Consider the following 72,089-nt stretch of genomic DNA (forward strand, 5'->3'; position numbering starts at 1 on the left):
TGATGCAAGAGCACCACAAGCCCTGGTGGCTGCTTACCTGTGTCTTGTGACGGCGGCAGCAGGACAATGAATGGCGCACAAAAGGGCTCTGGAGAGGGGCTGCTTAAAATGGCAGCTGCTCAAGCACTGCTGCCGCTGGCACCAACAAAGCCCAGCCCCCTTCCTCCTCTAGGCAGGGCGGGGAGAAGCCAGGAGGAGGAAGGGAGGGAGGAGGCACTGCCGCCGCCATGTGAGGGAAAGGGAGGGAGAAGGAAAGAATGCGTGCGCTAGTGATCCACACGGCGATTCCTGGACCGTCCGTGGGCCGGATCCAGAAGGCAATTGGGCCTGATCTGGCCCACAGACCTTAGTTTGCCAGCCCATGACCTATGGAAACCCTTTTGATATGCAAAGCAAGCAGCATTTAATGTAGTGGATCTTGGTTAGAGAGTAGATGGTACTTGTTGCAAGCACACAGAAAGAGAGATGCTTGCAGGTAAGAAAACAATGTTGGAAACATATGACCTGGATAGAAAAGTTTCTAGTTCTAGTCTAAGTAACAAGGCAGCCATGCTTGCTCCTTTGTTCTCCCGGAGGATAGCTAAAGATGACTTCTCTGGTTCCAGGTTGAATGAAATCTAAGCTGTCAGGCATACTATAAGGCACGAAATAAACAAGAATCCTTTGCTTTGGTGCAGACTGGTCTAAGTTGCTTTCTACCTTTAGCTTTGTATTTGATTTATTATTTGCAGCACGCTACAAGTACTTTCTAGGTGTCAAGCTACACCGAATGGTGCAATCAATTGATGACAATTTACTACTCTTGATCATTAGCCCTTAAGTCTTTATCATTCGTTGTAGATGATGGGGCAGTCAAAAAAAAGGGTGGAGGGATCTTTTGATTTCCTCATAAAGGCATTCCAAGAACTTTCAATCTGCAACTGTGGTTTTCGACAGCATCTCAGTGTTTACGTGTCTGCCATACGTTGCACATATTGCTGTAAAGCACGCACACATTGTTGCATGTGTTATTGTGAGCCTAGAGGTTTTAGCAAATGTAGCTAAAGCACAACAAATGGAGCTTTGTAGATAGCCAAAAGATCACAAAAATACATGGTGCCTCATGGCAGCCTCCTATACTTTGCCAGAGAACCAAAGTTCAGATCTGCTCAGATTGCTATTAAAATGCCCATGCTACTAAAGAGAAGTATGGTTGCATTTCTCATCCTGTACACATCTGTTAGGCTTTTGTGAAAGCAGCCAGTCTCTTCAAAGCCCCTCACTGCACAAGGCTGGGGGCAGCGGAAATGAATATCCCATTGTTGGGGGCAGCGAGGGAGGCTTGAGTCCTTGGAGTGAGTGCATCTTGCATCAGCACGGGCAACTTCGATTAACCAAAGAGGGAGAAGCATTCAAATATACATATCACAATGAGCAACTGTACTTGTGCGTGAATGATTATTCTGCCCCCTCCTCTAGTTTGATGGACTCTTGTCAGCTAAAGTTTCCCACAATATCCAATTTAAAAACTGCTAGGCATGTTCTGTTGCAGGGGCCACCAACCTTTTTAGGCCAATGGGCCTACTGGGATTTTTCAACCAAGTGCTGTTGTCAGCCCCCCACCCCGTTTCTGGACAATGCTCTCCCACCTCCTCTGGACCAACTCCTCCTCCCCCAGAAAGAGAACGAAAGAGATAAAATGAAGCATTTCTCCTTTGGCTCTATGTACTTTTCGAGGGGGAAGCAGTGCTCCGAGGCTTGATGAGCACCGGGAGAAGATCTCAAGTGCTTCTGCCCATGGGCACCACATTGGTGAGCCCTGCTGAACTGCACAGGAACCACCAGAAACTTAGGATTTTGAGATGCTCGACTACATAAGGCTCCTAACTCTACATGACAGGAAAAGTTCCACTTTTAAGGCATTGTAGTGCCTGGGCCGATCTTCTTCGTTGCTCCTTTGCAAGCTCAATGTTACAGAAACGATAAAACTGAAGATACAGGCAACTTTTGTGACTAAAGAAATGCACACCACCCACACCACATCTTTCAAAAGAGCACTTTGTATTTTTTTGGTTAAAACTGCACGCCCTAGAAATACAATAAAATTAATTTTTTTACATTTGGAATAAAAAATATGGTTCGATGACAAATCTTTTAACATCTTAAAAAAAAAAAATATGGTGGAAGTTCAGAAGGCACGTGGCCAAAGTGCCCAAACACTTAAAGCATGAGCAGGGAAGTTTGGGTGGTTCTTTCAGAAACTGAAAGAGAGCAGGGAAACGAGAAATGGAGAAACAGCCACCCAGCACCAATAGTAAAAAGAGCTCCCTTCTTCCATCGAGAGCCACTGCCTTGATTTATTTAAATAAATAGTGCCATCATTGTGTTTCATAGTAGAGTAGGAGTCATTTCTTAGAAATGAACTGGACGATGCACAAAGTTGTGGTGTGATGGGGAAACCAGCTGACTAATGCCCGGGATGGTTTCAGTCGACTTCTGTTGTCCCACATGGCCTTAAGAACTCATTTCCTCTTTCATGAAACCACTTGTTTGATACTGTAAACAATAAAAGTTTTCGTTAGAACTGGGGCACCAGGCCCGTATGCAACCGTCTCACGTTGGGCACTGCGGAACAAAATTTAGCTGAAGCAGCAAGGGGGAAAAACTGGTTGAATTGCACACATTCCTCCATTTATTTCCCCCTTTGCCACATATTATAGACAGTAGAAACAAGATAAACACACTGGAACCAACCCCAAATCTAGATCTTGTGATGCTTCAAAATTAAAGGTCCGATGCATCCCACGTGTGCATGCAGGATGGGGACTGGGAAAGGACTCGACTGAGCTCTCTCTTTCCCTTTCTGCCTGGCCTTTGACCACAAAAAACATGGGCACTCATGGGAGTAACTTGTGCTCAGGACCCCGGGGGTGAAGAGGGAGAGCTGGGTGCATCTATGGGTCTTCTGTTATGAAGGCATGCCACACCCAAGGGCCAGCGGAAGGGACAAAGGTTCCCCACTCCTGCCTAGTGCTTAGTGAGCCTGTCCTAAAACCAAGGACCTGGGAGTCTTACTTACCCCACTTGCACCCTACTAACACCGGACATGCTGCATGCCGTGTCCGGTAATCACCTTCTCCACTTCTGAAGAGGTTATACCAAAATACCGCAGTCCCCTGAAAGTAAAAGAAAAGTTTTCACTGAAATAAAAAATACTGTTTGTGCATGTTTCTGTGGGCATTTGCCACCAAACCTGTAGCTGACGTTAATACAAGAGGACCACAATCACTTCCAGTCACCTCCTTGCTTATAAATTTCCCTGTTCCCACTTTTAACAAGCTTGCAAAGGTAGCATTGTTTGGCCCAGTTCCCACGTCACACCAATCCACCATTTAAAGCAAACTATGGTTTACTGTGAACCAGTAGCATTCTGGTGCATGCCGAGTGCAGCCAATACTAAAGGGGACTGCTGTCAGCACCAATCACTGGACAAGTGTCATGGGAACATCTGTGCAGCATGCACCAGAATGCTATTTGTTCACAGTAAACCATAGCTTGCTTTAATGATGGTTTGGTGTGGCATGGGAACTGAGCCAATGTCTAGAAAGTTCCTGAAACAGTGAACATCATTCAGGCAGGGAATGATTTTAAGATTCAGGCAGATGCTTCCTGAATCAGATTTAGCAGACGGCCTGATTGCATTTTTTAATTAGTAGTGCTGGAATGTGCTTGCTTTTAATCATTTTGCATTGCAAATCTAAGCCCAGAAATCACTACCACATTTGTTAATCAAGCCAGTTGCCACACCATATGGTCAACTGGGCAGGAGGGGTGCAGAACACAAAGAAGACTGGGAAATATTTAGAGAGAAAACAGTGGTCATAGCAGTTTTAGTGGGAAAACATGAGTAATAGACAAGTTCAGCTGTTACCTTCTTGGGCCAAATTGCTGCTCCAAAGTCTGGGAAAACTGTGGCACCTCCAGCTTCTACATCACTCATCTGGGGGTGGGGAGAATATCCATAAAAGTCATTGATGATTTGTAAGACTGCACAGATTAATGTATCGTTTCCTCTATAGAAATGTTAAGTCAGTTACTGCTGTCTGACTTTTAAAAGCTTATAAATATGAGATGCCTAAAATCAATGGCTAACAAGGGAGTCTTAAAATGCTTGACAAGCCACAATCCATAATCTAATTAATCAGAGCAAAGGGTCAATTAGATTATGGGTTGTGGATTGATCTGGATAAATAAAAGTATTTTTAAGGACCCCCCCTTGTTAGCCAGTGATTTTAGTTATCTCATATTTACAGGGTTTCAAAAGTCAGACAGCAGTAACTGACTTACAATCTGGCTTAAAAATAGGTATGGTGCCTGCTTTCAATTGAAATTAATAGTGGAATCCTATGCATATTGAAAGCCTCACTGTGATCAGCAGAGCTTATTCCCTAGAATGTGCATTTAGGATTGTAGCCTGAATCCCTTCCAGAATTTTTTTTATTTTTATGGTACTCATTTGGTGAGAAAAAGCAACATTGCCATTTAGCCACATGTTTCCTTAGCAAATTTGAAGCATACCTTGGCATTGATAACACTGCTCAATTATACATGTCTCAGAGTGAGTCATTTATAGGTCTGACATGTGGCAATAAAACAGACACTGCTCTATTTCTGTGTTAAAGTAATTTCAGGTCAGTGAGCCACCGACTTGTACTGTAATGGAGTGACACTTACTTCCATGCAATGATTTGAATCCTAAGTTACCATTCTGTTTATGCAAGGATTGGGAGGGAGGGATAACCATTTTTGCCAACTACCCCCTCCATCTGCACTATAACTCATACCATTTCCAAGGTCCATCAACCCTCAGGAACAGATTTCCAGGAGTGCAGTTGGTGCAGAGTGAAGTGGGAAACAGAAAATCTCTGTTCTGCAAACAGAACTCTGTTCTGTTGATGGAGGTAAGTTAGGATCCAAGCCATTGTGTTTAATTAAGGCAAGGAAGTAAGATTCCCCTAAAGAGGTATAAATCAGATTCAGCTCATTTCAAAGACGAATCCAAAGCCAGTGGCAGCAGTGAGAAGGAAAATATTGTGGCTCCGTCTAGTCAGTGCTATGTGGAATAGCTGATGTGGAGATGAGAATTTTTGAACAAAACAGGTTTGACGATTCGTATGACCCATTAAAGACTACTAGGTCATTAAAACACTTTTCTAAAGTATGCCGAATCCTCCTTGACTGGGAAGTCAAGGAGAAGGGGGTTACAGCGTCTATGATTAAGTGGTCACAAGATTTTGGGTACTCAATAACTAAGAAGCAGTGGGAAAACCTGTGGAAAATAAACTGGAATTTTACAGCCTGTTACTCTCTGAGAGAGAATTTTATTAAAATGCAGCATCGGTGGTATTTAACCCCTTGGAAACTGTCCAAGATGTTCAAAACTGTCCCAAATAACTGCTGGAGGTGTAAAGAAAAGCCAGGTACTCTATTCCATATGTGGTGGCAGTGTAAAGAAATCAAGGTGTTTGGGGAGGATATCCACAGAGAATTGGAAAAAATGTTTAAAATATCTTTCAATAGGAAACCAGAAGCTTTCCTTTTGGGAATCACAGATTCAGATATTCCTAAAAACGTTAAAGAGATCTTCTTATATGCTATGGTTGCAGCAAGAGTTCTCATTGTGGCAAATTGGAAAAGTGATAAAGCCCCATCAATATCAAAATGGATTCAAAAATTGGCTGAATATGCAGAATTAGATAGCATGTCAGAAAAAAAATAAAAATAAACCAAAACAGGTATTTATCTCAAAATGGGAAGTTTTTAAAATATACTTGAAAAATAATAATTGTAGTCTAATGATTTGTAGTCTAATTGTAGTTTAATGATTTGAAGGCTATTAGTTGATGTCTTAATTTCCTTCTTTTTTGTTTGGTGGTGATGAAAATTTGTTTTCTTTTTCTGTATGGTGTGTTAAAGTGAATGGTAACAATAAAATCTTTTTTAAAAAAATACTACTAGATGGCCATTTTGATATATGCACAGGTATGCCCAGCAAATTCAAAACGGCAATGGCAACATAACACCAGGAACCAGCAGCAGCACTCCACAAGCCCAAAGTCTTGAAAATATGCCCACTTGATTTAATTGGATATTACACAAACACACAGAATCCCTATACTTGCAGACTAGTTATAGCTATACCTGTTGAACACATTTTTATAATACACAAAGATACTGTGGTGGTCCCCAATCCTTTGGAACTCCCATTCCTCAGCAGTGCAGATTTTTAAACATCTTTATAAATATGTAGATATATTATAATTTATAAATAAATAGTACCTTAATGACAGCTCTTACTGAAACCACAACTATAGCAGAGCAGATTGAATTCTTTGACAAACAAGAAGAAGCACAATGAATTCTCTGTCACAGATATTGTGACTATGTGTTATGCTGAAAAGGACCAAGGAAATCTCCACATTCAAGGTCTACACTGGATGGCCACACCACTGAGACCAGGACCAGTTCAACATGTTCTTGAATCACCAGGGTCAGAGATGACCTCTCAGAGTGAGACAGGTAGGCACCCAGTGCTCTCTTCGCCTAAAAAAACTCCTGAACTACATGGGTTGGTTGTGCATGTCATGTAGAACATGTCGCACTTGCGTTCGACCAAGCGACTCTTCTGGAATCGCCCTCCGATGATAATTAACGACCTGAGCCTTTGATGAGGCTCCAAGCACGTTCCCCTTACGCAGAGTATCCAGCACACGGAAGGAGCGAGATAGTATGAGCTGCATGGCTAAAGAGTTTTATTTCTAATTACGCAGACAGAAAAGAAACATCCTCTCTCTGTGAGAGCAGAGAGCAACTGGGGAGAAAAGGAACAGGAAACCAGTAACGTCACATCTGTATCCTGTCTTCCGTGAGACTTCCAACAGTATGGAATCTCTGGAATGTAAACAGAGTCTTGTGACTCCAAAGCACTGCACAGTGGCAACAAACAGAAACTAACAGAACAGAGGCATGGAAGTGTGATCTGGATCTGTCTGGTATGTGAACATGTGGACCTGCTAAGCCCACTTTGGCTCATCCAATGCTATTGCTGCAGGGCTGACCCAGGGAGAAAGTGGTTCTCGGGCTGCAAAAAGGTTTAGCCACCCCTGGTCTACAGCCTAGTAAATAACTACATTTCATGCAGTAAGTTGTATTTATGCCAGTGGCATGACAAAGAGGTCTCACTCCACATATACAGGATTGGTCATACTTACATAGCTTAAAAAAGTGGCCACGCGATTCCCAGTCCCTAAATGCTTGAAAACATCAGGTTCCTCTTTCTATAAAATTAAATGAAAGTGAACTGCAAACTTCAAGCACGCATAGAAGGACACAGAGGTACTTACATAGTTAAGAAACGTCGCTAGCCTATTTCCATCCGATTTGAGTGTGTTGTCAAAGGGTCGCTGAAACAAACAAGAACTTTAACCCAACTTCCAAGGTTCCCTGTTTTAGCTTTGGAAAGCGGGGTGTGCAGCCCTGTTCCTATGCACATCTATAGTGTTTGAGAGGAAGTTGTCCAATGGGGGTTATCCTAAGGCAATTGTGCACTGAACTTCAGCCTTTAGAATCCCAGGCTAAATAGTTGGCTAGCTTATTTATTAATGTGGCATAGCATACAAGGCCAATATAGCAACTACACCAAGCCAAAGTTTAGTGTTTCATCCTGTGATCAAACAAGGTTTTTTCCACACAGGCACCATGCATGCTGGCAAGGTGTGAGAGAATTCTTTAGCTGCCCAATCAGCATGTATGGTAAATTTATGGCTGACATCCATGACACTATACAGGTAAGTGCTATCTTATGACATCACTGCAACTGGCTGTGCTTTATTCCTAAGATCACAGGTAGCTGAATCACAACGTTTCCAAAATGTGGAAATAAACTGAACTGCAGAGAAACCTGTGGCTGAGCCAACAGAGCTGTGATGGAGACTAGAGAGGGTTGTGTGAGTGTGCGCATGTGGCTGCGTACTACTGGCTGGAGAGAGAATGAGCAATGCTTGTAGCCCTGATCCAAAATCAGCCATGCCCGCACGGCTGCTCCTGAGTGCATAAAAATATGTCAGGTCTCATTAGGAATCTCTCTTATCTCTAGTTTAACCCTTAAAAATTATGTATGCTTAGCAGGAACACAGAACAACTTTGAAATTGAAATCTTACCCGTGAGAAGTCAAAGTGTGGTTCATACTGTCCTCCCATGCCGTAATTAGCAACCTAAGGTAGGAAGAAAATGACAAAAGAAAATGTAATGAAATATAAATAAAATATTTCTTCTGTAGGTTAAAAGAAGAAACCTAGGTGATCAGTTGTATTCAGTGCTGCTGCTCCACTTAAGCAACAAAATCCACTTGCGTAACAAACTTGTCCCTCCTCTCCTTTCCTTTGCAGCCCCCAGCGCACACCCTCAAAATTTCCTCCAGGGAGCAGTTGAGTCTTGGACATATAGAGCAATGGTTGATTAAGTCATTCTCATTGAGCAGACTCATTGAAACCAATGGACTTCCAAGTAATTTAAGCTTACTGATTTCAATATATATCTCAGTTGGACATCACTCAAGAGTCTCCGATGATAATGCTGACATAATGGAAATATCAGACAGTTAGTTGGAGATGTAGGATGTGAAGAGGGAGAAAGGATTATGAAGTGAAACTGGCTTGTTCATGACTGAATTCCACAATTTTGTCCTGGATGGAGTTCAAAAAACAGCAGCTGGAGGAGACATGGTCTCCATCTACTACTGCATTCACAGTTCCCATTGGCACACTCTGCCCCATGAATCCATAACCTCAGCTCTTCAGCCTGCTCTATTTGCCAGAAACTACAGCATTCCCTAGTATCTGGTACTCCAACGCACTGAACTGAGATGAAGCAAACCAATATGGAAACACCTCAGCGCTGAAAATCTCTACTGATTCAGATAAGGGCCATAATCAAAAGCAGTAATTTATATGTCAGGCTGCTGTGGGGGTTGCTGATGCAGCACTCCTGGGTGCACATGTGTATTCAGAGACATCCCTGGTGCCCACATGGTCCCTTTCCACCTGTGAAATTAAGCCTTGAAAGAAGCATTCTGTTGCAGCCGGTAGACTAGGCTGCAGTGTCTGCTTGGTTGCAGGGGATGTGTGGTTCCCACAACGCTTTCTCCAAATTGCAAATGGGCCCATAGCTCCCCAAAGTTTGGTGACCTCCTGGCTACGACCTGTCCAGCAGGAGGATTGTGGAATGAACATAATATTATTTTCCCCTTCCCTTGCCTCCTTTTTCGATTCTGTTTCTGTAAGTTATGGTCCCACAGAATTAACAAATGCCCCTGCTTCATAAATTGCAGCATGGAGATTGCGGTACTGATTGTTTCCCATGCCTATGGAAGAATAACTGGCAGTGTGCTTTTGTACTTACCTGCAATAATTCAGCTGTTTTCACTGTTAATCCTGTGATCTGCTCCATTCGATGATTCACTTTGGCGATAACAAGATCATCATTTTCCTCCAGCCATGAACTTGCAGAGAAGAAGATTTCACAGAGAAATTAGACAGTTCTCTCCAATCACTGTAAAATGAAGTATATTTCCCCTTAATCCACAGCTCCCTGCATTTTTGGCTATTCTGGCTGGGGTTGGTGGAAGCTGGAACCCAACAACACCAAGAGAAGTTCCCCATTCCTATCTTAATCCTATTGCTAATCTTTAAAGAGAAGTTGACAAATTGCTTCTGTGAATGCTCAGTATGTGTTCAGTTTACAAAAAATAAAACCCCCAACTTCTCAAAGTTTCACCTTTCATCAACAGTACTTGGAAATGACTCCTACAGCAATGAGAATGAGAATGATCCTCGGACAGCTTACCTTTTAGACACTCGGTAGTTTGCTGTAGTTAATACGCCCGTCTTGGGGTCACGTACGGTAGCTCTTGCCAACTGTTATCAAAAGAAAGGCAAGGTTTAATAACTTCAGCAGCACACATACACACAAAAATTACTGACAAAATTAATACAAGTTGCACCTCCTGTCCTTCATTCACAGCCTTCCCATTTTTGCATCGGATAAAACTCTGTGTAAAAATGTTATGGGTAGATGATTTTATCATGTATACTGAGAAAGATGATATACTGCATTACTGGCAATGATAAATTTATCTCATATGAATTTTAAGCTCCATTAGAAGATTTATATAAACCATACTGTCTAAGAAACAGGTTTCGGAGAACAAAACAAGAGCCCCCAACCTTCAGCTGTGATAAACTCTTGAAGATTACATCTTGCATTAGTCAATGCAAAGCAGAAACAAACAGAAAGTGACTATGTAAGAGGAAAGGGTTCCATCTTTTTGTTTACGGGCAGGGTTGGGTAAGGGCCGATTGCAGAGAAGCCTCCATAACCAACCCTTCCGATGTTTTGTACTGAAACACTCCTCAGCTCCAGCTAGCATGGAGTTGCTGTCCCAAACCTCTGGATTTCAGATTGGGGAAGGCTGCTCTAATGGAAGTGCCAGACACAATGAATGAACACACATTATATCTGCCAATAGGTCTGTACCAGTCCTGACTGCTACTGACTGAAACAGACCAGTAAAACCAGGATGGATGGCAGTGTCACAGCACCTGACCAAGCATCACTGCACCAAACGCCTGCGATAGGAATGGCTTCTTCTTTGAAGCGAATGCACTTAAAAGATGCTTCTGGAGTGCTGCTAGAGTTGGAAGCATATTCAGTTTTAGATCAGGAGTGGGGAGGCTTTTTTGACCCAAGGGTCATATCCCCTTCTGGGAAACCTTCCGGAGGTCATACCTCAGCAGCTGGTGACTCAATAAGAGGGCCTTGTTCATATTTGTACTGTATTCATATTTGTGCTTTTTGTTTCTCATTAACAGAGGCCGCCTGAACAGTTAAAACTGCATACAACAAGAAATATTAAATGCATTCACAAGACTAGTGTAGCTCAGTGAAGCTGAGGAGGATTAATTATCCTCAAAAAAAAAAAAAAAAAGAAAGAAAGAAAGGGAAAGGATTCCTAGTATTTCTAATATATCAGCGCAAAGGACTTAACTGGGAAAAACAGAGATTGGTACAAAGATTTGGCACATAATTGCTCCGAAAGGCAGCAAATTCTAGTATGGAACAGCAGTCTGAGCCAGAACTGGGCTTTGAAGGATAGCATGGGGCCCTCAGTTGCTAACCCAGAAACAAGAGAAATAAGTGGAGGGAATGGTATTTATGAAGATGGAACTTGCCAGCAATCCATTTTGGGCAATAGTGAGGGGCGCTGGCTCACTAGCCTCCATCATTCCTCCAGTGACCCTCCAGTAAAACTTGTTTCTGTTCAGCAGTTATGATGCTGCCACATTTATTTAAATCAAACTTAGGCTAAGATTTACTGTGTCCATTACAATCTACACAGCAATAGCTGTTTTCCACCTTATCATCCCCCCCTTCAGTGTTTGATAATGTTTTCCTCCAGATTCTCTCATATTCTCTGAAATCCGCCTATTAATTTTCTTGTCTTGGCATGCAGTTTTTGGCACAACGAAGTGCCAGAATTCTGACTCATCTGCTATTCTGTTGCAGGCTCTTGCTCCACAAATTATGGCCAGAAATTTGATCTGTTGAACTTTAATTGTACGATGAAGTTTTGCTTACAGTGATTAAAATTCTGAGCTCCATATTTATGCCTGCAACTGTCTTATCCTTGCCATACGGTTCCTATGTGAATGCTTCAGTTGCCATAAACAAGCAAGAAAAGAAAATATACAGCCTACATCCTAATATTAACTAGTGATGTGATATAGCTCCTCAGCAAAATTTGGAATCAAGTCAGCGGTCACAAGCAGCACTGGATTACTGTTGCAGAAAATGTTCACTTTCCCCCTTGAGTTCTGCTTTGACCTGTAAAGTCAATTGCACCTTCTCATATTAAAATGTCATTGTCTTTATCCAAACCGTGGATGCTAATTTTACCACAAACAGAGCTAAGCAGAAGCCACCAAAGGCTTCAGGAATGATTGGGGAAGGCATCTGCAGATCCTAAGCACTGGAGAATTCTGTAGTCCATGAACATTATTATAAACTTGGCAATTACATATTGAACTTCAGCAATATCACAATAGGCACTGGCATTCCTTTCAGTTGATGGTAGACTGTTGCCTCTGCAGTAAACACTTCTCTACACTCTACCGTATAGTACAACAAGTGGTTATCCAATGAGTACAAGAGCTAGATGAGAAATAAAATTTCCTAACCCAATCACATCTGCATTTGATAAATGTTTTGCAGAGATGATGCAATTAACATTAACGCCAAAAGATTTGTTCCACTATAAATCTTCATTTTTAGCTCACTTATACTACAGTAAACCAACTTTATTTTAAGCAAAAATATCCAATTCGTTTAGTCTTTTCCCCACTGGCTGAAATCACCATGGTTTCAAAGTAAAACACTTTGTACAGTCCAGAAGTAATGCGATCAGAGTGCGTCTCAATTGCTTGCCTAAATACATCAAAGCAACGTATGAAGAAGCTGTGCATTTTTTAAGACCGGCACACCTTTCCATTTCAAACACCCTGCTGATTCTGAAAAATAAACCTTTCTCAAAACTAGATGTGCCTTCATTTAAAAACTAAAGCTGATTTCACAAGTAAAATTCCATGTGATTAGGAAGTATCTTGGCAATACTGAGTTACTGTGACTTTATTGAACGGTACTAATTGTTTTGATGATTTTGTTGTTGTTTGCTTTATATGCTATTGTCCTTGACAGTATAGTGATTGCAATGTTTGTTGTTCTTTAATGCTATTGTGATTATTGTAGGCCACTTTGAGCTCAACATTTGTTTTTGGTAAAGCAGAATACAAAATTGAACCCTACTAAATCAACTCAAATACCATGCCGAAGGCTGTCATTCTGGAAAAGTGTTGTGCTTCCAAATACACCTAGAAATGCACCTGGGAATGATTTCTTTTTAAACAACATATATGGGAAACATGCCTGTTGCATTTCAACTGTTTGGGTTTATTCAAAGCTAGGCTAAGTTGCTGTTTTCTAAGTATGAGGTAATAATGAACCATCAGGAAAACACCCCAGAGTTTACAGAGGTGAAAGCCATGAGGCAGATAGAAGAATTTCATCCAAGGCAAACTGGCTGATGAACAAAGAGTTATTACTTTAAAAGCATTTCAAAAAAAATTCATGCTCTCCAAAAGGTATCTGTTTCTTATTCCATCTCCAGGGGGTTACATTCATTTAGCAATAAAGTAGAAAAGTTATACTGACCCTGTGCTACCGACTTTCTTTTCTGTTACAGGTGCATGAGCAATAAATGCAATTATAATTTCAGTACCAGAGTCTTGTAGAATGCCACATTATGAAAGAGCTATTATTTTTTAATTTCATATGAAGGGCCATAGCTCTTGGAAGAGAACATGCTTCAATGAAAGAGAACCTAGGATCATAGGGTTCAATTCCTGCTAAGTTAAACGGATTTCAGGTTAACGGGTGATATGAAAGACATCTGAAAGAAACTCTGAAGTGTGTCTCAGTCAAAGTAGACAATACCAAGCTAGACAGGGCAATCATCTCACTCAATGGTTTTCTTAGAATCTTATGCTAAAGTATGGTTTAACATGAAGTCAGTGAGTTTCAGGCGCTCTCTCCTTTCCTCTCTTTCTCTGGCATGGCTGCAAGGATGAGACTGGAAGTTTTCACTTCCATTAAAAAAACCCTAACCAAAATTCCCCATTATGTTCTTATGTAAGAGGCCAGAGCAGAGTGTACATAAACAAAAAAATGATGGTTTATTGAAACAAGTCATCTTCAAACCATAGTGTATGAAGTTGGCATGTTTCCCTAAAGTTTAGGGTTGGCCTTAAATCAGAATTAATATTAACTTGTTTAGGGTTTGGACATAGCACTGAAAATGGAAGTGGCATCTTCCTTGGGCCAGGGGTAGGCCGTGAGGAAGGGTTAGGCCATGAGGCTGACTTCAGTGTTATGCCCAAGCCAGGCCAATGCAAGGCAGCTTCATATGTTCTATGAATTCAGTTTTCACTTCTAATTAGCATGGCTTTAAAACTATAAGCAAGGGAGCTCAATAAACAACATAAAAAACAATGTGGCTGCAACAGTTATAAAAAATGGTTGGGAAAGGAAGAAAAGGGGTCAGAGACTGAAAAAGGTCATTATCAAGTGGTTCAATAGAAATATTTCTCATTTCAGCTTTGTGCCAGGCAGCACAAATTATAATGAAAAAAACATTCAAGTCAACATCACTGGTCTAGCGCTGCCACAAATCTCGTACTGTGTGTTTTAACGACCAAAGGAATAAAATATTAGCACCCAAGCCTATTAACTATGGCCTAAAATCTCCTTAACTTGTGCTGTCTGTGTCATTCAGACATAGTTTGTAGCCAAGAATGAAATATAGACAGCTATAAAAAGAAAAGGAGAAGAAAAGAGTAAGGAGGAACTTGTGCCTGGAATGAAAAATACACTTAGAAATGATACTGCTGATGGGTCAAGGAATCATAGAATCATAGAATCATAGAACTGTAGAGTTGGAAGGGACCCTGGGGATCATCTAGTCCAACCCTCTGCAGTGCAGGAATATGCAGCTGGTCCATAGAGGGATCAAACCTGCAACCTTGGTGTTCTCAGCACCATGGTCTAACCAACTGAGCTATCCAGGCCTGAGCTGGATACTCCCTATTCCACAATGGAGCTCCAATGAAGTGGTTTGATTTGACTATGGGCTCACTGGCACATAGACCTATTGCAACTACAGTATGATTGCATCTTATGTGGTGGGGATTCTGCATATACAGGTGGCGACCATTTTAGGCATGCCCAATGGATGCACAATCATCAACACATGAATCCTTTGGGACACAGAAAAGGGCAAAATGAACGCAGAATGGGGTGGGGCGGACTTATGCGTGGCTCACTGACATGTGTGGGGGCCGGGAACAGGACCCTCATGCAAAATGGTCACATGTACATGGAAATTGCATAACCCAAACCCTGGAGCCACCCTGCAGATAGCGGAGGAAGGGAAGAGAGCAAAAGAATCCCTAGTACTCCCAGAACCAGTGCCTTGATCTGGTTGGGGCCTTGTACCCCAACAAAGGTGGAGAGCATAAAACCTCCTTATGTGCCCACTAACTCCGAACAGACTCAGTGTGAAAAGAGCTTTTAAGCTATCTGTCTTGCTTGGATTTAACTTGTGCAACTTCAGCCAGCTCACCTCCAAACACACATGGCTGAAATTGCCCAAGATAAATGTGTGTAAGGTGTGATTATCCTGTAACTTGTTACAACCACTCCTCACGTAGCTGGGACGAACTTTGCTTCATCACAGTAAATCACACTCTTGGAACTAGGACAATGGGTTCTTGACATGTCTAAGTCACCCAAGCTCACTATTTCAATCAAAATATCACATTAGCTCAGTGAAAGACTGACAAAGACTTGCAGCACTTACTTTTGGTTTAGCCAGCTCCTTAATCTTCTCTATTTCTTCATCAGATAACACGTCATAGTACCTGACAATGTGAGGGCTGTCCCATTCATCTTCTTCTTTAAAAGGTGCTATAAGGAGGTGGGGATTTTGGTTCCCATTGTGGTACCTACAGAACAACCTCTTCTGTCTTCGAGGTGTCTATGAACAAATTCAGATAAATGTACTATTTTGAATGTTGAGTTTAGGTTCAGGTTTAGGTTCAGTCAAGGTTTAGGTTTAGGTTCAGTCAAGGTTAATTAATCTCTACATATTCAGACTTCAGTATTGTGTCTAATATTAATCGAGCAGTTATGCATTTATAAATTATTGGGAAACCATCTTCAAGAGTACAGTGGTACCTCGGGTTACATACACTTCAGGTTACATACACTTCAGGTTACAGACTCCGCTAACCCAGAAATAGTACCTCGGGTTAAGAACTTTGCTTCAGGATGAGAACAGAAATCGTGCTCTGGCGGTGCGGCAGCAGCAGGAGGCCCCATTAGCTAAAGTGGTGCTTCAGGTTAAGAACAGTTTCAGGTTAAGTACGGACCTCTGGAACGAATTAAGTACTTAACCTGAGGTACCACTGTACTCATCTGAGAAAGGTTTCAAGGGGAGCTTCAAGAACAGCTTGACAATTCAACTAATGACCAAGGAGTGTGGTGGGTTCCCCCTCACTGGGGATACCGTACCTCTGAGTATCCTGCACTGAGCAGGATGCTGAGGAGATGACCCACAAATCAAATATAGCAACATGATACTTCAACAGTTCTTCTTAATCATTTCTCACTAGTTAAACTCTTGCTTCTGGGGGGAAAAAAAGGTCTTATCTTACAACTGGAGTCTCCACTGATACGAACAGCAGCAGAAAATTTGGCTTTATAAGGGTTTGAGATTATGATTATAAATAAATTGTTGGATATGATTCAAAGGATCATACTGGTTTGGGGGATACAGATGACACCTGTTCAGAAATAGCAACTTTGTGATTTCCAGTCTGATACTGGGTTCGGAATTTTGACTCAGAAAGATTGTTTTGCTTTTGATTTTGTTTGTTTTCATTAAAAATGACTTAATGTTTAAAGTAAAATATTCTGCAATCCTGAAATTCCCTGTGGACTTTTTCAGAAGCCAAAGGGTAGTGTCAGTTTTTTTGGGGGATGCATTCCCAGAAGATTTACTGCAGCATGATAGGTTAAATCTGCCTTTGGAATGGTCTTCCTCTCACCATTTTCACACCTTCTCCTCTGCAAAGAGCCTCATAGATTTCACGCTCTGGCAGGTAGTCCTGGGGCCTTTCATATATCCCATCGTGCGTTGTTGGCTCTATCGTATCTGAGGTCTCATTGATTGCCTTGGCTTCTTTTTCTTTCTCCAGCAGCCTCTCAAAGTACCGCATGTTGCTGCCTGCCCTCTCGTGACTGGGATCTTGGTTGGGAAAGAAAGGCAAGAGAGAGAGAGAGAGAGAGAGGAGACAGATAAAGTGATACTATCTGAGGAATCTGATCAAAGGGGGACTTCAAGCCTACAACATTACACCAATTATTTTGTGCAGTCAAGTGTACTCTCCCCTCCTCCCAACACAACTTGAAAAATAAAACCACGGAAACCGAGCTCTCTGGAGTCAATTAAAGTTAAGATCCTGATTCTGGTTAAAAGTAAAAAAGCACACCAAGGGAAGAAGCAGTTCAACTGACTCTTTCAGTTTGATAAAGAATACTATTCCTGTTGTACCACATATGGCAGAGGGAGCAAACATGGTGCCCTCTAGGTGTTATTGGACTCCATTATCCACCACCATTGGCCATGCTGGTTGGGCTGATGGGAGCTATAGTTCAATGCCACCTGGAAGGCACAACATTATCTACCCCTGACGAATATCATCTCGTTGCATTTAAAAGGAGCACAAGCTGTAGAATAAAGGAAGCATCAATTTTCATGATGATCTACCCAACAGAACATGCCAGTCAAGTAATGGAATGAGAAATTCTTTGCACCGCCTCCAAAACAAGGTAAACCTCTCTTTCTAGTATGCATATGGTGGAGAGCAATACAAGGATTGACTCTAAGGTTCAGGATATTTTGGAGATCACTTGCAGAAAAAACTTCAGAACAGACTAGGGCAGCGAGCTGAAATGACAAGTCGTCATTCATTCTCCCCCACTCAAAATCTGCTTTCTGGGTTTAATCTTTTCTCTTGGGGAGGCTGCAATAGCTTTGTGGGATGGGAGAATCAGTACTTAAAAATAAAAAGGCTGCCACAACAAAAACGGTATTTTGCCACTCATGGATGGTTGGCTTAGCCATGTCACTCACTGTTTGTTTTGCACCGTTAGCCAGAAAAAGAATCCTTGCTGTCATTTAAAACAAAATCAACCCCTCAATCCACACACATCTTCATCCCTTACAGAACCAGAGATACAAAGCAAAGCATGCATGTACCATTCTTCACTGCAAGCACATGGGTTTGTAAGGGTGCCCGCACTGGAGGACATTGCAAATATCTTGCTTTAAATTTCCTGTGCATACAGAAGCAGCGAGAACATGGGTGTGAGCATTCCTTCTGTTGTTCAGTGATCTTTTCCAGTATTAGTTGCTGATGCCTAAGCAACCAGCCAAGGCAGCTAAGCTTTTGCCTCACTCAGAGTCTCTCCCCAAGCTGCTAGCCATGCCCCCAAACACTCTTTGTGAGCTGGGGTAGAAAAATAGGAGACTGCCATGAAATTGAAGCTAAATGATGTTACTGAAATTTCCATCTTGAACTGTTACACATTGCTTCTCACCAGCCCTACAACAGACTAGACGATTAAAAGGAATATACCTAAATCAGCATTTCAACACTATCTCCCCTACTTCAATGCCAAATTTAACACCAGCATGTCATCATTCCTATAGGAATCACAAGTGAAGGCTGGTCCATTATGTCAAATGAAGCACTGCCAGCCCCCACCTGCCTGCCTTCTTACAACCAGTCCAGGGGGTGACATAATCTGTCAGCCTCCTCCTCCTCTGCCTGTGTTGCCCTGTTAGAATTCAGCAGAGGAAAGGGTGGGTACAGAGTTAGTTGGATCTGCCTGTCATTGGCTCTGGCTCCCTCTACTGTTGGTCTCCCTGCTTTCCCACCTATCACTGCTCTCCCCCCGCCCCGCCCTGCAATGGCTATCAAAATTTTGCCTGCTAAAAAAAAATCCAGAACAATGTTCAAGTTTTCATTGTTGACGTAAGTCAAGGAATACCTGATGTGGTTCCTCCAGAAGTTGCTGGACTCCAATTCCCATCAGCTCCCGCCAGTATGGCCAGTGGTCAGGTGTGGAGGGAACTGTGGTCCAACAACATATTGAGGACACCATGTTGGCTACCCCAGTTTAAGGGATTTCTGAGAGAAACAGAGTGGATTATTGTTCCAGGTTAGATAAACTGAACTTTAATCCAAGTGACTGACTGATGCCAGATGTCACGAGGCGAAGGAGTGACTCAGAAACCTTCTATGTCTGCTAGTTTGCCAACACCACCATATGTTTCTGAAAGGAATTTATCAAATCTGTCCAAATGTGTGGTGATGTTGATGAATTATGCTCTCTATACAATTCAGAAATCCTGCTGCAGGCAATGGTATTGCTTTTCCATTTTATATTCAGTGTAAAACATTAACATTTGATACAACATGACACCACGGAGGGCTTTTAAAACTTAAAAGTAAGTCAAGGATCATTTAATCATACATTTAGAGTGAAGCTGTAACAGCCAGCAACCAGGAAATGGCATGCAAAATGCATGAAATACCAGGAAAGGGATGGGGTGCAGAGCATATAGGAGAGGAAGCTTATAGGAAAGGAGCCATTTCAGGTCCAGTAACTTAACTTTAAATGCCTGGCCTTGTGAAGCATAAGGAAATAGAAGCTGAACTATTGTGAGCTAAGTTGAATAGTTAGTCTAAGTGTTTATGTACCCAAGGAGACAGATTCTACTCTATGGGAACAAAAGACTTTTCACTTGGCAGAAAATACCCAAACAACTTGGGCAATCCTATAGTAAAGCATCCTAAATTCAACAGGACTTCATTCCAAGTACAGTGGTACCTCAGTTGTCAAATGTAATCCGTCCCGGAAGACTGTTCAACAACTGAGGCGCAAAGGGCGGTCGGCAAAGTCAATGGAGAAAAGCACACAGTGGAAGCCATTCGACTTCCAAGGCATGTTCGAAAACGGAAGCAATTACTTCCGGGTTTTCAGCATTCAAAAACCAAAACGTTCGGCTTCCGGGACACTTGAAAACCAAGGTACCACTGTCTAGGTGTATAACAGGGATGAGAAACACCTGGCCCGCCAGATGTTGTTGAATTCCACCTCCCATCAGTCCCAGTCAGAATCACCCTTGGTCAGGGATGATGTGAGCTGGTAGTCCAGTCACAGGTTCCCCCTCCCTGGCACACAGCGGTGAGGCATCAGGAAAGAAGTGAAAATATTCAACACAGAAAGCAGGATGACTCTATGCAATGAAGCAAGTTGGTTGGTTGTCTCCCACTCCCTCCCACTTATGGAAACCTTTACCGGATTGAAGCTGGTTCCATGCCCTCTCTCTTTTGTCTGTATAGAATGTGCCCTTCAAATGTGATGTCTCCTGTGTACAGAAACCTCTGACTGTAGTGAGGCTGGAATGTAGCACTGCCCCGCCCACTTTCAATTTAGGCCATGCCCACCTCTGGCACATGATCCCTGGAAGGTTCTCCAGGAAGGAATGCAGTCCTGAGGCTGGAACACAGTTCCTCCGCCCTGGTCCTAAATGTTTACCATATCACAAAAAGCAGAGCTTTATCCTACTTTGGCTTCTCCACTTGAGGTGCAGGTAGCTTTCCAGCGTGCTAGAAGAATGCATGATTTGTCCTTCTTACCAAGAGACACCAACCGCCTCGTGAGCTCCATAGCCCTTTGTATGTCGCCAAGCTGGAAGACGCCATAGCTGAGATAATCCAGGATCTCCGCCTTCGTGATGGCTGCCTCTTCACCATCATCGTGCTTTTTCAACGCCTGCTGCATCCAGAGCACGGTGTGGTAATAATCCGCATCATTATACGCTGTTTTGCCCATGCTAAAGCAGTCGTCCACTGTCAGGACTGATCTGTACTTTGTTCCTGAATTGAGAGACGCAAATGTTAAGTAAGACCTAGTGACTTCTACTCACATTTACAACTTTCCTGAATGCTAAAGCCATCTGGAATTATCCTGTTCCATTTATCACCCCCATGTTTTCAAATGGACACACTGAGCCGATGTCCCTGCTTCTCTGTCAGGTACAGTTCCACCTGACCTGGGAAGGCAGGACTTCAGCTCCAAAGGCTGCCCTTGCTGCTGAAGGCACCTAGAGACCATTCAGCTTTAAGTCCTGTAAAACCTGGTCTCAGCTTCTCTGGCTCTTTTCCACCTGGCCTAGCCCAGACTAGCTTAGGGGTTGTAGCTGGGGCCAATGCCTTGCATTTGATTTGTTGTACTGGTTTGCCGCTATTTGAAACATTGTGTTTGCAATTCCATGAGTGGATCATTTAATCTTCCTCTATATTTATTAACAGGAGGAGTTTGGCCTATAAACATTTGCATTTCAATTTTATCATGCTTACGTTCTTGAAATGTTGCTATATTTTATTATGCAAAGCACTCCCGACTTTGTTGTGAGCTGTTTTGAGCATGGTTGAGCACTACTGAAAAGCAGCACATTAATAAAATGATGATAATCCAGGAAAACAATGGATTTCTTAAATGACCTCACTTGCCTACCCACAACACCTACAGAACCAACCAGAAACAATGTCTGTGCATGTTCACTGCTCTCATGCTGCCTTAGCACACTGCAGAATATTGAAAAAGCAAACCCACAGAAAACTGACTTGGAAGTTGGACTTGATTTTAGCCTCTCACTCACTTTCCTTCCAGCTGGGGCCTAAAGGGGGATGGCTGGAGCCAGGAGGACACATTCCATCCAGGACACAACCTCTGAGTTAAACCGCCCCTCCCCCCATTTTTAGGATCCTTTAAGCTATTAGGCAGGCTATTTGCAGTTGAAAGGACTGGGGTGGGGGTGGTTGAAGAAACATATTTCCTTTTTTGCTGTGCAGCTGAAAGTGGGGAACCAAGCACTCCATTGAAGAGGACGTCATTCTTTCCCTTTTTCTAACTCTTGGCTGACATACATTAAATAACTTGAAAATGAAAAGCAGTGGTGTGTTTTAATAATGCAGTGCTTGTTGCCACCAGTGGAGAAGAGGGAACATGAAGAACATTCAGAGCCCAAATTCCTCCCTCACAAAGGATCCTTTAAACTACAATGAAAGCCCTTCTGATTTTAAAAAAGATGCAGGATGAGCAGAAGAATGCAAAGAAGGAGCGTCCTGAAACATGCCTTCTCTGAGCCCAGCGCTTCCACCCACCCAACCGGGTCCTTTTTAACTTCAATGGGAGAGCTGCCTTTTCACAGCTCAGAGCCTAGGCATGCCATGTCATTTGTGGTTTGTGTCTCTCCAAACCAGGCTTCCTCAAATTCGGCCCTCCAGAATTTGAGCCCTCCAGAATTTTTTGGCCTACAACTCCCATGATCCCTAGCTAGCAGGACCAGTGGTCAGGGATGATGGGGATCGTAGTCTCAAAACATCTGGAGGGCCAACTTTGAGGAAGCCTGCTCCAAACCATGAGGGATAGCGAAGGCTTGTTCTTCACCACTCACGCTTTGTTTGCTTCCCTCAGACAAAGTAAACAAGTATGGATGTGCCCAAGTGGCTTGCCTGGCGAGGTGGAGCTGTAATGCTGGCTTTCCCAGCAGCAATGCCACTGCTTCTAACCAGGATGGAGATGGCACACTATGGAAGCCAGCCACTTCTGCGCACATGGATTTGGATGACACAACAAGTAAAGCTACCTGTGGTTTGTTGCTCCCAACACGGGAGCAAGGAAGGAGTGAAGTAGGGACTTCTGAGCAGCGTGCACAAGTACACTCCTCATTCAGACTTAAACAACAGGTAAACATTACTATGGCTTAATGTGATGTGCAAACGCAGGCTGTCTGTTCAAGTACTGAGTGCAAAGTATTATCCAAATAGCCTGGAGAACCTCACAAAACTGTTGTGAATCTAGAATTTGTCCACAAATGGAACAACATACCCCTGCTCTAAGCTTCAGTGCCCTGATTTGGGGAATTAACAGATTGTGGGCATAATTCTTTGATGGTGAAACTATATTTATATACATTTGCCTGCGGACATTCATAGTCACTACTTTCCAAATAAACTGATCCATGTGAGAAACCAGAATGAGTTAATGCGATTTAAAGCCAAACATGTTTATACTCAACACGAAGCCTGTGTGAGTTACTTTTCTTGCCTTAAAAATGTTCAAATGCATGAGAATCTCAATTATCACCAGAGTGTTAATACAGTTTGCCAAGTTCTTGTTCTGCTTGAAAATCCTACGTGGTGACCTTAAAATGCCCTCTAGTCCAGAAATACTGAGCTAACATACCAGTCTTAAGGAGAATAGCTCTACTTAAGCAGTGCCTGCATTTGCAAAAATAATTCAGCTAACAATTTAGATTCTGTATTCTTGTTGGAAACATAAGCAAATTGCAACAAACTATGACGAGAGTATTATAAATCTCCAGGCTTGTTTCTGTGGTTTCATGTTGATGCTCTAGATATGGCTTAGTAGGCTTTTCCAAAATCTGGTGAAGATTACAAGACTTTCATGGCTGACCACAGGTCTGGAAATGCAGAAAAACTGGCACGGTGCCACCACCAGCAATTGTGTTTGAGAGGAAACTCACTGTAGAAGAAAACTTTGCTTCACCGTTTACTCAACTGCTATTGAACATATATTTTGAGAAACCAAAACACAAGAATCAGTGTGTAAAGCCAATAAGTAGCTTCTGACCATCACCTGGAAATGCTCCTTTTGATATTGTTTCTGGGTCAAGCTTGTAGGTGTCCTGCAAACGCATTAATGCCTTGGCAGCTCCCGTCTCATCTTCTTCATTTGGGAAGAACTGACGATGAATTGTGAGATTTGCAATAAAACCTTTATTTGAACAAGACGGAAATGGTTAGCACTATGGGTCTCTGATGCATATAAGTGATACCAGATTGGTTGGCAATTGGAAGCATTTATTCTATCTACAACAATCCCTTGTGGGATTCAAACAGATGAAATTTAAACATGAACTATCACTGTTCTCATCGGGCTCTGTAAAACTATAAATATATACCGTAGCTTTTGCTATTTGGCATAAAGATAAAAATTCATGAACTAAACACGCAAGAGATATTAAGGGGGGAAATCTGAATAAGCAAGCAATTAAAAGTGGGTTTAGGCAAACAGTGAAGGAATGTTTGGAGCTTTCTAATGAAGTGTTCCACGTTCAGCAGGAATTGAGAGCCTGCATCCATTCAGTTGTTCTTAAGACTCCAACTTCCATCTACTCCTGCCAGCATGGTCAATGGTCAGGAATGAGGGGAGGTGGAGTCTAACAACATCTGGAGTGATACAGGCTCATCCCATCCAGAGTAATGGGGTCCAAAACATGATGCACTCAATGGCTATCATGCTTTCCCAGTACCCAGTTCCCAGTTCAGCTCGGATGTAGCAACAAAACCATGGACTGGCTACTGGAAATAAGCCTCAGATTTGCACATTTGATCCTCCTGCTTTTCCTCACATGTTCTAAATCCCAGCCTCACTACCTGGTTTAGACAAACCATACCATGCTATAGTTTCCAATTCTGGTTTGAAGGCTAACTGTGATTTGCACAAACCGTTGTTTGACCAGTCTGGATATACACAATGAGAAATCATGGCTTGCCCAAATCAAGAAATGATGCAGAGAATGAAGAAAGAAGAAACAAAGGTGGGGAGAAGAGAACACATGAGCACAAGGCTCAACTCTGAGGGCCAGACTATGGTTTCATTTTTGCACCTGAAATGGAGCAGTGACTTGCTGAGAGCATGGTTGCCATCCATCACACATAGCTCCCATGATGCATCTCTGCCAAACCGATCCCACATGGAAGGAAAAATGCAGGACATCTGAATCCATCTTAAATATGTATTCTCATTATATCTCCTGTTTAGAGATCTAATAACACCTCAAATAAAAACAAGTACAAAAGTTCAACATTAAGCTAAGGGCCACCAACCTAATGCAAGGGTGATGTATTCATTAACATGGCTTTATACATACAGCACACCCTCTCTTATGGGACTATCAGAAGCGGTGGTTCTCCAGAAGCTAGTAGACATCATTTCAAGAAAATTCCAGGAATGGAAACGGCTGATAAAAATTGTGACCCAAACAAAGAAACCAACAAGGTTTCCCAACAATGAGTGCTCCCCGAAAGGAATGGTTCCAGAGCAGCCTTTCTAGTCATCATGACCAATAGCCAAGAATGATGTGAGTTGTAGTTCACCAAAACATCTGGCGAGGACCAGGTTGCAGAAGTCTGCTGTAGACTAATTGAATTATGAGAAGATTTGACAACAAAAAGAGTTTGAGAGAAGATATAGTGGGGTAAGCTCAAACTGCACAGCCTTTTCAACGGCTCCGGTACCAGAAATAACAGGAGGAAAAGAAGCTTATGACTGGCTTTTTCCTTAGCTGTAAAAGAAGACACTTCCAAACCACCCACCCTGTTCCAATAGCTGTGATCCAGCAAACAATGTACAGAGCCAGATTTCACTGTCAGCTATAGAAGGCAAAGAGCTTCAAGCACAAGCCAGTCTGTAGCAGGATGTGAGATAGGCCTGGCTGCACTCCCAGTACTCAGTCACATATGGCCAATATCTTAGAAACAAAGGAAACACGAAGCACCAACTGTGAAGCAACCATCATCCATTATCAGTTTTGCACAAATCCTTCATCAATAAAGATAGCCATCTTCTGCCGCTCTCAGAATGCTGCAGAAGTTCGATTTTATTTGGAATACTGCTGCAACATGTGCTACACCTCCTGGCTGAAAAGAGCACGTTTCAAAGTCTTTCCCCTTTAGCCTGAGTGCACGCACGCACAAAACATATGTGGCTGATTTCTGAGAAACAGCATTTCCTCCTTTATAGTCAAGCGTTAGCAAAGTCTTTCTTGTCCCAAAAGCTGTCTTGCAAAATAGGTAAGCTTTAGTATATGGGACAGCTCTAGAAGAACAATGAAATAGTATTACAGATAGCTTCCCTTAACATTGCGTTTTAGAAAACAGCTTCCACAAGCTTTCGGTCCGCAGCAAATTCAAGAACTTCTGCAATTCACAGCTGGAGAGGAGAATTTAATTGCCATGCGCCATTGCGACCCAACAAAGCCAGCGACTAAAAGCACCGAAGCCTTTATATGAAAGGTAAAGTGATCCATACAAGATTCAAGCATTACATTCCAATGACAACGTATATTCTACAAGACCAGATTTGAAAGGGGATGGGGATGGGAAAACCTTCTCTTGGTTAAACCTGCTCTGGGTGAGTATCACATCCATAATACCATACACACATGACCGAGAGGGTAGGAACATCAGTTCATTTAGTGGGAACGGGCCTTCTAGATTAGCATACAAACCCACTCACCTTGTGGATTGTGACCTCCGCCCTCTAACTCTCTTGCTGAATTGTGCAGATCTTATTCCCTGAATGCTTCTGACATCGTTTACGTCATGTGCTTTTGAACCTTTTGGAGAATGAAGACTTGGTGGGCACATGATTCCTATTTGTTATGGAATGCACTCACCAGTTGTGGGTGGTTTGCCAGGTGGCAAATAATGATTTTTAAGGACAGTTCAACACAGCTATCACTTGCTGGAGAGGCAGCAAAAGCAACATATTTTTGACCAAACATCTGATTAATGATACCCTGAGGGAAACATTTGGGACTTCTTTCCTGTAGAAACATCTGGAGTTGTTTCATTAGTTTTGAATAAAACATTGTTGCTGTGGTGCCAAGTGCTTATTTCTAAAACCTTGCTTTTATTGATGTCTTCTACTGTGATTTGCTGCATTATTATTTTTGTTGTTTTAATGAATCTATTTGCAACTGTATGCATATGCATTTATAAGGAAGGGTGGTATACAAATATTTCAAATAAATGAATAAAAAGGAGAGAAAGATTTTGGGCCACTCAGCACCACTCCATCTTACTGAATATGGCAGAAGCAGCCAAGCTGGAATGGTGTGGCCTGTGAGCCATCTATTCCAATCCCCTTGGACGATGGATGATATCAAGAGCGAGAGCATCCCCAGCAGAAGCACCAGCCCTGCTTGAAGACCACAAGCGAGGAAGAGAGGGAGCCTACATACACATCAGTGAACACTCATGGCTATAGTTTAGGACTAATTGGGAAGAGTTTAATGACGATTCCTGGTTCGTGAATATTTCTGTCACTGAATGGAATTAAAAACAAATCCAATGTTCTTGTGAATGGGGCAAGGAACTGAACTCATTGACACAAACATGGGTGCCAGTTGACACTTCTTTGAAAACAAGCACAGATGAGGAGAGGAGGCTTCTTGAACAGACACTGTGGCATTAAATAAGAAAAGGCATGTTGCTTTCCACACTGATTATTTTAAAAGCTTGGTTTCTTTGAGATTCTCACCTTTGGTTGCATCCTCAAGAACCAGATTCTCCAGCTGCAGCCATTCTGTGTTGAGACGCTTCACCAGTTTATATGCATTGACTGGGTGGGCAAGGTAACCTTCTGGATCCGAAGTCGATTTAACAGTTAGCGATTCCATCTTCTCAGCCCAACTGGAAAAGACGAGTATATGCCTCAAGTGCAGTTTTGATTTTATTTTTAGCCCAGGCATATGATATGCTCTGGGAGGGTTGTGATAGAAATACAAAAGCCCCAGTTGCCTTCCTTTGTCCCTGTATCCTTCTTCTTTCTTGAGCTGTGTTAATTGCCTAGCTATCGCCGTGCCTCTTGCACTTTGCTAGTTAAACAATCAAATTGCAAAGTGAATCGCCACAGGGAAATTTATTTTAAAACACTTTTGTCATTGCTTTCTTACAGCCTGGTTTTTAAGCCTTTGCACTGACACAGCACATGATTAGGTGGAGTGCTAGAGCCAGTGTTTCTCAAACCTTGAGCCACTTTCACCTGAGCCTCAGTGCTGCAACCTCCTCTGTGCTTCCTCACTTACCCTTCTCACTCAGATCCCAAAGACAAACATAGGGGCAACAATCTCCAGTGACAAGGAAGAGAAGAGGTGCTATGTTAAAATGGCAAAGTATCACTTGGTCTAATCTCACTTTACCTCTTGATTTTAGCAAGCTTAGATTCTTCTTCTTGAATATATGCCTTTAACGACTGTACCAGATCTTTCTCTGCATAAATGAGGTCTGTCATCTGGCCTTAAATGAAAAAAAAGGAAAGAAAAGTATTATTAGAAACCCAAGAAGCCATCTGTATCCAGAAAGATAGGTTGAGAGCAAATAAATACTGCAGATCAAGGAAAAGACACAGGGAGACTATCACAGCAGGCTGGAATTTATAACGTCACTAAAGCATTTGTTCTAGTTCAGAACATGTATTCTGCCAATGTTACTGCAGCTCCATTTCTAACACTCTAAGGGTGGAATTCAACATCACAGTCAGGCAATTATTCTGCCAGCACAAATGCTTCTGCTTGCCATAGGGAATGATGCCTCCTTCTCCTCTCCCATGGGCAGTTCTAAGGGTTCTCCTGACCCACCTGAGCAGATCTGTGGAGGGTGAGGAGGGAGGAGAGAGGAGAAGTCCCATTGCACCAGCTTTCACTAGCACAACAACTTACCGGTAGCTGAATCTGGCCTTCAGAATCTAGGGAAGGGAGTTTTTGTTGCATTCCTTATGCCATGGTTATTTTATTTCACAACAGCTTTAAGAGTATATATGTATATATATTTCATAGAGAGGAAAATGAAATTAATTCATGCATGAGGAATGGGAAACAGAAAACTATTTGGCCAAGGCATAGAACATCCATTGTAATCATTCACAGAAACATGCATATTAGCTTTCTCGATAGTCGAGGGTATGCTGTTTTATCAGTGGCACTTATCTATTCTACCTTTGTCTGCTCAAACACAGAGTTACTTTAAACAGTTTGTTCGGTTTAGGCCACTGTATCCTGAAGAAAAGGAACATGCAAGAGTAAGTTGGCCTTTTAAACTTGATATGGTGAGACAGAGTCACAGAGCTTCAGGCTAACTGTATTGAGTTACAAGCTTAATACTAGCTCAAGAGCAAGACATGCCAATTAATCTAGCAATCAATCCTCAGCATGGCCTATTACGTTTAATGTGATGTTTTTGTTTAGAACATCAATTTGATCCTTCATAGCCTTCATAATGCTGCCACAGTTCATGCAAAATTTGCAAAATTATCTTTTAATCTGAAGTCACGCTGTATTTTATTTTATTGAAAAATGCAGTAATAAAATCTGAAAATGCCAAAGGCGTAACAGGTGCAAAGCTCCAGAAAGGTTTTAAGCAGTGGTTGTCTCCATCCCTCCTCCTGTCAAAGGTGAGTTTCTAGAATTATTATGCTTACAACAGCTAATTAGCTGATGAAAATGAACTGATGCACACACCTCACATCAGTTATTTGGAATGGCATAACATCGTCAGCATATTTCCACAGATATTCTAACGCAATTAGATCCCAACTCTCTTGGGAAATTGTAAAAAAAAATAAAAATGGAGCAATTAAAAACAGAAATTCTGGGACATTCTCAAAATTGCCAGGGGAGCATTCATAAGCACCCCCCACAACTGCAGCAATTTGTTCAGCGTGGGATAAATGAGATGATTTTACAAGTCTCCCAAGGAGGAAAGTAGAGTGGCAGTTCTAATCTGCAGTGGTGATTTACAATAATGTGATGTGTTTTTAAAGACAATGTCACATGTTTCTTCAAGTTAGCCCATAGCAATGGGCCAGAATACATCTAAGCCCATGCACCCACTAATACCTAGCAATGGCCAGAATACATCTAAGCCCCATGTACCCACCTTTAAACCATTCTAAAGAGAGGAGTGGCAATTCTCATGTTGGAAATGGGAAGAGTAAAACACAACCAAAGAGTGGAGTCTATTCCAGATGATTGCATTAATAATATTGATTATGATCACACATTAATTGATGTAAACTATGCTTCACCATTTTCCTATTTTGCCTGAGCTTTTTCATACCTATAGAAGTGAAAAATTCAGCTCTTGTCAGGCTGGTGCAAATAATGCAGGTTAGCAGTAATGGTATCATCCAGGGCGTCATTCTGAATCTATGAAATGTCTGCAAGATATTTAAAAATAAATAAATTCATGACAACTGAAGAAAAAAGGAAAATACAAGCCCCAAATTCCACAATCTGTAGTAAAAAATCACCCACGTTTTTCGACTTTATTGAATTCATATGTTCAGCCATACCAAAAGAAACCTACACTGCAATTCAGGCATATTTGTCCAATTTGGCCTAAAATGGGGAGGCTGCCATTCACAGCAAATCTCATGCAAACCGAATGCCCCTATTTAGTGTGCAGAAATTTGACACAATGAAAACATTGTGCCAAAGAAGTTAACCATTTCCAAAGATGAATCAGTAGAAAGTGATGAGCGGAATTCAACATCATGCTGTCACGATCGTTCAATCCGTGCAAATATTTTTTGCTTTCTAGATAGAATGATTCTCCCCTCTTCCATCCCTGTGTTCTAGGAAATCTCCCAACCCTCCAGAGCAGATTTGGAGTCAGGAGAGAGAGGAAAGCCCTGTTAAGCTAACAGGAGTCCTTGCACTGGCACCCAGGTTAGTTGAATCCAGCCCTTTGGGTTGTAGTCGACTAACTTTTGCTCAGAGTAGATCCCAGATCCATAGCTGTCAACCTTCCCTTTTTTTGCGGGAAATTCCCTTATTCCAGCGCCATTTCCCGCTGCTTCCCGGATTGTTAGATATCCCATAGATTGTCCCCGGGACAGGTGAGGCTGCTGATCCCTTATTTTCAAGGCTGCTGATCCCTTATTTTCAAATCTGAAAGTTGACAGCTATGCCCAGATCCCATGAACCACTTCTTCCCCCTACTAAAGGAAACTTACTGAGATGTACCTGGCTTGGGAGTGGGATGGCAATGATCCTGTGAAATGCACAGGAATACATACTTCCCCACCCCCTTGTACCCATCACCACCAGGATTCCAGCAGCTGTTGGGCAAGCAAAGAGCGCTGTCAGTCCCAGTTCTTGAACCAAGAGAAATATCCCCAGCTGCGTGCTGTCTCTTAAGCTATGCTGGCACTTGTTTGCTGATCCACAGGCCTTTCCCTACAGCCTCCTCCTGCCCATTATAATCATGGACTCTTTGCTAGTCCATAAAACGCTAAATGATGTCACACTGAAATATCTGCCCAGTGCCACTTAACAAGAGCTCCCTTAGGAGAGAGAGAAAAGAAAGAAGTTTCAGCTCCTAAACCAATTCACAGGTAATCTGAGACTTCTGTAAAGCTGAGTGACAAGTACCATGAAGGGGTCTGCCAAGAGCAATAACACAAGAAGCGATATAACAGAACAGGGGAGCCAGCCAAAAGAATTCCGGAGGCACATATATTTGGATATATTATGCCATGGCAGCCCATCTGAAGTGCTTGTTCTTGTTTCCTGGAGACATTACACACATCTTGGCTAAGCGACGCTGGAGGAATTTTCCAGCTAAAACGAGCAAACGCCGCTCTCATTCCCCTCCCCACCTTCTGCCTCACATGCTTCGGAGTTCAGGGTACCTGCCAAGTCCAAGAACATTATTTACTTCATCCAGTGGTCTGAATCTTTTGCAGCTTTGCCATGGTACACAAGAGTTATGAGCGTCAATAAGCGGAAAGTAAACACAAAAGATGGATTTCGCTGGGAAGAAGGGAGACACCTGGCAATGGAATTTTATATTCTTTCCATATTGTGCAGCTGTTTAACTTCAAACAAAAGCAAACAACTCTTTATCATCCCAGCATGGCTATAGCTTGGTGAAGAAGAGCAAGAGCATACATGTGCAGAGAGCCTGTACAACTTCTGCTTATGTGTCCCCACATTTTCCTAGAGTCTAAAGTGGAAGGGAAGCTTATGAGGGATTTTATAAGTGTGTGAATGATAAAAAACACACACACACAACTTGTTCAGTCAGACAGAGAAATAAATGTTTTGGATTAGCAGATGGAGCTGGGGGGGGGGAATTAAAAGTCACTATTTTGCCTTTGTATGATACGTTTCGCTTGTGTTGGCCAGAAGACAGAAAGGAAAATGCCATGTTCTGACAGGTTGATTTAGAAGATCATTTTACATGCTGAAAAATTCCAAGTGCTTCATTATAATTTGAAAGCATAGAGACCCCTGGCTGGCTGAGACAGCAAAAAGAATTTGCTTCATCAAACATGCAAGGGAGTCTTACTTCAGGAGGAATGTATGGGCATTCTTCAGGGCTCCTGGCAGCACGAAAGAAAAGGTATGCAGCTTAATACCAGAGAAACAGTCCAAGATATCAAAAGAGGATAGGTATTCTCTCCAGCCCACCTGCGGTATCATTACTTTTCCAGCTGCTAAAATGCCTGTCTGCTGCATTAGTGACTCACTTGGGTATCTAAGCATGTTATGGTTTTGCAAACCTCTATATTCTTATTCACAAAATGTATCATCACCCTGCTCATTCAGACTGTGCTTTGTTAAGAAATTAGCCTTTCACAGAGCTTTGCACACAAACCTAACAAAAAGTCTGCCCCTTTTTATTTCTTCACATTCCAGAAAGCACTGATGATCTGGCACAGGAACACCAAGACACACACAACAACTTGACTTTGAGATACATGTGTCCCAAAATGGCAAATGCCTTAAATTACAATGGATTTAGGGTTGCCTTGTATTTTTATATTTTTCCAAGCCAGAAACCACTGTGCAAGAAAAAAAACATTTCTTAATAATATTTGAAGAGTGGTAGAAAATTAGCCCATATTCCCTTCAAATGATCTGAAATCCACTTGGACTAAAGGTAAATGTTAAGGGACCCCTGGAAGGTTACCGTAAGTCCAGTCAAAGGCGACTATGGGGTTGTGGCGCTCATATCACTTCAGGCCAAGGGAGCTGGTGTTTGTCCACAGACAGCTTTCTGGGTCATGTGGCCAGCATGACTAAACTGCTTCTGGCGCAACGGAACACTGTGATGGAAACCAGAGCGCATGGAAATGCCATTTACCTTCCCACCACAGCAGTACCTATTTATCTACTTGCACTGGCGTGCTTTTGAACTGTTTTGGGACAGAACAACGGGAGCTCACTCTGTCGCAGTGAGGGACGCAGGTGGCGCTGCGGTCTAAACCACTGGGCCTCTTGGGCTTGCCACTTGCACTACTCACCATGTAGCCATGATTCTTACTCAGAGTGCCAACATTTCCTCCTGCACAGAGTCAAATCTCTGCACAGGGATAGGCTAATCTTTGTTGCCTACACTCTGGTAACCTTTAGGTTAGATTACTGCAACGCATTATATGTGGGGCTGCCTTTGAAGATGGTTCAGAAAATGCAGCTGGTGCAGAATTCAGCAGCCAGGTTGTTCACTGGGGCAAGACAGTCTGAGCACATAACTCAAATCCTGACCCAATTACTGGTTTTTGACCTATAAAACCTTATGCTCTGATACCACAAGGACTTACCTGGATCCTGCAATTGTCACCTGAGGCCCTTCTTCATGTGCCCTCTCCACAAGAGGTCTGAAGGTTTGAAACACCTTGAGAACAGGCCTTTTTCAGTGGAGCCTCTCTGATTGTGAAGCACTCTCCTCAGGGAGGCTCCCCTGGCGCCATCATTACGTATGTTTAGGCCAGTGTTTCCCAACCTTTTTTGGGCAAAGGCACACTTGTTTCATGAAAAAAATCTCGAGGCACACCACCATTACAGCCCCGTGACGTCAGCGCGCAGCGTCACGCCGGGAGGGACATGAATTGCTAGCAAATTACATAATCACCTCCTTGAGGGCTGGCTCATCTTCTCCGAAGGCAGAACCCCATTAATTAACAGCACAGACTCACACCATAGCCAAGACGAGGGGGGAAAACCTCAGTCATGCACAGTCATGCACATGTGGGGGCTAAATGAGGACGAAGACCGGGCAGAGAGCAGGGTTCAAATCACCCCACCTGGCCAGGACAATCCCTGGGTGCTCCCTTGGGCCACTCGCCTGACCCACCTCGCAGGGCTGTTGTTGCGAGGATAACACGGGGAGAACCACGCGCGCCCCCGGGAGCTCCTTGGAGGAGAAAGCGGGCGATGAATGCAATGCACGAAATATATGAGAGGCGACCAGGTTTTGCAGGTGAGGGGCCCCCGCCAGCCTCCGCTTCCAACACCCGGCGCAACGACGCCGAAGTTTCCCCCCGGGCTCGGCTCGGGGAGCAGCGCTGCTCCCCCCGGCTCCCCTTCGCCCTCCCGGCTCTCTCTGCTGCCCACTGGGGACCCCCCTCACCTGCCAAGTCCGGAGCGCCGGTGGAAGTTGCATGCATGCATGCAGGGCGCCGCGTTGCCATTGCATTGCACTGCACTCCATGCAACGCCTGCACGCATGCATTGCCTTGCACGCCCGCCAAGGGGTCTCCCCGCGGTCCGATGCGTCCCCTCCAGTGCGGATGCAGCATTGCAAAAATAAAAAACCCCCGACGCAGCCCCACCTGGGGGGCAGCCTCCGCCCCCGCCGCTCCGCCGCCGTGGGGATCCCCGGGCTCCATCCTGCCGCCCGATCTCCGCGGGGGCGCAGGCAGGCTGTGCGGGGGACGGAGGGGGAGAGGCCGGGTGCAGGGATGGAGGGACGGGTGGGCGAGCGAGTGAGTGAGTGGCAGCCGCCAAGCCTTCGCCGAGAGCCAGGAAGGGCCTCCCCGGAGGAGGAGGAGGAGGGAGGCGCAGAGCGGGAGGGAGGGAGGGAACCCCAGGGGTCATCTAGTGACGGCGCCCCAATCGAAAATTTGACTTAAAAAAAAAAATCTTTCGAATTTTTTAATTTTTCCCGCGGCACACCAGGCAACATCTCGCGGCACACTAGTGTGCCGCGGAACAGTGGTTGGGAAACACCAGTTTAGGGACCCAGATAAAGTGTTTATTTTTCACCAGGCTTTCCGCTTTTACCCATCTGAGGCCTCCTTGAGTGGGTGAGATGGTTTAAATCCTGCCTTTTAAAAACAGGTTTGTATTTTAGTTTTTTCCTGTTTGCTTTATGGTTGTTTCAATGTATGTATGCATTATGTTTGTTTACAGTAAGCTGCTTTGAGTTACTTTTGTAAAAAGTGACTAACAATTTTAATAAATAATAATAATAATGAAGGTAAGGAGAAATTAAGGGCTGTGGAAAAGGGAGTAGCCGATGTGGTTTACTGATCCACCAGCAAAATAAAGACTGCTACACTGCATCTCCAGGTGTCTGGTTTGTAACCACTTAATGGGATTACTCCCAGACTGGGGAAATCCACATTTGGAAGGCGAAAGTGAGATTGCAATTGGCTACTCTGGGCAAAAAACTTTCATGGATCAGAGGCCACATTGTTATATGAAAGAAATGTAAACAGGAAGCTTAGAGGCAAATGAAATGCAGAATGTATAGACAGGGACAATGACATTCTATTTAAAATACGTTTAGTCTTGTTATGTTAACAGCAGCATTTAATTTAGTTGTTGCTTTCAATTATTCCTAATATTCCACATGTGCTCTCTGTGGCCACAATTCTAATGCATACAAAAGTGGATAATAATCACAACATTTTCCAGTTAATCTTGTGGGTTAATCCATCAAGTCCCTTTGTGTCATCTTGCTCTTTACAGCAGCACATAAGCCAGCGTTTCTCAAACTGTGTTCCATAAAGCAGTCTAAGGGGTTCCATGATTTCCACTGAGCTGCAGCTATCAGGAATAAATGCACTGCTCAAGCAATTTCCCTGGAAACCCCTTCCCCTCCTTCCCTTCTCCCACTGTTAATTCAGGTAAGCAACACTGCCCAGCCCATACTGCCCTCCTATACTTGGGTGAAAACTGCTGTTCAAGCTCTTGTCATGTGACTCCCTCATTCCCCCCTTAGCCTCTTCTATTGAGCTGCAGCCTAGAGGCAAGGGTAACGCTGCAGTGAGATTAGCAGGCTTCCTCAAACTCAGCCCTCCAGATGTTTTTGGCATACAACTCCCATGATTCCCAGCTAGCAGGACCAGTGGTCAGGGATGATGGGAATTGTAGTCTCAAAACATCTGGAGGGCTGAGTTTGAGGAAGCCTGGATTAGGGCCACAGCCTAACCAGTCAGTGCATCTGGCTGTAAACCAGAAGGTGGTTTGAGCCCACCCAGGCAAAGCTTGGGCCAGGATTCCTGCCTTGCAGGGGGTTGGACTAGATGACCCTTAGGATTCCTTCCAACTCTACAATTCTATGATTCTATGAATGTATTAAAAGCTTCTCCCATCAGAGGAGATCGGGAGGTCCACAGCAACCTTTTTCAAGGACTCAGTTGTTGTTTTTAAAAGCTCGAGCTGTTTGGTGTTGTCTTGCTTCCTGTCCAAATAATCAACCCGTCTCTCCGCCCCCTTTAAAAAATCATTTTAAAAGATTTTACTGCAAGGGTTCCGCAAACATTTGAGAACCATAAAAGTCAACAAATCCAAACTGTTGCAAATATATTTCCTCTTTCTCAAGCTAGTTGTATTACTTTGCTTAGCTTAAAAAAAACATAGAGGCTGATAAATTACATTTCTAAATAAAACTCAAACTGGCCTAAAGCAACAGTCAAAATCACAACCGTCTTTCTTCCTGCCGCAGGAAAAGAAGTGGTCTCTTGCATTTTTGCACTCTCTCTCTCTAAGTATATATTGCCCAGAACTTACGTGTCACACATGATTAGCTAGAAAATATACCAGTACAGATGACACGTTTCAGAAATGCAGGATTTTAAGGAAGCTGAACAGTTCCGCATATCACAGCTGTGGAAACAGATGAACACCATGAAGAGTCTTATGTATTCCATATGGCTGGTCTGAATTTATTTCTTCAATGTCACCTGTTGCTCTAGAGCTCTTAGTATCTCCAAAACTTATTAGTGGATTAGCAGTGCAATCTTATGCATTTATACACTGAAGTTAAGTCCCACTGAGTTAAGAGTTTATTCCCAAGTAAGTGTGCAAAAGACTACAGCCTACAAGCATGATCTAGTCTATGGTAGCAACACCTTATTAAACAAGAGAAGTCAAGCCAAATCTGAAGCAACAACTGGACCTAACTTTGTATTTTCTCCCCAAACCGGAACTCAACACCCCCTGCTGACTTAAGCAAAATTCAGTATATCAATATCCAGCTCAGAATAAAAGTTTGAATTTTTTTTAAAAAGTCTATAAATTGTTCTGGACACAAAACATTGGTTGTGTTTGCATGCCACAGTAGGCCATTAACTATGGCTTGCCGTGAACCAACAGTGTACTAAGCAATGCTGCCCAATCACTCCTGCTTTGCTCCTCCCGTAAGCAGAACAATCCACAAACCATGGTTCATTGTTTCATCAAACGGTGGTTATCCCTAAACAAACCACATCAGCAAGCCAAGAACAGACTTGCTCATTCACGAGAAGCCTATCATAGCTTATGTCTCACTGTGACTTATAAACATGGCCACTCTCTGGGAGGTTTTTTTATACATTTTACATTTAATCTGATTTGTACTTTGTCTGCTTCAAGAGAGGCTACAGGTGGGAGAGCAGGCTGGGACCTTAATACAATCCACTGCAGACTGTGAAGATCAACAGGTTTTGGGTGAGGAAAGGACATAATACAGAACCATGTTTGGGGCTTGTGTTTCAAGGAGATGGGAGAAGACATCACTTGGTGTATGAAATGCTGGGCTTGTGAAATAGGAGAGGTTTTTGACAGAAGCATGGGATGGCAGTTGAGGGAGGATGGGAATTCTGTCAGTTGAGGGAGGGCTTACTACAAATCTGTTTTTCCAATGTTCCTCAAATAAACACTCTGTCTATTGTTAAACTTGGACTGTGAAACCCATGTCCAAAAGGTTTGAACACCTACCCCAATTTCTACATAGTGCTGTTAGTGACTGTGACAACATCGTTACTATACACCATAAGGTATACCTCCCTGATGCTGCTGTGATCAGTCACTTTCTTTAGCTATTGTAGTTGTTGCTGAAATGCACCTGTAGCTGCAAAACCAAGATGCCTTCATCTGCCCCAGCTGCATGTCTCTCCCACATCAGTCTGTATGACCACAGCAAGCGCTGCAACCTTCCAAAAGCTTGAGCTCACCAGCAAAGGCACACCTCTCCATTGTCTCCCAAGATAGACGGATGCCAACATAAGCCTGCAAAATCTGACCCTTACTTATCTGAAAGTAATCGTTCATTTTAACCTTCCGTCCCATGTCTATGTGAACAACCTTGTGGTTAGGAATCCCTACGTATCTGAGCTTGTTTGGAGGTTCTAGCAGGGGAGGGCAGCTATCGTATACCCTTGACCGAAGAACAGTACACTCCTTCTATATGGGACGGTCGTCCTCTTCCACCGAGCGCGCAGCTTCGGGAGGGATGAGCGAGGGAGGGAACACCCGCCCAGGCAGCCAGATCAACCAAATCAACCCTGGTGATCAATGGGGTGACAGATGTCGCAGCCAGATCGCCCTAACATCCACGGGAATCTGCCCCCTTAGCTACTTCATTTCAGAAATCTAGAGAGGGGCATAAATGGGTAAAAATTTGGGGGTGGGACAAAGTGGATTTTTTTAAGGGCGCCACATCTTTCCCTCCATAATTTGAGCCCTTGAGGTTCACTTTCTTCTGTTTTAGAGAACCAAGCACTTGCACGTGAGAATGATCCTCTGCTTTAATAAAGCTGATACTTATACTGGGAAGCAGGAGATCTATATACAGCATTGCTTCTCAGTGTATCTAAATTTGAGCTGTACGACACAGTTTAACCAATCTTAATTTAGATGAGTGCTTGTCCTATATGACACTTAGTATTTGCTTCAGGGGTGTGACCCTGTGCTGAATCCATGAAGACATGTCTCTTACATAAACAACAATTTGAGGTTAGATTCAGGACAGGCCTTCCTCTGGGCCTGTTTGATTTCACGTATGGAAGCAGTGAGGAGAAACCCACAGCACTCTTCATTAAATTGTTGGTGGGGGGAGGGATAAACAAAGGGGTTTTGCTTTTTTTAACAAGCCAAAGCCAATTAAATGCCAAACATGTGCCTCCTTTCTGTTAAGACAGCGTGGCTACAGTTCAGTGTCCTGGCGCCTGAGCCTATGAATGCTTACACGGAAGTAAGCCCCACTGTGTTCAATTAGACTTACATGTAAGTGTGCACAGGACTGAAAACAAAAAATATTGAAGCAAGGAGGCGAAGGGAACAACATTTAAATGCCAAACCCATCGCAAATTGTGAGGGTGTGACATTGGACAAAATGATCATTGCGTGAGAATATTATATTCTGCAAGCTGAAGGGGGGGGAAAAGCTAAATACAAACAACAACTCTTGTCTATATCAGCCAGAATCTAAAGAACTGTGAAATTAGTTCCATAAGCCTGAATAACTTGCTGCTCTTTTTTTGTTTAAATCACAGGCCCTTTCTTACTGGTGTAATATACAGCAGGCAGCAGCATGTCTCCTGCTCAGAGAAGAGTTAACTTTGCCCATTAATACTGAGGCTCGACATCTCTAATTGTGATGCAGTTCCAAGGCACTTTCAGAGGAAATAGTCAGCATTACACAAGGAGAAACTGTTTTGTTATTCCTTTTACATTGTGGTATCTGCCCTGGAAAGTATCCATCAGTTCTTCACCCTGTAATTACTGTCTCCAGAACGTACTTCTAAATGTTTAAAATTGTATTTCTCATTTGCAGCCTTCCAATCGCACAGAAATCACAAGACAGAGCTTCCAGAATCTGGAGTCATTCCCAATCCGCTCCGTGTCTTCAGAACAATCTAGATTTGTCTGAGTGTCCAGCAATATGAAACCCAGGGGTCAGTATTATTCTTAGCCTTTTCTGGTCCAACATAGTGCTTTGATTAAAAACCCTTAAGGAGCGCACTAGCATTTCCAGAGGACTGCGCTCACCCATCAAATACAAGAGCCCTCATTCTAAGCCCCCCCCCCCCAGTTTTCCTGAAAGATATCTGCCTTCCAGCTGGCTCCTTGCTTTGGTGTTCAGCATTATTACACCCCTCAAAGCTTTGCATGCATCCACTCCACATGCCTGCATCACCACCTCCCTTGCCAAGTGCCTAATATGCATCTGCAAATTATTAAAGCATCTAAATGCTAAACAATAATCAAATCCTTGGGGTGTGGCTTTCCTCCTTCTCCCTAACAGCATATGAAGACGTGGTGCTTCAAATGCTGTTTCTTAGTACAGAAATCAGTAGGGTCCTTATTCCAATAATGTTAGTAACCTTGTGATTTGTGTTATGTAAGCTTAAGAAATACCCAGAATCTGGATTAGCTCCTAAAGTCTCCTTCATGCTTCACTGCATTTCACAGCTAAAGCATTTTTTAAAAAAAATTATTTTGCCAAAGCCCACAGTACTCTGGCACTTTTAAATTCCACTGTTTGAACCTTCTCTTACCCTGTATATAGATGTAAATAATCACTTAAATCCAGTGCAAAGTACAGCGATGGATCTACGCTTTCTGAATTGTCTGCTTTATCTTCCCAGTCTGGAGCTAGCCAAGACTTATAGAGTACCAGACATAAAACTGCCTTTTGGTGCTGAAAGCCCAGAATGTTAATAAGTAACATCCTGACAGATAAATCCAAAAACAGTCTTGGAATATATATATATCATGAAGACCAAATTGAAAATCATTCCAAAATCCCAGTTCCAAAATGCTTGGAAGCAAATCCCAATGGAATTAGGTGTGTTGTAGACCATAGCTCAAGTAATCAGAAACATTTAACTTAACGACTATATTTAATTATGAAATGTTTCCTCTCCCCTACGGTCAAGGTGGGGAGCTCTTTTCAGTCCATGGGCAACATTCCTTTGTATATATCCTTCCATATATATCATTCTTTTTCAGTACGAGTAAACATTACAAGCATTATCCATAGACCTTGTAAACATCAAATGAGGAGATTTAATCTGCTTCTTGATTGTACAAATTCAAAATGAACATGGAGATTTAAAAAAAAAACGCTTTCCTGCACACAGAAAACTAAATGAGGGACAGCTTTGTAGCTGTGCTTCTCTGTGGAAAGCAACTTTCTCTACGTCGGGAGAAGAATCCAGTAACAGGACCCTGACTTGTAGCCTGACATGGTACAATCTAGAAGCAAGCTTATTTCCTCATTTGATGCTGTGAGACCTAGAAATAGCTGTCAACTTTTCCCTTTTTTTAAGGGAAACTCCATTATTCTGAATAGGATTCCTCACAAGAAAAGGGAAAAGTTGACAGCTATGAAAGTAGGCCTTCATTATCACATTTGGCAAAGTAGAAGCAAGCAGCAGTCTGTAATAAGCACATGCCACATGAAAGAGTGCTACACCAATGTCTTAAACCAAGGTCTCTGGCAGCAGGAGGTTCAGACATCTTACTCACTACAGTACTGCAGCAACTTGCTAGAGGTAGGAATTGCTATGCAAGTCTGTTATCTGCTGTGCTGCAGTAACTGCACCGCTGCAGATGGCAAGAATATTCTCTGCAACTGCCAATCAGGACAGAAAAGGGACTAATGGGATTCTATCTAGTCCTACAAAGTTGGTTGGCTCCTACGTCTTATGTTGTTTTGTTGCTTGATTCCCTGCCAGTCCTGAGTGAGACAGCATTGTTTGAACATTGTCGTTCTGTGCTTTTTGGTTATACATGCTCAAGTTAGACTAGATTCCTAGACATATGTGGCTCTGTGCCACTGCAAAGGGACAACTGCATCGAACCTAAAATGAGTCTATGGTCCAATTACTAGAACTTAAGGTGATGGGAATCTGCTTGATGAACGGAGTTTAAGGTCCACAAAACCAGGCAGTTTTCAGTGGTTAGAAAGCAGGTCTGCTTCCACAGAAACAACTGCTCTATCCCGGCCCTATAACGGCTCATATATTTATGTCTATGTGCCTCTTTATAGGGACAGATAGGTAGGAGGAGTGCCAGCGAGAGTGTCAGGCTTCAGGACCTGGGAGAGCTGGGTTCAAATCCCCACTGTGCCACTAAGATCACTGGGTGACCTTGGTCCTATCACTGTTTCTCAGCCTAACCTGCCTCACAGGGTTGTTGTGAGGATAACATGGAGATGAAGAGAACCCTGGAGGACACCTTGAGCTCCTTGGAGGAAATGAAGGATATAAAAATAATAAATTAGATGTTAACACATATATAAAATTATATCCCTCTGATTATCCCTCTAGTCCTTGCAAGAGAATGTAAACTCTGCCAATGCTCAGATTTTTGTTAAAGTCTCAACCTATTGACACTGGCAAGAGTTTACATTTTCTAGCAGGGACAAGAGTGATCAGATTTTCTTCATATTCTTTTTAAATATTATAAAACCTGCAGGGGTTAGTCATTAATCCTTGGTGATGATTTCTAGCTATGGCTCTGAAATGCATAACTCTACATTCTGTGGCTACAAATTAATGGTTTTTAAGCATATGGAAAACCTCAAAAGAGTAATATATGAAATGTCCTTTAAGCATGACTCATGTTGATTACGTTCAGTCATTGAACTGGCACTACTTCCAAGCAGCAGGAAAGCAATAGACTCGATTGAATCATTAAGCTTAAATGGATGTATAAAACTGTACCCATTTACGCAAACACTCCTCCCACTCACACAAACTGCACAAATCAGAGAGATTGAACAGATAAATAAACAAAAATCATGCAGCTCCATAAACTGCCCTTAAGCTTTTACCCATTACAGAGACAGCTAGCGCAGTACTGTGTGGTTAGGATTATGTGCTGGCCATTTCTGATTCAGAGCTCTGCTTAGCTATGAACTCAGGGGTGGTCTGAGACAGGCCACTATCTTGTACCTTCAATTTACCATCTACGTATATTATGGCTATACTGCAGCAGTACTGGCCTATTTTACAAATGAACGCACATAGGACCAGACTGCAATGTAGCGTGTAAAACACCCAAGGGGGAAAACACTACAGGCACACTGCGCATTAGTATCATTTTTGTCAACTTAAGATATGGCTCCCTGCTGGTCAAATAACCGCTGTGGTTACCTATAATTCGTTTAGCAGAATCTGCTTGAAGAATTACCTCCTGAAAATTATTGGCAATTCTTCCACACAACCAACTCGTCTCTTCCTAATGTAGCTGCAAAACAGACGAGAGAGTCCACTGATGTAAGAGACCACTATATGTCAATGACTTGGATGGGATTTCTGTTTTCTTCCAAATCAGTAAAAGGGGGACGGGGGAAGAGGAGATGGTAGAAGTTCCCACTGCCACCCAAACAGTGAAAAAGTGCTACTCGTTTTCATTCTGTTAAGCAGAATGCATGCCCTTTCGCTGTACGTGGAGCTGTTAGAAGATAGAAATGTGGGGTGTGTGCATGTTTTCTATCCCAGAAACTCCATACTAAACAGGGTGCACTAGGGCACTCATGCAAATTTAATGCATCTGGCGCAAGCCGCAGCCAGGTCATCTGTACTGTGCCAAGGAAGTTATATGTAATTTTGATGGATGAGGCAACTGCATATAAAGCCAGCTCTGTGCTCTAAGAATTCCACAACATTTCTACATAATTGCAGGCTGACTATTGCAGGGACCCAGGGATCCTCTTTCACGAACTGTCTAATATTAAGCAGTGGTAGGGCACAAAGCAATGCTCTTAGCTAGCCCTGTTCTGTGTCCCTAAAATCGAAAGGAACATGGAAAAATATATGTCTTACATATGACACACTACCAAATGGAATAAGGAGGTAGGAAAGATATCCACTGGGGTTTTGTGTGTGTGTGTGCTTTAGATATCAAATGGACAAAGACAAACAGAGGTGATGAGGAATCAGGATTTAAAAGAGGAAGAAATGAAGGGGGAGAGTGGAAAAATAATGAGGAAGAAGTATACATTGAATCTGAATATTTGTTTACTAGTGGAAAACAAGTTCACTTTCATATTTGGTTAAAGCAGAACTTCAACTTTATAGTTTGAAACTATAAATAACCCAACACCATGAAGTAGTTACATTAGCACAAATGATTTCAGTTTGTACAATGGAGCTTCTCTTCTCTCTTCTTTCCATGTCTCCCTGGTGCCCTCCCTGAATCTGCTCCAGTGGATTGGGGGGGCGCACTATCCAGAACAGGTCCAGGGGCATTTGGGAGACTCACAGGGAGCTATGCGGGAGCAATTCCGTTGTGCAGCCGGAAGTCTTTGTGCTAATGGAACTTGTATGAAAGCCAGTGTGGGATAATGAGAAAGACTGTTGGACTAGGACCTGGGAGACCACGCTTCAAATCCCTATTTGGCCACAAAGCTCACTGGGATGACCTTGAATCAGGCACTGCCTCTGTCTGGAGTGAAGAATTAACTCCTTATTGTCAAAACACACTTACAAGTTAGCTGAAGGCTAACTCAGTCCTACATATCGCAGCTACTCCTAGGTGTACACCCAATGGAGCAAATGCTGTAACAGAGAGAACCCATCCCCGACCTCAGCTAATGTATCTCCTAACAGCAAACAACTTTGTTGGATACCACCAGAGTATACCAATATGAACTACCAAAGAAAGAAAAATGACATTATGGTAGATGTGGTAAAAGAAACCCATTACCTTGAATTTCAGGACATCGTCCCACCAGTGGAAGTAGGCTATAAAGAACTGGTGACCAATTCTGCTTCCTGAGAAGTTGCTTAACTGTTCCCACTGAAATCAGTGGGACTGAAAAGTGTCCCCAATCTCATTTGGCTTCTTGGATAACGTAAACCACAGCACTCATGAATCATGAATTACAGACTGTGGCTAAATGAGGTCATGTAGTGTAGAAAGGCATCCCGCTGGAATCAGAAGCAGCAGCCACCACTTCTTTTGGGAACTACTAGGGCCCATGGCAAATTACTGTTATAATTGTTGCATTTTGTCTCAACTTTGTGTGGACTTTTTCATGCTAATTTAAGGGTGCTCTTATAAACCATCTGCAAGATTGCATGCACCCTAATCAAAGGAAAGTGGTACCTACATTCAGTATCCTGAAGACACTACCAATAATAATATTTCAGAGCCTTGATGGAACTATTATATTTATATTCTTATACACGCTACACACATCCATTCTCTTTATCCCACCATGGTTTTGGTCAAAGAGGCTTGCAGGTTTTGAAGAGACTGCAATGAGCTAGGAAAAGTGAACATCTGTATAACAATGGATTTGTCACTTTCCAAATCTCCCTGATGCTATTTTCTGCGCATAGCTTTTATTTGCATAGCCTGGGCACAAAAATACCACAATTGGCCAGTGCTATTTCATGTACCCATGTCATGTAAAGCACAGTTAACCAATGTTTTGTCAGTTGCTGTAGGCCTACAAATCCCATTGTTCCTGCCTATTGGGCCATGGTTTCTGGGGTGGGAGCTGATGATGGGAGCTGAACATCTGGAGAGCTTTGTTGGCTACCCTGGATGTAAAGTGATGATCCATGAAATGATCCACATTTCTCCACTTCCAGAGACTAGGAAAGTCTTATGTAAACGAGCTTGGTGTGTGAGGGTGGCCTTATGTGACCTTATATGGGAGAAATCCAGAAAATGCCTTTCCTCTACCACCAGAGGACTTGTGTAAAATCCAAATGTAAAAATCCATTTTCTCCAAAGCTCTTGAGAACTAAGAAGGAAAACAACACAACTGTGGCTTTAACAGTGCAAGAAGAAATGCTTGTTGAATCTCTGATAAGCTTTTTAATTTTTTTTATTTTGTAAAATGTATCAACCACATAACCAAAAGGTCTCCACACAGCATAAATGATTTATCAATAAAAGCAAGTATACATAACTAAATTATTGCTGAAATAAATAAGTTCTTAGCAGGCTGTCTAAATCAATATAGCAGGGAAGTTCCAACACATAGTTTTAATTCGAACATTGATTAATATTTTTTAAAAATAATTGGTTTTTCAAAAAAGTTTTAGTTGTCTTATTTTTATCTGTAACCCGCCTTAAGTCCCTGTCAGGGAAGAAGGTGGGGTATAAATAAATATAACAACAACAGCAACAACAACAAGCGCTGCAATGTTCAAAGAGCCACTCCAAACAGTTATGCAGAAAACTTTATATATCACTCTTAAAAGTGCAAGTTATACAGATTAAGGTGGGTCAAATCAAAGTCATTGGGAGGGGGAGAGTAATGAGCATCAGGCTATCCGTAGCACTCTATGGAGGTAGAGAAACTGGCAGATGGAAAGGACTATCACCAAGAAATCACAACCCTCAATTCCTCCTTTTCTGAGCAGCATATGATCAATCTGCCATACTTTTCATAAGACCCCTCTCATATTTTCTCCTGTCAAAAAACTGCTTTGCAAGGGAAAGGTGCAAGAGGTTCCTACTCCACATTGCCTCTTGAACTCAGATATCCTTGAGAAGTGGGAGCTCTCCTGCCTCTCCAGGGGCTCCCTAGCACCACCCACCCACCCACGCACCCACCCACAAACAAACAAACAAACAAACAAACAGAATGGAGCTTTCCTGCTTCAATCCATCTACCACTGACACTGTCAGAGGATGGTTTGCATTATTTTCCAGAGCCACTCAATACCCTCTTCCTCCTCTCTGAAAATAAAACACATCTCCTTTCCTTCCAACCCCACTGTTCACGACCCCCCTCCCCAAAACATGCATGTACACAACTCTGGATACATGTGTCAGATGAAGTCTGGTTTTTAAGGTGCCACAAGACTAAGAGGGCTGCCCCTCTAGAAATCCCCACAGGAGACATTCCAGGGTTTTTTGTGTTGTAACAAGTCCACCTTCCCAGCTTATGCACACAACCATTTGCGTATATTGGAAAAAACAGGGATAGCTCAGTCAGTAGGAGCATGAGACTTTTAATCTCAAGGTTGCGGGTTCCAGCCCCACGTCGAGCAAAGAGATTTCTGCATGGCAGAGGGTTGGGCTAGATGACCATCGTGCCCCTTCCAACTCCATAGGTAGCTAGTCTATGCACCAGGTAAGCCCCTGAGGGTCGCCCTGTATTTACATTACTCCCTTCCCTTCGGAAATGCAAAGGATGCTGCCAAGAGCTTTTCTCTTGCTGTACGGATTGCAACCCCCATTGCTGCCGCTGCTATTGCTACTTACCTGAGCTCAAAGTTTCCCACAGAAATTCCTCAGGTAGGAAATCGCCTACGGGGGTTTGGGAGGGGGGGGTGGAAAATCACACTGCTCCAAATAACTCCCCGCTAGCGGTACAAACCAGGGAGCGGATTTACCTGCCGCAGCCGCTGTGTTGACAAGTTGGCAGCGCCCGCCTCGTCCGTCGCACTTCTTGCCTCGGGAGCCTGAAAACCAAGTTAGGCAGGAGTTTATTACGGCGCGGAAACCTCCCCTGCCGCCGCTCGTCCCATAGATGAAGTCATCCCCGGCCGCTTTTCCACCCGCGTCTCGCCTCCTCGGCCGGCGGCTTCGGCTGTCGCCGTCGCGGGGGCCCGCGAGAAGCCATGCTGGGTCAAGCGGGAGCCATGCAGGTGCGCCGTCGCCTCCAGGCTGCAGCAGCGGGCGGGGAGGGAGGGAGGCACGGAAGGAGGCGGGGGGCGAGCCCCACGGAGGGAAGGCGGAGAGGTGAGGAAGAGCCCAGCGGGAAGCAGAGGTGGGCAAGGGGCAGCGGGAGGGCACGGCAGCCGGAGAACAAGCGCCCCCGGGCGCGCCAGAGGCAACGGAGCGGGCGGCTGAAGGCGCCGCGGCCGCGGGGAAGGGGTCGCCCGAGGCGCGCGCCAACCCTGCCCTGCCCGCGGGGCGCACCTTCCGCGCCTCGCCCGGGAACACGCCGCTTCCCGCGCCGCGCTTTCTAGAACAGCCTTGGCGTTTCCAGCCGGAGCTGCGCTTCCCCCGCCCCTTTGGCGGAGGCCCTCGGCGTTCTGCGCTCCGATTGAACGGCTGCCACGTCGGAAGCCCCGCCTTCGCCCGGCACGGAGAGAGCGCTACCGTAATGCTCCCAATAGCCGACGCCTCCCCGGCGATGATGGAGCCTGGACGGTGTTAGAGCTGTGCGCTCGACACCCTCCCCGAAACGCGCGCACCCAAGCAGCACCCAACTTGTCAGTGCGACGTCTCGTTGCCTAGGACGTTTAGAGCTCCGACAAGAATTAGACGCTCTTGTTTGATGGGAACGACAGTGAGATTGAACGCATTATTGGCAAGAAAAGGAAGGCCTTTCAGATCTGGCAAAGAGATAGAAACATTCGCAGGAAAAACCAAATGCTTCTTTACAAAGCTATTGTGCTACCAATTTTACTGTATGCTTGTGAAACATGGACCACTTATAAGCATCATCTCCAGCTCCTTTATTCTATCAACGGTGTCTCCGAAAAATTCTACATACCACTTGGGAAGACAGGCAAACTAATGCCAGTGTAGTGGAAGAAGCAAAGATCACCAGTGTCAAAGCAATGTTTCTTCAACATCAACTTCGTTGGACTGGTCGTGTTGTGTGGATGCCTGATTATTGTCTTCCAAAGCAACTACAGTGGTACCTCGGGTTACATACGCTTCAGGTTACATACGCTTCAGGTTACAAACTCCACTAAGCCAGAAATAGTACCTTGGGTTAAGAACTTTGCTTCAGGATGAGAACAGAAATCGTGCTCCGGTGGCGCGGCGGCAGCAGGAGGCCCCATTAGCTAAAGTGGTGCTTCAGGTTAAGAACAATTTCAGGTTAAGAACGGACCTCCGGAATGAATTAAGTACTCTATTCCCAACTTAAGAATGGAAAGCGTAATGCTGGTGGTCAGCAAAAGAGGTTTAAAGACTCTCTCAAGGCAAATCTTTAAAAGTATAGCATAAACACTGACAATTGGGAAACACTGGCCTGCAAGCTCTCCAATTGGAGAACAGCCTTTACCAAAGGTGTCATGGACTTTGAAGATGCTCAAACTCAGGATGAAAGGAAGAAATGTGCTAAGAGGAAGGCACGCCTATGTCCTCACTGTGGAAGGATGTGTGGATCCAGAATTGGCCCCCACAGTCACTTACAGACTCACTGTTTAGACTGTGTTCATGGAAGACAATCTTACTCGGCTATGAGTGATCACCAAAGAAAAAGAGGTGCTCTTGTGGGGGTGGGGGGCATTATCGCATTCTAGGAGGCAAGGTGAGGCGACCGCCTCAGGCTGCAGGACCCATGGGGCAGCAGATCTTAATCTAGACCTTTGTAGGAGGTCAGGTAGGAGCAAGGGACAAAGAGACAGGCCTAAAAAAAGCACTGGCAAGTGTGATGGTGGAGGGTCATACTTTTGTATCTGAACTGCAAGATGTTGTCCTGTGTGCATGTCATTTACCCTGATGGCCAGAAGGGAGAAGTCTGTTGTGTTGTGTTTTCATCTCTCTCTCTCTCTAAAACTGGTGTGTGGATCAGGGTGGGATCAGGGTGGCATCTGAACATGAAGCATAGAATTGTGTTTTGAACATGTGCTCCAGGTGTCCTTCTGCTGCCTCCGCCTTCAGTGAAGTTATCACATTATAAACAAACTGACAAGTGAACTGATTGAATGCTCATGTTAACAGACAGGTCTCACTTTAGTCAACCAGCTGTCTACAGGACGCTGTGAGGAAAAACACACTCACTGTTTCCAAGGTAAAGAGATTGTTTTACGTTGAGAAAAGCTTACTGCAGTGGAAGATATTGAACCAGATGGTCCTGGAGCCTGCAATAAAAGAATGTGAAACAGAAAAGTTGATCCTTAAAGTACACTCTGCTGATCACAACCAACCTGCTTTCGGATGACAGTTAGAGCTGCGTGTGGGCGGGCATCTGTATAGCTCTACATTCTTTAAACTTGCAACATTCTATTTCTGCTGCAGCAACATCTGGCACCTTTGGGGATTGAAGAACTTAACAGCCATGAACAACTTCATGCATGCTAAGGGGTGGGGGGGGAGAGAAAGCTTTGACCACTTCAGACTAATTGCAGCAGATTAGAGAAGGGAATTCCTCGTGGTCCTTTATGGCCCTCCACCATATTCCTGGAAGCACTTCAGTCTGGGAAGTGATACACTTAACAGCATTAATTGAAAGTGAAGAAATTATCCAATCCAAACCAACACGAACATCTTTGCAGTATAAGGGATTTAGTTCAGTGTTTGCCTGTCCATATAATCAGCATGCTTTGATTTTTGGCTTCAGATCCTGATGATTTTCACAGATGACTGTGTGTGGTTCATTCATGGAAAACAAGAGAAGAAATGCAGAAACTACCTCTAATAGAAACAACTTTCCAATGAATATATTGTTATGTGTTTCTGGGTGCCAGACTCCACTGGGTTACAAGTTTCTGGGTGCCAGACACTGAACCCCTGGATTCAGCAAATGTTAACATATAAGCCAGGCCAGTTTCCCGGTGAGGAAATTTGCTGGGGTGATGGGCCATCAGAAGAACAGAAAGAGGGTGATGAGCCATTAAGGAAGCCAAGGAGAGGGGTGTCTGAGCCAGATGGCATTTGGGTTGGGGGCCCTTCTCTATCTTGGAGAAAGTGAGAAGAACAAAAGCCAGAGTTGAGGGTTTGCTGTGATGTGACCTAGAGAAAGAAGCTGTAGGCTGGAAAGGCAAAGAAAAAGGCATGGCTAATTCCTGCTTGAATCCAAGGCTGTGACTATGGGAGAAACAAGATCCCCTGGGGGTGTTGATGCTAATAATAATAATTTATTATTTATACCCTGCCCATCTGGCTGGGCCTCCCCAGCCACTCTGGGCAGCTCCCAACAAAATATTAAAATACAATAGTCTGTTAAACATTAAAAGCTTCTCTAAACAGGGCTGTCTTCAGATGTCTTCTAAAAGTTCGGTAAAATAATTCCTTCCTGTAGCACCTTAAAGACCAACTAAGTTAGTTCTTGGTATAAGCTTTCGTGTGCATGCACACTTCTTCAGATACACTGAAACAGAAGTTGCCAGATCCTTCTATATATTGAGAAGGTGGGGAGGGGTATTACTCAGAAGGGTGGTGGGAATCGGAGATTGGCAGATAGCTGAGATGAGCCTGTTGACGACTCTTAACGACTGCAAAGTTCGGTAGTTATTTTTCTCTTTGACATCTGGTGGGAGGGTGTTCCACAGGGCAGGTGCCACTACTGAGAATGCCTTCTGCCTGGTTCCCTGTAACCTGACTTCTCACAGCAAGGGAACCGCCAGAAGGCCCTCCGCACTGGACCTCAGTGTCCGGGCAGAACGATGGGGGTGGAGATGCTCCTTCAGGTATACTGGACCGAGGCCGTTTAGGGCTTTAAAGGTCAACACCAACATTTTGAATTGTGCTTGGAAACAGACTGGGAGCCAGTGTAGGTCTTTCAAGACCAGTGTTATATGGTCTCTGCGGACGCTCCCAGTCACCAGTCTAGCTGCCGCATTCTGGATTAGTTGTAGTTTCCAGGTCACCTTCAAAGGTAGCCCCATATAGAGCACATTGCAGTAGTCCAAGTGCAATGTAGTTTCCAGGTCACCTTCAAAGGTAGCCCCATATAGAGCACATTGCAGTAGTCCAAGTGAGAGATAACTAGAGCATGCACCACTCTGGCGAGACAGTCTGCGGGCAGATCGTAATAGTCTCAGTTTGTACATATGTGTAAATAAACCAAACATCTTAAAGGCATCACAGTCTTCACTGTTCCTCATTCCCAAAAGCTGAAGACAAGGGGGAAGGCGATGCCTCAGAGAAGGGTACACAGGCTGGAGTGGAGGAGCTGCTTCTCATTGAGTTCTCTCCTCCCTGGGAGCCTGCTGTGAAAAAGGGGGTGCAGGAGGGAAGTACTGCAAAGAAGGGCCAGCTGCCTGGAGCTGAGGAGCTACTGCTGATTTGATTCCTCCACCTGTTTCTGCTGTGTCTCATTTCCAGAAAGAAACACAAACCCTAGGTGAACACCTGGAATCTCACACTGCTCTGAAACTGGGGTGGTGGTGGTCTTGAAAAACAACTTTTAGTGAACCTTCTCCATTTGTCAAACCACATAACAGCCTTGCTTTGTTGGTGGACTTACAACAAACAATTGTGCTGCTACCTACAGATATATTGCAATGGGAGCATTTAAGTGGAAGGATTAGTATTTCCTTTACACTGCTTTCAATACAATACATAAGAAGAAAACACTTGCCTGTATACTATTATTGAATCTGTCAGTAACATGTTGACTGACAGCCAGAGGAAAAGCATTCTTAGTAAGACTTCTTCTTACTAAAGGATCCTCTTCTTAAGGGTTGTGTTCATGTTAAATTACAAAACAAGAAGAGCATCTGGTTTGCAAATCATCCTTCAAACTTGCCTGGTTTGTTTTAGATTTTGAATTACTAATCAACAGCGGGCACTGTTCCTAGAACAATCACTTTTAAAACATACTGGTTATACTGAACAATGCACAAATCATGCTCTGAATGTTTTTCAAGGTTCTAGTCTTTTCGTTTAATAGTCTTTAATTTTCTTTGATTGCAATTCATCTCCTTTGTATTTCTCTTAACACGTTTTTTCTCTCCCTCTGTTAAATGCAAGTTTGTGTATTGATGTGACCCATGGGAGATGCCCAATGGGGTAAATATTAGCTTTAGATGGGGCAATTTCAATTGGGCAAATGGTGGTAAGGAAAGTCTCAAATCCCCTTTCCCCTCATACCATGATCCTACTCTGAATCAGGTGCCTGCCTGCCCCTACAACTTATTGTAAATTGCTACTATTTTAAAACAAACCCACTAGAAATCCTACTCACAGGTCTCCCTTGTCATGTTCAGTTTGGCCCTCAGTGATCTATAAGGTAATTGTCTTCATGTGCTAGCATTCCTTGATGGCAGAGATGTAACCATGAAATCAAATTGCAGAAATTACGGCAGCAGAATTACATTTCCCCCTTTTAACAGGTAGAAGCAAGAACTTAACTGACCAAAACCAAACTCATATATGGATAGAAAAAAGCCCTGTTCAACAATAACATTCTTTTGCTTCTGCTAAATTTAAGAAACCAAGTATTGGCTGGCTGCAAAGTAACGGAAGCATTTAGAACCAAACCCAAGGGATGGTTTTGGAGGCTCATTTAATGTAATTATGGTAAAAGCAAATGATTCTCTGGCAGCCTTAGAAAGCATGCCCTCCTGCACGTTCGCAAAGGCACCAAACTGACATTTGGAATACGGGAAGCCCCAGCAATTGCCTGTGGCTTGCTTTATTTTTAAAATGTCTAAATGTTACCATGTGGCCAGACATGTCTCTGAGAGGTCAGAACCCACGGTGCATGTAAGGAGAAGATGGATTGATTTGTCTTTTTATGTGCAACAAATATAGCTTAAACGGTTATCACAAATGTTAGCATTTATTGTTATTCCACACCGGCAAAACTTTAGCAATGTTGTTCATATCCTGTTTTGTACAACGTCATAAATCTGCATTTTAAAACTGAGACATGATCTGATTCTCTCTTCTGCAGGAGAACCCCAAGCTGGGCTCTACAATTTTTGAAGGTATATATCAAATGGAATTTTCCCATTGTCTTCAAAGCGATGTAAATTACAGCTGCTGCTTAAAAATAGGCATGACTACATTTCTCAGTTTATAGTTACACGCTACTCTGTGTTGAAAAGAGATTTTGGAATATCTGAAGGTCATAGTCTATTCTTTGCTGCCAGCTATATAATATTTTAACAGTATTTCATAAACACGCCAGAAATACACACCTCATATTGTGCATGAGTGATGCCATTTTGGCCACATAAGGATGGCACTTGGAGAATGAGTTCACTATTAGTTTTTGGGGGGGCGATCCCCTTAAATTCCTGGGTCTAATAAAAATTAGAATGAATCAAGGTTTGATTAAACTGTGCCAAACTCTGCTGGATTCAGTTCATGCTAACAATCCAGCCCAGCCTCAAGAAAGCCATTAGGAGAGCAAAGACTATGGCAGACAAGGAGGGGTAGTACTCCTCCTCCAACTGTGTGCTAGTGGACAGAGACAAAAGGGTTTAAAGGGGGTAGGGTTTCAGTTTGGATGATGTGAGTGAATAGGAAACAAGGGTCAGTTTGGGAAGCTGGAGGGGGGCAGAAAGAAGGTGGGCTCAGTGGCAGAGCTTCATACTCTGGCATGGGGGGGGAGAGCAGGCTGGGCTGGGGCTGGCGCGCATCCTGGGGGCGTGGCACACGTCCTGGGGGCGTGGCACACGTCCTGGGGGCGTGGTGCCCAGCGCGGGCGGGGGAGGCAGCTGCGATGACACCCCACCGGGACTGCGCTGCTGGGAGCGGCGCGCTCCCCCTGCACTCCTCTTCCTCCGCCAGTGGGTGGGCTGCCTGTTTTATTCTGCAGAGAGGGTCAGACATGATTGGGGGGGGGGGGAATCGGAGGCTGCAGCAATGGAAGGAGCAGGGCCCTATTAGCATGTGAATGCTCTGTACTCTCTCCATCTAGACGCAGATTGTATATATGTGCAAATAAACTGTATATCATAAAGACACCACAGCGTCCGCTGTGCCTCATTGTCCAAAAGGAAACACAGACTCTGCTAAGCGAATCTGGTACCCTTGGAATCTCGCACCGCTCAGAGATTGGGGGTGACATGTAACACTACTATTATAAATGGCTAGTCCATATAGTCAGAAGCTGTGACTCATTACTCCCCACCTTAAATTAGCTCAAAATCTGATACAACGGTGTAACATGGAGAACTGTACGGGATTTGGCTTTCCCTTCTGACCACACAGCATTACTTATTTCCATGAGTCATGCTGAAATATTGTCATGCTCTAAAGCTGTTCTCTGTGGACCACTGTAGTCTGGAGGTGTAGTTGATTCTGGGATGGGGGAGCAGTTGGTGGTTTTGACTTTGGAAAGGGAGTTCAGTTTTGGTCTAGTACAACTGTGATTCTGTTTTAAAAGCACTTTTCTCTCTCTACACATGAGCAGAATCCCATGCATGTGCTACCCAAAACTAAAAAAATATTTGATACTTTCAATATCCTTGTCCTCAGATCTGAAACATTTTCAGTAGCTTGATTAGAGAAAAGAAATTATTGCTGAGGTATCCTCAAGGTTAAAGCAGTAGGTTTTCTTCATTGCCTTGTCAGTCATTAGCAGGGGAAGGGAATGAGGTAGATTCCTCGAGAAATGATTAAGTGATGGAGTTCGAAGAGTGCTTGCTGAAGTGTTTTTTGATTTTAAGCAAACTTCCTGGAGTTAAACTATAACGCCTTATTCCTTGTTGGCAATTCCTTGGGCCCTGTTTGCACAGCAGAAGCAAATAGTTGGATGACTGAGCATGTAGACTCTTCAGAGGGCTGATTTATTAAATAAATTAACCAGCATACTTCACAGGGGCTCTTAGAATACGAGAAAGGGATTTCTCCCCTCTAGTGTTCATACATCAATACACGTGCAGTTTCTGGATTATTTTGAAAGGGATTTATTTTTATGTTAATCTTAGGATTTATGAGTAGAAATGCATACTTTGTAAAAAATAAATAAATCAGAGTTTGAACTCTTTTGTAGTTATGTACAGTGGTACCTCAGGTTATAGACGCTTCAGGTTGCAGACGCTTCAGGTTACAGACTCCGCTAACCCAGAAATAGTACCTCGGGTTAAGAACTTTGCTTCAGGATGAGAGCACAGAAATCGTGCTCTGGTGGTGTGGCGGCGGCAGGAGGCCCCATTAGCTAAAGTGGTGCTTCAGGTTAAGAACAGTTTCAGGTTAAGAACGGACCTCCGGAATGAATTAAGTTCTTAACCCGAGGTACCACTGTACTTAAGAGTACATTCTAGAAAGTTATTTTATAACTTTCTAGACCAATTAAAAAACTTTTAAAAATGGAATAATTCCTTCCTCTCCCTTGGGATTGTACACACACCATACCTTTAAAGCACACTTGGAGCACATACTGCCTCCCAAGAATTCTGGGCACTGTAGTTTGTTAAGGGTTGCTGGGAGTTGCATCTCTGTGAGGGGTAAACTACAGTGCCCAGAATTCTTTGGGCTAAAGAACGTGCTTTGAATGTGTTTTAATGGTATAATGCATACACAACCAGGGACTAAAGGTTTCTCCCCCCCCCCAAAAAAAATACTTATCCTCAGCCCCTTTGGGGTTCCTTTTCCCTGTACTACACTACAGTCACACATGCAGGGGTAATACAGGTTTTATTTACCACAGAAGCAAGCTCATCCTGCCTGTACCATAGATGTCAGCTCCTGATGGTCGAGGCACTTTCACACACACCCATGTTTGTTTTTTTAGGGGGCCGGGCCCTTCAACGGTTCAGAGGACATTTGGCTCTGCCCCTGGCTTCACGCACTAACTCTAGCATGACTTCAAGAATCACATTAGGTCCCCTCAATCATCTTGAGAAGATGGCACCTCTGGCCTGTACCAAGGGCTTCATGCTTTTAGTATGTACCAAGAGTGGCCTGTGTGTAGGGATGGCGCTGTGGAGCCACTTTCCTGACACCAAGATTGTTGCACAGCTACACCCATGGTAGAGGTGGATTGGCTCCCTCAAAGCACCCACACAATCCCATCTACCCACCACCCTGTCCCACCTCAACCTCCATACAAGTGAGCTGCAGCAGTGCTGGTGTCAGAAGGGTGGCTCTGTCCACCCCCCCCCCATGGGCCACTGCATGTATGCGGCTAAATATATAACATGTGAATACAACACACGTGTCTTTGCAAACACCAGTGTTACACAAATACACTAGACAGAGGAGTAGGATAGGATATGGCTTCCTGTCAAGGGTCCATGTGGTGGCAAACCCAGGCATGGCCTCAGTGTCATGTGAGAGACAAGCCTATGGTGAAATGAAGCCCCTGGGATGATGCTTATTGCACAATGCCATTTTAGCCAAACATTCATACAAAACTAAAGGTTCTGCAGTGCAATCAGAGTACAAAATTAGAGTGGAAAATAATTAGTTTTTCATTGAATGTGCATGCTGTTGTTTCCACACTCCTGGGTGTGTGGAGTGCCACAGGGCGCAATCCTCTCCCCAATGCTTTTTAACATCTTTATGCGCCCCCTTGCCCAGATTATCCAGAGCTTTGGGCTGGGTTGTCACCAATATGCTGATGACACTCAGCTCTATCTGCTGATGGATGGCCACACCGACTCGATCCCTGACACACTGACCAGATGTTTGGAAGCTGTGGCTGGATGGTTTCGTGGGAGCCGATTGAAACTAAATCCTTCAAAGACAGAGGTCCTCTGGCTGGGTCGGGATGGTATGAGAATGAGGGACCAACTCCCTTCTCTTGCGGGGGCCCAATTAGTGCCATTGCCTTCCGTTAAGAGTTTGGGTGTAATCCTTGACGCCTCCCTTTCCATGGAGGCGCAGGTTACAACAACAGCCAAGGCGACATTTTTCCACCTTCGCCGCATCAAGCAGTTGGTCCCTTACCTTTCCCGCCCCGACCTGGCCACAGTAATCCATGCGATGGTCACCTCCAGGCTTGACTACTGTAATTCGCTCTACGCGGGCTGCCCTTGAAGCTGTCCCAGAAACTCCAGCGGGTGCAGAATGCTGTAGCGAGGCTCCTCACAGGGTCTCTGCCATGGGAGCATATTCACCCAGTGCTTTTCCAGCTGCATTGGCTCCCGGTGGAGTACAGGTTCAGATTTAAGGTACTGGTTTTGACTTTTAAAGCCCTTCACGGCCTAGGACCCTCGTACCTATCGGACCGCCTCTCCTGGTATGCCCCACGGAAGACCTTAAGGTCCATATATAGCAACACCCTAGAGGTCCCGGGCCCTAAGGAAGTTAGATTAGCCTCAACCAGAGCCAGGGCCTTTTCAACACTGGCTCCGGCCTGGTGGAATGCTCTGTCTCTTGAGACCAGGGCCCTGTGGGATCTGATCTCTTTCCGCAGGGCCTGTAAGAGAGAGTTGTTCCACCTGGCCTTTGGCTCAGAATCAGTTTGATTCCCTCCCCCTCTTTCTTTTTCCTTTCTCCTCCTATGAAGAGATTGCTCCCTAATTGTTTTAATGTTGTGTCTTAATCTTTTAAATTGTATTTTAATCAACTTGTTTTTATTATTGGTTGTTAGCCGCCCTGAGCCCGGCCTTGGCTGGGGAGGGCAGGGTATAAATAAAAATTATTATTATTATTATTATTATTATTATTATTATTATTATTATTATACAGCAAGAGGCTCTCAATCTCTTGGTCATGGGTTCAAGTACCATCCTGGGTGAGGTGACTCTCATGGTCTTTTCCAACTCCACAATTTATGATTCTGTGATTCTATGAAATGTAGTTAGTAAATAAATAAATAAATAAATAAATAAATAAATAAATAAACAAACAAACAAACAAACAAACAAATAAATATTCCTGAACTAAAATAAAGTAGGACAGCTTGGCTTCCCTGCGGGTATCACTGTATCATGGGCATAGCCAGGTTTTTTTATTAGGCGGGGGGGCAGGACTTTTGTTGGGGGGGCAGAACCGAAGTGATTGGTCAGTTAGTTAGGTATTCTATTGTTTTACTTGAGATGGGGGGCGCAGTTGCTCCCCTGCCCCCCTTGGCTACACCCATGCAGTCTATACTGTTCATGTATTGCCTATATACAAACAAAACAAATTCTCATACTTTTAGAAACTCCCATCTGATCATGATACTTGACTGAACCTCAGCTTGAAACTGACTGCTGCTCTAAACCGGTGGTTAGCTGGCCCAAAGCATCCTTCCAAGGAATGAACTATGTGTTAATACAGCATGATTTTTCCACAAGGGGGCACCAAAACGTATGGCACTATACTGTATAGTGGTACCTCGGGTTAAGAACTTAATTTGTTCCGGAGGTCCGTTCTTAACCTGAAACTGTTCTTAACCTGAAGCACCACTTTAGCTAATGGGGCCTCCTGCACGATTTCTGTTCTCATCCTGAAGCAAAGTTCTTAACCCGAGGTAATATTCCTGGGTTAGCAGAGTCTGTAACCTGAAGCGTATGTAACCTGAAGCATATGTAACCCGAGGTACCACTGATATAGCTAAAACAGGGAAACAACTAAATATGAACTCTTTCTTGCTTGGGAAATAGTTGCTCTTCTCTCTTCAGATTATAGGCAAAATACATTCATTCTATTCAGTATATTATTTAAGAATAGGACCAGAATACAGAACACTGCTGCAGTTTTCTAGGCTCTGGTTTATATTTTCTATGTCACTACAGGACTTTGATGGATGTGTATTCTTTCCTGGCAGACCTTGATGATGGGGAGAGCATCCATCCAGGGCGGGGGGGGGGGGGGACGACAAAGGAAAGGGTGTGGATTCTGACATTGAGTTTTCCAATCCAGTGCTCTGAGTAACAATATTGCAAGGTACTGAACAAACAGAAACAATGGACGGCAGTCACAAATTACAATCACATGCTCAAGTTAAAAAACAGGGGATTTCAGTGTCGTATGTTGTGAATAACAATGTCTGTGCGTTCCACAAATGGAATTTAAAATATTATCATAGTAAGGTTTTATGTATCAGAGCAGCATAGTACAACATGCAGCTGAGTAATCAAGAATATATAGGAATGTTCTGACAATATTGGGCTACATGAAGGATACAGAATAAAAATGAGTCAGAGGAGGCTAGGAAGAGAACAAAAAACCAGCAGAGACAAGTAGGTAGGTATCTGGGACACCTGAATTAAAACCCCATCTTTAGCTTCATCCTGTCTGGGTAGCCTTGGGGAAAAGCTGTTCTCTGTCCATTTTTATTTCCCCATCTATAAAAGAGGAATAAAGTTAACTTAATTCAAATCGCAGGCAATAGTGGCTGGGACTTGTGGGGCTGAAGGCAGGGAATCTGACAGTGGGTGGAAGCAGTTATAGTTTTGTCCCCATCTTTCTCCCTACTGTGTTCTACAAGGGCAAAACTGAGCCTAAGGAAGAAGAAGCCAGCAGTCAGGTCCACCAGCCCCTACTGTGGATGTAAGTAAGAAGGCAGGGAGGTGGAGGCTGACTGAGGGCCAGTGGAGGTTGGTGGGTCAGAGCCCTGTTTACCTTAGTGGATGGGTAATAAATGTGACCCCCGCTGGTCATGGGGATGTAAGTAGAATGAACAAACTACCGGATCCTAACAGTGCCATACTATGCCTAAGGCTGCAATTGCACAATTGTTCTGCTGAACTTCACAGCACTTACCTCTGAGCAGGTAGGCAAAGGATTGCACCAGAAACCAGTCAAGCATTTTAATTATTATATGTATTAATAATGGCTAATAGTCAATGACTAATGACTAATAGTCAATGACTAATGACTCGTTCTACTGCGACAAGTTTGATGCATGAATTTAAAATGCTAGGTTCTCTTGCATTCCAATATTAAGCCACATATGACTTGCTTATTTTTTATATTAAAAGAAAACAACCAGTGTTTCTGTTGCATCTTTCCTCTAAGTTGCGAGTTGTGGCCATGAGGGGGAGCCTTGGCATTACAGATTCTCATCTGCAGACATTCCACTATGAAATGGTAAAGGAACAAAGAGCAAAGAGCAAGGCTTTACTAAAAACGCCTACCAACAATAATACTAAAATATTACTTTGGGTAACCCCCTCAAGGGTCCTTAATGTGCTCTCAGTTTTGCCCAGTGAATGCAGCTGGAGACATGGGACGCACGCCTGGGAAATGCAGGTACTTTTCCCTCTCTGAGAGTTCTACCTTCCAAACAGGAAGATGGGCAGACACTGTTTAGATCTGTAGCAGTTCCTGGCAATAGTGAGATCTGCAGTTTCTGTCCTGGGCTCCTTTGGGAGGAAGGGCGGGATATAAATTCAGTGAATAAAAACAAACACTGTGGACCAAAAGGGGAGCAATGTAGGCAGCACTGCCCTTTTGGCATCACTGTAGCATGCCAGTTGCTGGGGAGCAGAAGTGAGGAGACTATTGTTGTACCCGGGTCCTGATTTTGATCTTCCCAAAGACATCCTGTTGACCACGATGGGCTTTTGGCAGGCTCTTACTAATGTTGCTACTGCAGTGTGTGTATATTATTATCATTATCATTATTATTTGAATTTATATACCACCCTATACCCAAAGGTCTCAGGGCAGTTCACATAAAAAGATCACGGTATATAAAAATAAAATAAAAGCAATGACCCAATAATACCCTCCCCACAAAAAGAGCCACATTTTAAAAGGGTATGGGATGTTGAAACAGTGCAGCAGCTCCCTACATCTGGGATTTGTGTTTGCATCTCTGATACAGAGTGAGGAGGGCGCTAGGGAAAGCATATAGCTGCTTCCCATCAACACAACCCATCTACACAGTTTTGCATTTTGCTCCTGTTGCAGAACAGCTATGCAAGGTAATATAGGAAGCTGCCATGTACCAGATTATTTGTTCATCGAGCCTGGTATTGCCTACTGTGACTTCTGAATTTCGGAAAAACATCTTCCTACCCTGGGAGAGGCCAGAGACTGAACATAGTTCTTTTGCATGCTGAGTGTGTGTTCTGTAGTATTAGAGGAGATGGGCCTGTGCCCATCAACTGTCCTGCCAGCAAGGCAGGAAAGCCAAAACATTTCCAAGTATAACTGTAAATGTAAATGACCAGATATTGGGTTATCCTGGCAGATAGCAGAGCCAGGTGTCCCTGCCCAGCATGTCAGCTTTAGGATGCATTTTTAGCAGTACAAAGCTTGCCCAATATGTGCTTGTTTGGACCTCCCAGTTTCTAAAATGTCAAGATTTACAATAAAAATATGAGAACAAAGCAAAGAATGCCAGTACATTATCCAGGAGCAATCTCTCCCAATTTCTTAGGAACCCACACAGACTTGTATTCTGTGTGCGCAAAGGGGCTGAATGGGGTTGACACCCAACTGAAGAAATGTCAGTTAGTAGTGCGTATATCAACACGCTAATCAATTGGTCCGTCGATTCAGTCTGCAGAAATGTATATATGAATGGCAATAGCTGTAAAGAAAAACTGCATTTTGTTCTTCCATATGTAAGGCAGGAGGCACCATCTTAGGAAGCATTCTCTCCTGGGAAAGAGGATGGCCACTGTGTCCCCCACAAATGGCTACCTACATATTAGCATGTGGGTGAATTGTAGTCATTTGCAGCACTTTTAAAAAGATGTGGGTCTCTTTCAGTGAAACCTAGCGGGTGGAATTCAAGGATGCACGTTTCCGCTTGTTCCATCTGCACAAGCATCCCGGTTTACCAGGTCTGCTGCCCTATCCCTGTACAGTCCTGGAGTTGTTCACACCCCTCTGAAACAATTTTGGGGTATGTGGGTACAGGGTCCATGGGGGGGGGGGGGAGAAAGATGGAGAAAAGCCCCACCGGGCAAGCAGAAGTCCTTGTGCAGGGTTCCACTGACAGGGCTTGTCGGGTGAATCCCGCCCGGTGGCATTTCCAGAATATTGAGAACTTATTTTGTAAAGAGTTCCAAGGCATCATGTGGATTTACCACCACTGGTATGAATGAAGCTTAAAGATTAACAGCCACTGCATTTAAACTGGTTCTCTCATATGCCATAGAGAATTACACCAATGCAGACACATAAGCTGTTCTGACATACTCCCCTGATGCTGATCAGTGCCTTTGATGCACTCTCATAAATGCACTCTCATAAAAACCTTTCTTTGTGGAACTAAGCCAGGGAGTTGTGGCATGAGTACACAAACAAAGCCAGGTCATTGAGATGTGGCTGACAGCTCATTTATAAACCTTGGCATTGCGTCTCACTTGTTATTTGCATGCCACCGTCAGGTTTGTTTATGAAATATTTCCTGAGATTCAAGTCATGGGACTCTCTTTGAAAGTTGCGGGAGTCCTGAAGCAAACACCACACCCAGCTTTTTGAAAATGGCTACATTCCATCCTACCTCACAAACATTAAGCTTTTTGTCTCTTAATGTTTACTATTGGATAAATCCTATGGGCCTCAATCAATATTTTGTTCACCTTGGAAACAACACTTAACTCTATCAAAATGGCTGCCAAGCCCAACTATCAGTGCCTCCTTGAAGGCCAGTTGTGTGTCGAGACCCTGAGACCACCCCCTTGTTGATGAATAAGACACAAGGACACAGATATTAGGTTAATGTTATTGGGCAAATTTAGGCCACAACTTTATGGGTTACAGAATGTGAGCGGTATTGGCTTAGGCATTGGAATTGACCCAACTATATCTGACTCCTGCCCATCATGCAGGGAGTCCAGTAAGGGTCAACCACCGGTAGGGGGAGCCCCATCAATGCAAACCAACTCGAGTTCCCCTGGGTTCCCGTGGCATGGCCCTAGCCCAGCCCCGGACTTCGGACAAGATCCACACCCCTGGATTCCTTTAACGGAATACCCTTAAGATTGGAGGGGCAGGTGATGGCCACACCTCCCCTCCCCCATCATAAGTTCAACCAATGCCTAATCACCAAACCTGACAAAGCTGTGATGATTGCTACAAGGTAGGCGAAAACCAAATGGCCCATGCCAATTTGCCAAGTGGAAAAATTCCTACCAGAAAATATCCAGGGACAGAGAACATCCCTACTGAAAATGCTAAGGTGGAAACCAGTACAGTGCAACCTGAACAGCAGGAAAAGCTGGATGGAGGGAAATACATATTGAAAGCAAATCCCCTATTAGAATTGTTAAAAACTGAGCTGCACAAACCGTGCTGGACCCCTTCAGGTAGCTATGACTTTAGGCATGATAGTAGAGGTCCAAGAGCATTTTGCCATGCATGGCTTTCTGAATGTTCCCCTTGGTTAGCCTTCTCTGTTGTTTTGAAAGCACCTGTATGCTGTTATTGCATTTTATTTCCCCACAAGGGGTACAGGGCACATTTAATACCAAAGTCTGTACCAAGTACAAACAGCACTTACAAAGTCGATGGCATAAGGTTTCACATGAAGATGCTTTTATCTTCCTTTCTATCACGAACAGGAAAAAGGTGTCATTTGGCTTAATAAATCAAATGCAAGAGCTATCGAGGAAAATAAACAGAAGCTATATTCTAGATAATATCAACCATTGTGTATTGTGGATGACTTGGCTTTGCTCTTTCTTGGAAAACCAGTACAACAGGTAACAGGATAGACCTTTTGAGTTCTTGTTGAGGAACAGGATAGAATATTCAAAAAAACAGTTGAAAACAGGCAGGAAATACTAAGCACACATTTGCAAGAAGGCACAGAATGAGTTAATAAATTTGTGTGGCCAAATTTTGAGGGAGACTCTCAGTTTTAGCAGATGAAGCAGCATACATTTCTAGCATAGGGCTGTCTCTTGGTATGAGATCTGTGGTTGACAGTTGTCAGGGCTGCCTCAGGTCTCAGCTCACAAAAGACCAACGCCAGGTTCTTCTTATATACAAGGATGTTTATTGCAGTTCATTATTGGTTCCACAACCGAGGCGCGCAGCCCCGCGTCTCTTAGCCTAGACGTTTTAAGTCCCCTCTGAATCGGTCCCGCCCCTATACCAGCTTAAGAGGCTTGTGCTAGTCCACCTCTTCCTGTCTTTCCTTTTCCGCAGGGTCTTTCTGCCCCCCTGGGTTCCTTCCCTCCTGCTCTCTCCTGAAGCAGATTCCTCAGATGCCTGTTCCCCCCTCCTTCGTGCTTTGGGGCCAGGCTCCTCCTCCGGGCTTTCTCCATTTCCGCGCGCCTCCACATTTGAACTTGGCGCGCGTTCGCTACCCCTGACCTTCCTCTTGACAGCTACACTATTCCCTGTACTACTCTCCGCCTCTTCCGGCAGGACGTCCTGCCCCGATCTCCTTCCCCTGTCTCCTTCCTGCTCCGCTCCGTGTGTCACACTGGGAACTCCACTCTCTTCACTTCGTTCCTGCTGGGAAGCCGGCCCCGATCTCCCACTCCCACTCGGGGTTTCCCTGCTGCTTCCCTGCTCCTGGCAGGTCCCCCCTGTGACCCCCCTTGGCCTGACTAGGGGCGCCCCCTTCTGGGAATCCTCCGATTCACTTGAGAGACTCATGGAAGACCTCAAGTCATTGTCATCCTCTTCCTCACTGTCCTGTGATTCTTCCCCATCACTCTCCGTCTCCCCCCTCACCTGTGCCTCTGTCTCTGAACCCCTGACAACAGTGATGGGAATGCATATGTACATGCTGAATTCTTTGGGTTCATTTCAATCTCAGACCAAACTATGGTAGGCATATAGGCAATGCAATTTGATATACTTTCTGATTCTGGACTGGTGGAGGCGGAGTGGTCCCTTGTAAGGGACCGTAAATACAATAAGCACCAAAACATCCATCTTAATTTACACATACAGATTGATTGTATGCCACCCAGAGGTGCCTTTTATGCCTCTTTTCCAGCTCTGCAACAACCTTTGTGGGAAGCAGTGAACAGAAACTTGTTGGTGTTGAAATACCTTTTTGTATGGAGGAGCATACAATTGTGTGAGCCCCCAGCACAAATAGAACAGCCCAGACATATTTTTACTATTTTGGTGCCCAGGTCTAATTGTTGACACAAGCCTCCAGGGTGCAAGCCAAACTAACAGTTGAAGGATTTGTTTGTTTTTTGCTCCATTGCCTCCTGCTGTACACTGCAAATTATTCAAAAAAGGCTCCCTGCCAGCTTTTTTTTTTTTAAAAAAAAGTCTCTTCATTTAAGCATTATTTATTATCAAGGTTTATAAGCACAGCTGGGCCTACCGGTATCTCCAGTGGCACCCACAAAAGGTTTCAGTAACTGTTTCCTCAGAAATCCACAGCACACAAGAGACTGTTCGCTTTTCCTGCTCAGTTCTTGTCTGCACTGCCTCAGTTGCTCTTACGTCGAACGCATCTGATTAACATGCCTATGTTTCATTGGATGCCAGGATTGAATGCTCACCCTCCCATCTGTTCTGAACAAAGAGCTTATCTCTGTGGGCCTGCACAGTGGTGGCTGATGCAGGTACCTCCTCACCCCCACCCCGCCGCCGACATTGATGGGGCAGCTGATGTGGGGTTAAGGGTTGGTGAGGTATCTTTTTCTGCTCTTGTAGACCCATTATCCCATGGCAACCATTTTCTCTCATGCCACATGCTCCACATCAGCCATTTTGTGCTATGCAGTTCCCCCATGGCAGCCATTTTGTGATCTATCTGGCCTAGTGCCCATGGCAGTCATTTGTAACTAAAACTAGAACTTTTTCGATACTCCTTTGGCTCAAAAAGGTTGGCAACTCCTGGCACATATGATTCCCTTAGCATCACTGTTATGTATTGGGTTTAGCACTTTTTATGTTACGAGGTGTGTTCTAACAAATCATATAAGTGTTGGTAGACGAATGTTCTAATGGCAAGTAAGCGCATGCACTTTCAACTGTCAACTGTCAATGGTCAGTTCGTGTTGGGGCTTTTATTGTGTAGTCCTGTGAGTTCGGGTTTTGTTTTCCTATGAGTGAGCCATTGTCACTGACAATGTTGAATAAACGTAGTTGAGGAACTTATACTGCCTTGGGCTTCTGACTTTTCCAAACATTTAACATTGGCAATGAGGATGGGATGTATGAGCTCCCGTCGGCTGCCAGAGGCCCAAGACCGCACCGCGGCACCACTGCCTACCACCTCGCAGTAAGTGCGACCTTACTGCCCCACTGGACTCAGCAAATAGTCCTGGAAACAAGACCGTGCCTGCCGCTTCTTCGCAACCACCCACAATCGCACAAGTGACTGCTCCAGGTCTGAGGATGGCCACCAGTCATAGTTGGCCACCACCGGACTTCGATATGAGCCATCCTGCAGAATGGCCGCAGTGGCTCCGCCGAATAAGGAGCTATGCCCAACTACAAGGCTTCACTAGGGAGGCAGACAAGGTGGAAGTGCTACTGACAGTGCTGGGAAGTTCTGCCATCACTCTACTGGAAGGTCTGATGGCACCCAGGGACATATAGGCATGCACTTTTGATGAGCTGGCACAGGCTATGACAAGACACCTCGCGCCCCAGCCAACTAAGAACCACCGCCACTATGACTTTGTGCACAGAGAACAACAAGCGCAAGAGTCAGCGAGTGAAAACATCACAGCGCTCCAGGCGATTGTGATGTATTCAAGAGAGCAACAGAATTCACGAGAGTAAATTCAGAAGGATCCCTCCCTGCCAAAATCCTGTTGTTGTTTTTTATTTGATAGGGGAATCTTCAACAGCAGCAACCCTACTGTAAATAAACTATTGACTCTGTGCTATGTGTATGTCAGATATCACTTGTGCAGGAAAATTGAAGGGCTGGATGTATAGTAATTAAATATATTCTAAAAAGTGGCATTTTTTATTTTAAAAAAGCCATGCCAAGGAATTCCACATTTTCTAATGTCATTGCAAGCTAAAATGACACAATGCTCTTAAGTGTGCCTGTGTTTATCAGGTTCCTGTTCCAAGTTTCCAACTTTGTTTTCTGGGAATGGGCACTATTTCATAGAAGACACACCAGAGAAAGACAAAATAAAAGTGAAGGCAGCATAGTGTATGTTGTCTTGCTTATAAACAGAGGGGTAACTGTAAATATGCAGACTGCAGGTCAAACGTCTGCCAGAAGTTGATGAGAGCAGCAATTTATATGGAAAAGGTCAGAGTGAATTAAGAGACTAGCAAGTGAATGAAAGTGGTAATTAGTCATTCATATTTAGCTTCTTAGTTACTTTGTTTTCCAAGACCAGAGCTCACTATGTGGCCGGCTCAAGATGTCAGCCTTCTTCACTGTAACCCTTTGATATTTTTGGTGTTCCCACAGCAACAGACGTTGGGCCATTATTGTTTTTTTCCATCTGCTCACACAGTTTCCACTAAGCTTTGGAATGGAAACCTATGTCACCATGTCTGTGAGAGAAGAAGCATGCCTGCGTACAGCATCTGAAATGCTTGCACAAAGCTCAGGAGGAAGCTAAGTCAGACCCTCACCAGCTATAAACTGCTGGAACTCATTTGAATACTCAGATGCTAAATTTGATTTCTAGCACCTTGGTTTGGTTCCCATTCAATGTGACGGCAATGAAATATGGAAGCTAAAGACAATACAAAATGGAACAAGTTTTTCAAGAGCTTGCTTAGGTATTGGCCAGATCATGAAGGGATGCAGATCAGTGCATGCAAAGGTCTGGGAGAGACACTTATCCAGAATCATGAATAGTTGCTGCAAGTCAGTGTGGACCAGCTTCACCCATATGTTGTTGAACTCCAGATCCAGATCATGAAGAATGATGGGAGCTGTAATCCAAGAACATATGGAGGATACCAGAGTGCTGTAGACAACACTGAGCTTGTGGTCCTTCTGTACCATTTCCCCTGATTGTGGGATTGGCATCTTTAGAGCTTGTTTTGTTCTGGAGTCATATACTTGCTTACATCTTGACAGATTACATCTTGATCAGTCAGTAGAGCATGAGATTCTTAATCTTAGGGCATATTGGGCAAAATATTCCTGCATTGAAGGTAGTTGGGCTTGACAACCCTCACGATTTCTTCAGATTCTATAGTTCTGTGATTTTATTATTCCCTCTCTTCACTGCAACACGCAAGAAATAAAGACCAGGAAGCTGATGCCCAGAAGTCCATGGCTGAAACGATAGCTCCAAGGTAGTGGCTAGTTTCTTCAGGATTCTGAAGGGGTAAAGTACACCCACTGCAGGCCAGCTAATTGGGTATGCCCACATTATGAATAGCGTAGAAGTAGACAACTTGCCAACTGAGAAGAGTTAGAACCAATCAGCAACTCTCCCCTCTTCTACTTCCCCACTGAGCTCAGACTGCTCCAGAGACAGCTAATGAGTGCTTCACACAGTCGCAGGAAGATAGTTCCCTAACACCAGAGGCATTTTCAGGGAATAATGTTGAAATATGAGATGAGCCAAAGGCAATTTATTGTGGTCCGAGGCCGTTGCAATCCTTTCGTTGAGCATGCTTATTCTACACAAAGGCAGTTAATATGGAAACTGGCCCACGGCCAAAAAGGAACAAGAATCAGAAATAGACTTTCTGGTCCAACAACATGTTTATGTTTGGGGATTTGGGGGTTTTTTTTGGCGGGGTGGTTTCAGATGCTGTGAATCCCTTGACACTACATATCATTGTCTGCTGAGTTAAAGCTGAAGTCATTCTAAGGTAGGAGGATGTCAAAGACTGTTGTGAAGATGACTATTAGAGTTAGGAGCTAACAATCATTCACAATGCATTCAGTGATTTTTCAATTAGGGCATTTGTTATGGGGGGGGGGAGGCAGAAGGTGAGAAGGCAGAAGAGTTGGGTTTATTTGAGGGCAAGGGGTTTGGAAGGAAGGCTATTGACAGTGTTTGTCTGTTTTCACACTGCCATCCCTTTCTACACAATTGTGGCATAGAATTCTCAGGCCGAACTGTCTCCTGAAAACTAATGACACCATGCCAAATAGTTCAGAGCAGCTGAAACCATATTTTGTGTGATCAACCTTCTGCAGGAACAGACTGCCAAAACAGCTAGCAGCAGGCATGCAAGCAATGCTGTGGTTGTTTCACACAATAATCAGATCTGATCCACTCAAACATGCTTTAATTTCAGAGAGCAACTGTTGTAGCACTGTGGCAAGTCAGATGGTACACATCAGCACAAAATCAGCATTGCCATTGCTAACTTCATTCCCATGGTTTAGATTTGGACCTGGTCCTGCCATCACTGCCAATATGTTTAATACCTGCCAGAACCACCACTGATGCACTGACATCCAGGCTGGTGGAACCAGTGGCGTAGCGTGGGTTGTCCGCACCCGGGGCAAGGCAAGTAATTTGCGCCCCCCTAACCCATGGATTTGCGCCCCCTAACCCGTGGATTTGCGCCAGGTGCGGCCGACCCCCCCTGCACCCCCCACGCTACGCCACTGCTCCCATCCTCTCATAGCTGGAGGTGCCGGTGACTCAACCTGGGGGCCTTTTGCAAGGAAAGCAGCGCTCTCCCATGCAGCCACGAACTGTAGTAGACCAGCTCTTTTGAGAAGCAAGGTGGCCTCGGCTGAGGGACGTGGCTGGTCTCTGCAGGGGAAGGAAAGGAAGAGACCGCGGGGTCTTTTTCTTCCAGGCATCTGTCCAAGAAGGAGCGCCTGCCTCTGGTTTAAACCTCGCTCACCAGAAGAGTTGCAGATCCAGCCGGGGCCGCGCGCGCTTTCCTGAGCGGGAAAGCAAATGCGGGGGAAAGTCTCCTGAGAGGCGCCCTCCCTGCTCTCAGAATGGCGGGATGATGAGAGGCACCCTCTAAGGGACAAGAGACCCGGGAAATCCACCTCCCACTGAACTGAGCTGGGGTGGGGGTGGGGGACTTAATTGGAAAGAGGATCGCAGCTTCCTCGAAGGGAGCCTTTGACCTTGAAGCTTGCTGCTGGCAGGGTGGCTTTTTGCGGTCGCCCCAATTTGGGGTGCAAATACCCGGCGGCTTCGCCCCCAACCCCTGTGAAGATGCGGCTTGGGGGGCGCGCGCGCGTTTCCACCTGACTCTCTCCCTCGCCCCCTCCCCGGAGCGTTGCAGTGAGAAAGGGAGAGTCTCCCGCTCGGCTGCCGCTGTTTCTCTCCACGTGTCCGCCGCCAGAGGCAGCAGCGTCGGCGGCGGGCGGCCGTGCCTGTGCAAGCAAGTCTGGCGGCGGAATGGTGGCGAGGTGCTGCGGCTGCCGCCGGGCCCTGGCGGTGGTGCCTCCCGGCGTGCTCTGCCTGGGCGCGGCGCTCAGCGGGCTCTTCAGCTTCGGTTCTTGGCCACGGCCCTGGTGCTACAGCCTGCGCCCAAGGCTCTTCGGAGACTCCGGAGGCGGCGACCGCGCCCCCCCAGATGTTGCGCCCGGTGCGGCCGGCCCCCCTGCACCCCCCACGCTACGCCACTGGGTGGAACCTCTGTGATGTGGTTGCAGAAAGTGCTATATGCTGCTGAGTCCTTTAATTGGGATGGGAATGAGATTCTAGAGAAAGTCACTCAAATATATGCAATCTCCCTTGAAAGAGACACATATGCACCAGGAGAGTATATGGACAAAGTGATGGGGGACGTGCATATGTCTATTGGAACACAGAAAACTGCCTTATAGGGAGTCAAACCACTGGTCCATCTCACTTAGCATTATAAACAGTGGCTCTACAGAATCTGAGACAGGAATATTTTACATCCCTCTACTGAAGATATTAATGAGTGGGAAGGTACATACAGGCAGCAATACAAGTATCTTGGCCCAGAGCCATAAAGGGTTTTGCATTGGGCTCAGAAATGAACTCAAAACCAGTGCAACTGGTATAATATGATAATAGCACCCGGGCAGTAATCTAGCTATCATGTTCTGAACTACAGTTTATTGTACAAGCTTCAAAGACAGCCACACATAGAGTGAATTATAGCAATCTGTCATGGAATGGTTGGGTGCAGAGTAATGGTGGGAGGAACCATCTGGGGAACCCCCAAGGGAAGAAGGCTCAGAGCCAGGACATTGGTGGTAGGACAATGACAAGTGGTCAGAAGGAGAAGAGGGAGCAGACTGTCAGAGGCAGAAGCTGAAGCAGAAGAGGAGGGAGGCCAAGAGGCAGAGATGAGTCTGGCTGGTGAAGAGGCACAGGTGTCGCCTCCTCCTGCTGTGACAAGCTCCCCTCCCTGCTGGTCTCCCAGAACCAGGAGAGACATGAAGCGGGAGGAGCAAAGCCTCACACGCAGGTGTAGTCTCAGATTGCTTGGGGGCAAACCCTGAAGAGGAGGGGACTTAGACAGCTGTGAGGAGATGAGGACCTTCAGTCTCCACAATGGCTTCATAGGGGCAAGACCTGCCGAAGAAGAGTTGCTGTGTTTGTTAGGCATGACACTCCTGTGCAGATTCTGCTTTTTTTTGTGTGTTTTTTTTTCTAATGAAGAGTTAATTCCACTTACTTTGTGTGATTCACTGCTGGCTGGCTTGCTCCTGGCACAATCTAACCTGGAAGTTATCAGAGCATGGATCACTGAGGGATGGAAGTCTCTGCCCAGGGAGTATTGCAGATGGCATACCAGCATAGACTGTTAAAGGGTATTCCATATCACAAAAGCAAAATGTGCCTCCGGTGTCAAAGATGGATCATGGAGCACCCTCAAGGGCCAACCTGTTGCTTTAGGGAAACTGTGGCACCTTCTGACAGAGGATGAACACACTCCTTGGGGAAAACGAACCCGTCCTGTGGTACCGCCTTCTTTCTTTTTTTAAAATTGAGGTTCAGTTTATTTGCCTCCAGCCCACCAGTTACTGCAATTAGGCACTGATTTAGCACTTTCAATATTTCATCAGAATATGATTTTTGGGGTTGTTGTTTTTGTTTGTTTCTAGGTCTTTTTTCATTTTATTGCATTTTGATATTTTTATTGTAATTCACCATGCTGCTAATTTATGAAAGGTGGTATAAAATAAAGGATGTCCATATAAACATACACACAAGTAAATGTGGGCTTTCCTAAAGTTGGGCCTCG

General features: G+C 44.2%; 1 protein-coding gene and 1 long non-coding RNA gene across 4 annotated transcripts; both read right to left on the reverse strand.

Moving 5' to 3' along the window:
- Positions 1-2,151: 2,151 nt before the first annotated feature.
- Positions 2,152-47,604, reverse strand: P4HA2 (prolyl 4-hydroxylase subunit alpha 2). Of its 3 annotated transcripts, XM_081185598.1 has the most exons (16): positions 47,487-47,604; positions 46,958-47,026; positions 29,713-29,812; positions 27,798-27,894; positions 27,137-27,288; positions 23,447-23,584; positions 20,419-20,658; positions 16,756-16,955; positions 15,507-15,683; positions 9,884-9,954; positions 9,440-9,539; positions 8,200-8,253; positions 7,251-7,316; positions 3,911-3,979; positions 3,059-3,155; positions 2,152-2,535 (listed from the first exon to the last, which is right to left on the reverse strand). In XM_081185598.1, exons 3-16 carry the CDS (start codon positions 29,792-29,794, stop codon positions 2,465-2,467), a joined length of 1,614 nt encoding a protein of 537 aa, XP_081041724.1. In that variant the 5' UTR covers positions 29,795-29,812; positions 46,958-47,026; positions 47,487-47,604; the 3' UTR covers positions 2,152-2,464. The 3 variants fall into 3 exon arrangements, with proteins under 3 accessions (XP_081041724.1, XP_081041725.1, XP_081041726.1); XM_081185599.1 differs by lacking the exons at positions 46,958-47,026; positions 47,487-47,604 and adding an exon at positions 36,399-36,476; XM_081185600.1 differs by lacking the exons at positions 7,251-7,316; positions 46,958-47,026; positions 47,487-47,604 and adding exons at positions 7,383-7,442; positions 36,399-36,473.
- An 11,742-nt stretch (positions 47,605-59,346) lies between these two features.
- Positions 59,347-71,934, reverse strand: LOC308582513. The gene is made up of 3 exons (XR_014005722.1): positions 70,493-71,934; positions 65,329-69,359; positions 59,347-59,419 (listed from the first exon to the last, which is right to left on the reverse strand). It is a non-coding gene; the product is annotated as an uncharacterized lncRNA (long non-coding RNA).
- Positions 71,935-72,089: the final 155 nt, after the last annotated feature.

This window comes from Podarcis bocagei (genome assembly GCF_964188305.1).
Source record: "Podarcis bocagei genome assembly, chromosome: 2".
Classification (NCBI taxonomy): Eukaryota; Metazoa; Chordata; class Lepidosauria; order Squamata; family Lacertidae; genus Podarcis; species Podarcis bocagei.

Excerpts from the sequence above, each read along its gene's own strand:
- P4HA2 (XM_081185598.1), bottom strand. The coding sequence starts at position 29,794 with ATGACGCCCTGGATGATACCATTACTGCTAACCTGCATTATTTGCACC. Across the intron at positions 9,540-9,883 it reads AACTACCGAGTGTCTAAAAG|TTCATGGCTGGAGGAAAATG; the intron begins GTAAGCTGTCCG and ends CTTCTCTGCAAG. Across the intron at positions 7,317-8,199 it reads CACACTTTGACTTCTCACGG|AAAGAGGAACCTGATGTTTT; the intron begins GTAAGATTTCAA and ends TTAATTTTATAG.